We start from the raw sequence: 72089 nt of genomic DNA, 5'->3' as shown, positions 1-72089 counted from the left end.
CCTACTAGGATATGATCTACCAGCCTCGGGAAAGTTGCTGGGGCATTTTTTATCCCAAAGGGCATCTTTGTGAACTCATACAAGCCAAAACAAGTCATGAAGGCTGACCTCACTCTTGCACTGGGAGTCAAGGGCACTTGAAAGCAACCCTTGGTAAGATCAATGGTGGTAAGATACTTAGCCCCATCCAGCTGCTCTAGGTCTTCATTTGTCCTAGGTGTAGGGTAAGCATCTGAATCTGTGTGACTATTTAATTTCCTATAGTCCACTCAGAACCTGGTGCTGCAATCCTTCTTTGGCACTAGCACTACTGGAGAGGCCCAGGGACTGTTGGACTCTTGAATTACCCCTAGTTCCAACATTTCCTGTGTCTTCTCCCTTAGAGTCAGTTTGACTCTCTCATGCACTCTATATGGGACCTGCCTATAAGGCCTCTGGTGTCCTGTATCCACCTGGTGCTGCACCAGGTGGGTGCACCTTGATTTCCCAGTGAACATGTCCCCAAACTCCTGTAACACTGCTTGGATTTATCAAACCTGGGTAGGAGATAGTTGCTGGGGCATTGCTATCCCTTCCACTCAGGTGTCAGTCCAAGCCTCACTGAGGAGATCAGTCACCAGATCTCCCTCAGACTCAGAAATACTCAGCACAAGGGCCTCAATATCATGGTAAGGTTTCATCATGTTAACATGATACAATTTGTGCTCCTGCCTCCTGCCTAGCAGTTCCACTGTGTAGTTAACATCACTTACCTTTCTTACCCACATTGTAGGGTCCCTCCAAAGCTGCTTGCAGCTTGTTGTGTTTGACAGGAGTGAGAGCCCATTACCTGCTGCCCTACAGAATACTTTCTAGCTCAAGCATTCCTGTCATCCCAGGCCTTTTTCTGCTGTTGAGCTTCTGCCTGGTTCTCTTGGGCCAAGCCCACGAGTTCCTTGAGCCTTGGCCTGAGGTTTAGGACATATGCCACAATAGACTCCTTGTGAGTTTCACATTCACCTTCTCACTCATCATGAATTAAGTCTAGAGGCCCCCTCACCCTAAGGGTGAAAAACCTGTGGATTCCTGGGGAACCTCTCTGTATGAAAACAACAAATGGGGCAAATATTTGTCCCACTCCATCTTAAACTTGTCTGGCAATGCCTGTAGCATAACCTTGATTGTAGAGTTTAACCTTTCAACAAGACCATTAGTCTTGGGATGGTAGAGGGTGGTTGTTAGTTGCTTCGCCCCACAATACTTCCACAGACAAGCCAGCAGGTCTGACATGAAATTGGCACCTCTGTCAGTCAGTATTTGTTTTGGGAAATCTACCCTGCTGAAAATCTCTAACAAAGCATTTGCCACCTTTTCTGCCTCAGTGGAGGACAAAGCCACTGCCTCGGGGTATCTTGTAGCATAATCTACTACTACTAGGATATACTTTTTCTCTGTGGAACTTGGGGTACTCAGAAGCCCTACAATATCCATAGCTATCCTCTGAAATGGCTCCTCAATCACAGGTAAAGGCATAAAAGGACCGTTCACCTTGTCTCCAGCCTTGCCTACCTTTTGGCACTGCTCACAGGTCCTGCAGTACCCTGTTACATCTCTGGAAATTCCAGGCCAATAGAAGTTCTGCATAATATGTCTCTTTGTACATTTTATGCACATATGACCTGTAAAAGGGAATATCATGGGCTATGGCTAGAAGCATCAGATGGTAGGCTCTAGGCACTATGAACTGCTGCATCCTCTCACCTTCTAGCCTGCCCTCAGGTGTCCACTCTCTATACAGTAGCCCTTTGTCCCAGTATCCAGATTCCCCCTTCCCTTGAGAATCAGACACTTCACTAACTACCTGCCACAGGCCTTGCAATGTAGGGTCTGTGAGCTGAGCCTGTCTCAACTCATTCTTTGTAACCCTTCTCAGCTCCCCTTCCACAGGAAGTCTGGCATCCTCTGACAGTGGTGCCTTGCTGTCAGCCTGGGTACTACTACTCACCTCTACCTTTGCAGTCACTCTGTCCAAGGGAACATCAGTACCCACAAGCAGCTGTGGCTCACCTTCAGTCTCACTGCTACATTGTAGCTCCCTCCCTGAAGTAACCATCTCACCAGTCCTGGCTACAAGTATATGGTCTGACAAGTTCTCCCCCAGGCTACCAAACCCACATGCTTGTCTCCAAGCCTGACTGTGTATAACTGCATGAGCACATGGTACTGCATTATCCAAATCCTTCCCTATCAGGACATCTACAGGATGGCAATTTGGTACCCCAGTTGTCTCAAGACAACTTACTGTTGGCATTTTGTCTTGACCACTTACTGGCTCTCTGACCTTTTGTTACCCACCTTGCCTCCATGGACATGTATATGCTGGTTGCATTCAAAACATTTAACCCTAGGTACTGGGTGTGTACCTGGACTAGTGGCTTCCCCTGCTACTGGCAGATTCTGTTGGGGCAGTCTGGGCTGCCCACCATGGGCTCCCTTAGACCCATGAGCAGCACTGGGTGTCCCTTTCCTGTGCAGGGATGCTCTGCTTCTAGGTATAGGTCTCTCTTCTTCCCCAACTCATCTGAAGTAGCACATTGTCTATCAGCTAACCAGGTCTTCATGTCCTCAGAAAAAGTGCTAAGGCCTTGTTCCCTCACCAAAAGGTCTGCCAGCCTTTCAAAAGTGGTGACCTGACATCCACTCACCCACCTATGAAAATAAGTGCTCATTTCAGCAATATATTCACACATACTTTCATCTGCCTTGCATCTATGCTCATGAAACCTTTTCCTATAAGTTTCAGGTGTTAGCTTAAAAAATTCTAACAAACAATTCTTTAGAGCATTATAGTTAAAACAGTCAATGTCAGATAATTTGGAAAGTACATTTACAGCTTTAGCTTGGAGTAATGGGGTCAGGAACCATACCCAGAGCCTTTGGTCAGCATCATACTGTTTACATACCATCTCAAACATGTGAATGAAACTATAAGAATTATCCCCCTCTGTAAATTGTGGAAGAAATTTACTGATCTTTTGTGCTATTGGGGTTCAGTTACTCCCTTCCTCATTACTTCCATGACTCTGGCGAAGAGTCAGCATCACCTTTTCATGCTGCCTCTGCCTCTCCTTCTCCACAGCTTCCATTTCCAAATGCCTGGCCTCCAACTCAAGACTCTTTAGCTCCAGATGGATTTTTAAGTCCTCTGCAGAAAGGTTGAGCTGCCCATTCTCTGTGTGTTGTACATCTTCACAGCCACTCTGACCATCCTCCTGATTGTTGTTTTCTGATGAAGCTTTGACCAAAGCTGCAATCATGTCTGCCTTAGTCAGGTTTCCATGCACCAGTCCTTTAGCCTGGCACATCTCAGCCAACTGTCTCCTTGTCAGCTTGCCATACTCCTCTGCTGACATGCTTGCCTGCTCTCCCTGACTAACTAAGCTAACAAAAGAAAACAATTATGATCTGAACTCTGAATATTCATTGTGTGGCTAATTTAGAGTACAAAAACACCTCAGGGATCACTGTACACAAGCTATAGGAATTCACTATCCACACCACTACAAGCCAATTAGTATGTGATGTGGCTAACTTACCACTATCAAACAATTAATATTTGATGTGGATATCCAACCACTGCCAAACAATTAATATCTGATGTGGATATCCCACCACTGAAAAACAATTAATATGTGATGCCCATGAGCTGGCCCAGTAATCAAGGAGCCTCAATCCTCACCACTAGCACCAATGATGGGAGTGCACATTGGGAAGGATAACAACGACACATACTGTAAAGGACAATTTCCCTTAAGACCACACAGAGATCACAGTCAGTCTGGGACTGGTTTCACCCTTTCCCTCCAGATCCCCAGTAAGATTCCCCACTGGCACAACTATAGGGTTCAGATCCCAGCCAAGTAGTCAAGCAGAAACCTCCAGTACACTGTCTGTCTACCAGGTCTATATGATGCTATCGAATAGACTAAATAGCAAATGCAATTTAGTCGATCTGATACTGTCAAAAGGGCAAAATAGCGAAGTCATGGAACATCTAATTTTTTTCCCAGGGAAAAAAATTTGTTGTGCCATCTTCAGGACTTTGCCATTTCCTTCACTATGGTGTGATCTCGAAGTTGGTATATTTAAGTAGGGGGGTGTGGGGGCACAGCCCCCCACATGGGGGGTTTGAGGGAGAAGCCCCCCACTTAAATTTGTGTTTAAGTTTTTTTTTTTTTTTTTACGGAGCAGCGAATTTGTTCCCTGGGAAAAAAATTGCTGTTTTGTTTGTTCAATATTTTTTTGTTTCGGTACGATGAAATAGCATTCACTATTTACATTGTACGATAATATGATATAGATGCCTGTCTAACCAGTGCTTTGTGTCCTTGCCCAAGTAACCCACATGCGCACACACACACACACACACACACACACACACACACACACACACACACACACACACACACTTTGAGATTTTGTTTATATACAAACACACAGACACTCCTGGGGAAGGCTGGCACAGGTTCTCCAGCTATGCTACCTCCTGCCAGGCTATAAGGTAGTAATCACTGCCACCAACTACTCTTATCAGCTACTAATAAGGCCCTTCCCAAAGGGTGACCAATTTCATTGTGCAATATTACTGTTAGCTAAATTGTAATTATGACCCAGGACTAAAGTTATTGGAGTGGCTTGGACAGTATCACCGAATACATGCAATGTATGCTAAGAGCTTCCATTGTCTCTGCACAAAAAAACATAGTTGAAAGGTTTAAAACATTTGATAATAAATAATAAAAACACAAGACAATACTTATTAGTTCAACACAATGACATTACAGAGTTCAGAGATCACAGGAAAATGCTTTAAACCAATACTGTAGGATAGTCTGACATAAATATATAATTTATTTAATTATTTATATTTGTTGACCGGGAGTGTCCGACTGGACATAGGTCCATTTTCAGTGGAGGCCCAGGAGAAAAGCTCCACAGTTAAAATAAACAGAAAGTAGTTACATTGGATTACATAGCGATTAACAATTTACATAGCAATTACTTACAACATATTTACAGATGAAGGACATAGTATATCAGTAGACAACTAGAATCTTTATCTGTGAAGTACATAACAGACATTAACAAATGTTACCATAAGAAGTTCCTGCTGTATAATAAGTACTAGGCTTATGAGCATCTGAGCTTGCTATAATCAAGGTAGTTAGTGGAATTGAAAGAAAGGTAGTGGTTGGATGGGGTGGGTGATATTAGAGTGGGAGTTGCAAGGGCATAGCCAGCATGTTTTTATGTGTGCTTTTAGTAAAGTTTTGAAGTGGGTGCATGATGGTATGGTGGTAATTGTGAGTGGGAGGGAGTTCCATAATTTGGCTATGGTGCAAGAGAATAGTGCTTCACCAGCAAAGTTATTGGCTTTAGTGATCTGCAAGTGATTTTTGTTGCTGGATCTTAGTGGTCTGGTGGTGCGATAGGGTTGGAGTAGATTCTAGAGGGAATGGGACATTTAGTGGATGGTTTACTAGTTTGTGGGCGAGTGAGAGTTGATACCATTGAAGGAGGTGAGGGAGTTCAAGCCAGCCCAGTTCAGCAAGTGAGAGACAGTGGTGACTACGGTAGGATACCCCTGTGGCAAATTTGGCGATTTTGTTGTAGCAGGTCTCTAGCTTGTTTAGATCGCATTGCCTTAGGTTGGTATATATTGGAGAGGCATAAAGTAGGGTGGAGATAAGGTGGGAATTTCCTATTGAAATCTTTGCTGCTTTGGTGAGAAGTTGCTTATTTCTGTATAACGCTCCTAGTTTTTTGTGGACTTTTATTATGGTCATGGATATGTGCATGTCAAATTTTAGTTTATTGTCTATTTCCACTCCTAGCAATTTGGTGTGTTCAGTTGGGTATATAGTGGTGTTGTCTTTTGCTGTGATGTTAATGTGAGAGTTGTTTTGAGTATGTTTGGTGGGTTGGAAGATGAGTAGTTTAGTTTTGTTTGGGTTGAGTATTAATTGGGCATCGGATAACCAAGTTTCAACAGAGGAAAAGGCTTCCTGTGTGACTTTTTGCAGTTTGGGTAGGGACTGGGCTGAGCAGATGATGGTTGAGTCATCTGCGTATTGTATGAGTGTGCCATGTTTGGTGGCAGAGGCTAGATTATTGGTGAAAACAGAGAAGAGTAGGGGGTCCAAGGATGGATCCTTGGGAAACCCCTATGGAGACAGGTAGTTGGGGAGATATGTCATTCTGCCATACAACGGATTGTTGGCGGTCAGACAGGTAACTCTGAAGCCAGTTGGTGACTGATTGTGAGAAGGATAGGTTATTGAGGACAGAGATAAGTTGTTTGCGTGGGACCATGTCAAATGCTTTAGACAGGTCTAGGAAAGTAGCAGAGGAGAGATAGCCATCGTTTTTATGCTGAAGGATAGTGTTAGTAAAGGAGAGTAAGGCAGTGGTGGTGCTATGGTTTGGTCATAAACTATGCTGAGTATTGGAAAGGAGGTTGCTAATAAGGAGGTAGTCTGAGACCTGAGAGTGTATGCATCTCTCTAGTATTTTGGAGAGTGGAGAGAGAATAGCTATGGGGCGGTAATTGGTTAGTTCTGTGGATGGTCCACCTTTGTGGAGGGGAATTATATGTGATACTTTCCACAGTGTGGGAACGTAACTTTCTGACAGAGATCGGTTAATCAAGATGGATACTGGGTAGGCCAGAGCATCAGCTGCGATTTGTAGGTATTCACTTGGGAGGTTGTCTGCTACTAATTTGGTGGGCTTAAGTTTAGTTAAGAGTTTTTTTATGTTGGAGGTAGGTACAGGAGAAAAAGAGAAGGCAGTGGGGAGATTACTAGTTGAAGGTGTGGGTTGGAGGGGAGGGGGGTTGTGTTGTTTAGCTAGTGATAGTATGGTTTGTGTGAAGTGTGTGTTGAATGAGGTAGCAATATTTTCTGAGGAGTAAGGGATGTTAGGAGGAGGGGTACTGACTTTACCTGGGTGGAGGATGGAGTTTATGGAGGACCAGAATTGTTTGGAGCTGTGTTGGGAGGAGTCTACGGCAGACTGGTAGTTTTGGAATTTGTCCTGTTTTATTAGCTTTTTGACTCTATTGCGTAGTTCTAGGAATTTTTGTCTTGTTGAGGGGGTTTTGGTTTTGCACCAGTGCTCCCAGGCTTTATCCCTGTTTTTCATTTCTGACGTAGTGGTTTTCTGCAGCCATGGGGAGGGTTGTGCTTTGATTCTGGAAAGTCTTATGGGGGCATGGTAATTAAGGATGTTCAGGGAGGTAGTATTAAAAAATTCAACTGCGTCATCAAGACTGAGGTACTTTAGAGGATGCCAGTTACATTCTTTGAGGGATGAGATGAATGTGAGTGGGTTAAAGTATAGTTTTTTACGTATTTGACGGTAGATGACATGTTTAGCTTGGTATAGGTATTTTTTGAGTAGGAATGTTGGGGAGTGATCACTGAGGCTATCTGATAAGCAGCCTGTTATATATGACTGGGGCTCTTACTGACTAGTATCCAATCCAGGGTAGTGTGCTTGCTGGAGTTTTTATTTATCCTGGTTGGTGACTGGACTAGTTGGGTGAAGCCATGAAGGTTTACATGATGGGTTGGATGGTTGCCAGAACAGGATTGCCAGTCAATATTGAAATCACCTAAAATGATAGTTTCTTGGGGGAGATGGTGGGTAGACCAGCTGAGGAGGTTTTCTAGTGGAGGGATGTTTTGGCCAGGTGGGAAGTAGTATCCAATTATGTTGATGGTTTTGTTTTGGTTTACTTTGAGGTTGGTATATATTATTTCTTCATTGCCTATTAGTGGAGCTGATGATTTTAAGATCTGGATGTTTAGATGCTGTTTAAATATTATAGCTAGACCACCTCCCTTCTTGTTTAGCCAGTCTACTCTTAGTATGCCATAACCTGTAGGGAGTATTTGGCCTTAGAAAGTTACACATATAAAACAGCTAGACTCATCTGGCTATATTCTATCTATCTCTTAAGAGAAATACTAAGGTCTAAATAAACTACTTACATACAGAACAAAGGCAGAGTGCTGGTGAGGTGATGTGTTCAGGTTCAGACAAAATCCAAAATGCTCTGATCTTTCTCTTTGAGGAAGTCTTAAATTGATAAACACCAGGAACTGCTGAGTCATTTCACATTACATAATTTTTATCACTTCTTTAGTTCACAGGCTAACAGAAACTCAGAATTTACATTTTTTAGTAAGCTGCACCTGGCCAGGACGCCACAACAATAAAAGACATTATACACATAAAACCTTAGTAATTATCTCTTAAATCAAGAAAATAGAAAGAATTTCCTGGCCCAGACATCCTGTCTCTGAGCTTGAGATCAAACAGCCATACAATGCTTGACTTATCATCTTTCTTCCAGCAGAGTGCACTGTGGTTACAGTTTTGAAGTTCAGTACAACATATAGTTTAATCATAACATATAATTCTCTTTACATTTGTAAATCAAGCCTGTGGATTACATTAATATTTACAAATGACATAGAATTATTTACATAATTCTGTCTAGCTAGGCTGGCAGCCTTCACAGTGCCATATCCCTGTTTTGTTTCTTTTGGATTCAGGGATACATAAGCTTTGTGCCTGATGCTCAGGCCGCATAGCTGACTTAGTGCTTGGTATATCTGCTTTTGTGATGTTGAACTGGTAATTGTACATTTAACTTAAATTGGCTTTAGAAAGTTACACAGTTGATAGCATCAAAATAACTTTATTGTTAATGATCTTCTGAGGGTTGTGAAGTCTGAAACTGTGATGTGTATCACTACTTTCTAACTTCTCTCTTTAATGATTTTCCAGTACAAACGTATGGTGCTAAACTCAGGGCATGCAGTGATCTTCACTACTTTTGAGAGGTATGATTGTGTGAATTGTTTATGCCTGAGGCCTACTACTTAATAGCAGGCACATATAAGTCAAATAAGTTTCTGCTGTCACATGTTAAGGTGATTTCTTTACAAATCACCTACCTTTTACTTGCTTACATTACCAAGTAACAACACCCAAGGATATGCCAGTCATTCATATTATTATACACTCCAGGTTCAACACTTACCTTGTAAATCCAGCAGTTGCAATAGTTTTAGTTCAGGCCTGACTCTAATGCAAGTAGTACACAGCCAATAGATGGGAAGGTAAAAGCTGTGACAGTTGCCTGGCATCAATTTTACTAAATGTATTTGCATAGGATGAATGGTTTAGGCCCTTAAGTGGTGAGTGAATGTGCTATATGTTGTCTTTTAGCCAATGCAAAAGCATATTGAGCATACCTTCATCTGTCTATACCCACAGCAGCTGCTGTTCCCCCCTTACTCCTCACCTGCATGCAGCTGTGGTGAAATTGGCATTGGTGGTGGGATGTGTGCCCCTTCCCACTGTTGATCCTGCTGAAGTTGTTTTCTCAAGATATTTCAGTATATGTCCATTGAATGTACTGCAGGGCTCCACCAGATCTATCTAGGTATTGGAACTGTGACTTCAGCAGCCCAAACACATGCTCTATGATGTTTCTGGTTTGAGCATGTGTCTCATTATGGCATTCTTCAGCAGATTTGTGTGCATTTCTGATGGGCGTCATCAGCCATGGTTCCAGTGCATAATCTGCATCTCCCAGTAAATGACCCTGTAGAATATCCCCCAATGAACATCTGATACAGTTGGGAGGTGTGCCAGAGATTGGTGTCATGGTAACTGCCTCAGTTGCCAACACACACATTCAGGATGATTCCTTGGCATTACACACGGCCTTTCTATTAATGTAGAGCCTTCCCTGTTCCCCGAGTGGTGCCTTAATTTCCACATGTGTGCAAGCTATGGCACCCAGTACTTCAGTGTAGTGTGCTACAGAGTAGAACTCCTGCATATTTCTAGCACTATCCTCAGGAGTACTGGGAAAATATATGTGGTCACTAGCATATTGGAGCACAGCATTCAAGAACTGATGGGGGATCCTGGATGCTGATGCCTGTGACATTCTCAGCATGTCTCCTGTCGGTCTCTGAAAGGTACCTGTATCTAGGATTCTAAGTGATACACATATCTTTGTCTCCATTGTGATGGGTTCCCCTCAGTTTGTTCTGGCTCTGAGTTGAGAATGACCGAGGTCGCAGAGTTGCTTTAGTATGTCTCTATGCACCCTGTACGAGTCTACAATTTCTACATCATGTAGGTTGTGATAAGTTACCTGGGGTCTGAAAACCTTTCTCCTTCTTGGCCTTGATCTATTAGCAGCAGCAGCAGCAGTACAGACTTCAGCCTGTTGCACATACACATGAATTAAAGCAACAGCAGCCCCTAAGATTCTTTCTGTGTAGACTCCTTTCTGTGACTGTATTCCAGTAGGTTTTCAAATTTCCAGGGAAAACCAGCAATGTGTCTACATGGTTGCATTATAGCTTGTTGAACAGCTCCTCTATCTTGGATTGATTGATTAGCATGCAATTCAGATGCTTATTAGGTAATTTGTATGACATGGTGTTTTCCTTGTTTGTGCAGCACCCTGGGTAGAGACACTTATTGAATCCAAAACAGTGTGCTATGATGCACCCACAGTGTAAATGGACCATGAAGGCTTTATTGCATCTCGCTAAACATGATATTTTCTCATTCTCTCATGGCAGAGGAGGACACTTACGAAAAATATTAAGTAAGGAAATGGTAATCATATGTCATCATTACTCTGAATAAAAGGATTGTTATGTGAGAAATTATCATAGCTTATTGCAAGAGGAATCAACCTCTATACGTGTATACAGCAGATGTGTTTTACAACAGTGTTAAAGACATGTACAGTCACAATAAGACTGACACAGTGTAGTCTGAGAAGTACTGTCTTGATTGGACAAACCACCTATTATCACAAACTAGAGATTAGTGTCTGAATTGCAAACACCACATGACATGTTGCTATGCAGTTATGGCAGTGCCCATTTGAATGAATGACATCAATATTATTTATTAGCTGACTGTTTATACTAAAAAGTAGTCAAAGGGCACAATAGCACTGCACATGTAGATTTGAAGAGTAATCTACACAGTATGAGAGTGAAAGACACACTGACAGCTGGACTCAAACCTCCCACCTATGTAGGTGCACAATCTACAAAGCCCACTATCAAAGTCACGCACCACAGGAGAAGTAGCACTACAACTGTGATATATCACAGTTATATAAGCATTATGCAGTCACTGTGTTGCCAAAAAGTTACTTTCCCAAGGGATGCTAGAATATGTTAATTTAACATTGTACCACTGTAAACACATCTCATAAATGAAAGTGTACATAAAAATGGTTGAGGTGAGACAACTATATATAACAGTAATCACAGTCACACTGTTTAAGCCAGGATGTACTCAAACCACCTACTCACCTAGTTACATAATATATACAGCACATTATCAGCAGTAGGCACCACAGGAGAATTCTGTGTACAAGTGAGGCATACAGTATCTATGAAGGGGTGCACCACAGGAGAATTCTGAGTACAAGTGAGGCATACAGTATCTATGAAGGGGTGCACCACAGGAGAATTCTGAATACAAGTGAGGCATACAGTATCTCTGAAGGGGAGACAACAGCAGAGTATTGCCAAAGAGATGTGTGTGGTAAAATAACTTTTACAGCCCTCTGGGTTTGTACATGTTCCCATTGCAAATGTATGTAAACCAATCCTGAAGTCCTTTACAGCCACACACACACACAGTCATAGAAGTTAATCCCTGCTGTAGTTGAACATCCTCCCTATCTAGTTACAATTTCTAGAGAACAGTGTATGAAATATAAGTGTCACAGGAAAAGTGTGACATTTAAAGTGTGAGAGTGAACTTTAGAAAGAAAGACCTCATCACTGTGTTGCAGAGAGAATGCTTCTGTTAAAAGTGGGACAAGAAAGCTGTATGAAAAGTTGATTGAGTTATTCTCATGGGAAGTAGATACAGCACCAAGCAATAAACACACACATACAAGTTTCCCACATTGAACATTGAACCTCCTGCCTGTCTAAATGTACAGTCTAGCAAATATAGTAGCAATTGCAAGTGCCACAGGAGAAGTCTGAATTAAATGATGTGAAAAAGCACATTTGCTCTTGTTGGAAATCCACTGTTAGGAACAGATGGTACTGTCCATCTCAAGTTTTTGGACAAATGCATATGTGTCCACAGAACAACATAACAGCACCATGATTGCCCCATGGAATTATATACTTTTGTACTAAGATCCAGATACTGTCCTTCATGTACATTTTGTTACTGTGAGGAACATGTATCAGTTTCACAGTATGGGATGCCAAAGAAAATCACAGTTGTAAACCAGCGGATTATCAATCAAATTCTCCTGCCAATTCATTCTGAGATGACTGCACACTTGTCTTTTCTCATGCTTGTACAATGTGCATCGACAATACAAAGAGACAGCTCTTACATAGGACAGCACACTGCAGAATAACCGTGATGGGCTATGTGTGAATAGGTTAACCAAAATTATAGTTGCAAGTGTAACTATAGAAGAGGAAACATAGGTTTGTAGGTTCATAGGTGTATAGTACGCTAATGACCACTAGAGCCCTTATAAGCATACTGTGTAACCCAAATGTGACCCACAAATTTGATTTATGTAGGGGCAATTTACTGATTGCCTCTGTCCGTCAAAGACATAGACACCAGACCGGGGTGACTATCCGATTAACCACTGGTCCAAGTTGTGCTTAAATTGGGATAGGGATGAACTGTGCTTCACATGGATGGGGATCTGTTACAGAGAATGGGAATTATCTGAGAAATATATCTCTCTCCCAATATGCCCTATTTATGTCACAAGTAAACTTTAGGTCTTTTAATCTATTAGTTCTGATGCTGTTTCTTTTTTTTTGTGGATGTTCATAAGGTTCGTCAAAACAGAGTCCAGGGATGCCTTTTATGCCAAGCAATGATTATATCTCAGAAGTCTGTATGATACCGAGTAAAGAGACAGGGCTTTGAGGCTATCAGCACAGGATATTATGTTTACTCCCTGTATTCTTTTTGTAAGGGACTTTTGTGGACATTCCAGTTACTGCATGTGTCTGGTCAGGTGCATACCGAAGGGTGCATTATACTCTGTGATGGGTCTGATGAGGGCCAAGTACAGTGGTATGATGAACTCTCTGGACTTAGATGCTATACCTATACTTATAAATTGAGCAACATAGAAGGATTTTCTTACTACTTTGAACTCATGTTGGTCAAAGGCTAGGTTACTATATACATGAGTTCCCATATCTCTAAGTAGTGAATCAACTTTTGGGGTGTTTTATTGATGCTATAGTTACATGGGGTAGCAAACTTTCCAAAGGTACTATAATGCATTTCTTGGTATTCGGTTTTATGTTATGGTTTTGGCACCAAGTGCTTGTCTGTGTAAGACCGTCCTGAAGGGTGTTCTCATCTTGGAGGGGATTCAATGACTGCTCTCAGTTTGGAATCATCTGTGAACTCAGTTAGCCAGAGGTCTTTGACATTGGCTTTGACATTTGAGAAGTAGATGCCAAACAGGAGTGGGCCTAGCACAGAGCCCTGGGGGACTCCACTAGTGGCCAGCCTCTTTGTAGAGGTGGTATCACTGATTCTAATCTCCTGGGTCCTATTAGTGAGCCAGCTAGCTATCCAGCATGTTGCAAAGGGGTTTATACCTAGTTCCATAAGTTTGTAGACAACACCCTAATGGGGTATTGTATCATATGCTTTCATCAGAACTTGGTAGACAATATGGATCATTTTCCCCTCATCCATTGCCTTAGTGGCCTTTTTCAAATTAGTCCACCAGATTCAGTAAGCACGACCTTCCTTTGACAAAGGCAAACTGGGATGGAATCAATGTCTGCAGGTCTCTTATGTCCTTGCTGAGAATTTCCTTGATAATTCTTTCCAGGGCTTTGCAAATAAGACTAGTCAGACTAATGGGTCTGTAGTTTCCAGGATCTGTTGAAAGTCCTCCCTTATGAAGGGGATGACAATCACAATCCTTCTTTCATGTTGCACAAAACCTGTTTTAAGACTATAGTTAAATGATTGCACAGATCCAGATAAATCATATTTTAGACATTTACAGTTCAGAAGGCATCCTGGCATGTTATCAGGGCTATTTGAGGCCATGTTCTTGGCTTTAATGAGTGCAGCCAGCACAGGCTCCCTAGTTATAGTTGGTAGGGTTATGTTTGAGGGTATCTTTGGGGCTAACCATTTGAAATTTCAGGACCCACTACAGAAAGTCCCAAAATGCAGAGACCGAATGGTCAAAAGAAGGGACTTACATATACTAAGGTCTGAGATGTCATTTCTCAGAATATGCCTTACTTGCCCTTTTGCAAAAATAAGTTTTAAGAAGAAGAGCAATTTTCGAGATTCACTCTCCTCAAGGGTTTTCTGTCTTTTTTTTTTTCAGGTTTTTGGCACTCAGCATTTTGAGTGCCAACATTTCAACAGGGATCTGTTTTTGGGGGTTGGTTGAAGGTGAGGGAGGGTAAAGGTGGAAATAAGTTTGTCTGCTAACAGGTTTGCTATATCACCAGGTTCAGGGAATGTGGCACCATTAGCCATCTGTTCAGCACATTGTTGTGTGATGCCCTTGAGGTTTCTGACAAAGCTGTAGATGGCCTTATGATTATTTTTTTTCATGTGGTTTCTTAATGAGAGAGTTTTTATCTTTATGGAAGTTAGCCTTCCTGATTTTTGCCATAATTTTCGTCTTTGTTCTATATCCTGTTTAATTTGGGATGCCAGCAGGGCGGTCTGTTTCTGGAGCTAGTTCTGGGCTTATTTCTCGTAGGTACAATAGTGTCTATGCTGCCACTGACATGGTTGCACAGAGCTTCTGAGAGCAATTCATCATAAACTGCTGTATTCACGGGGTTTAGAGGGGTATTGAATTTTGACAAACCATTACATAATAAAAAGGTATTTTGCCTTGAAATAGTTCCTATAACTGGTTTTAATGGGATTATGAAGTTGATTTTGATTTCAAAGGAGACATCCTTATTGTCGTACCTTACCAGGGAGGACGAGACATTGGGGGTGCAGTGCTCAAATAATATTTGTGAGCATGAGGTTCAGCATATTGGATCCTGTAATGGGTGTATTCACCATTTGATCTATAGTGTTTGTTTTTATGAGGTCCAGGAATCTTTGTACCTGTAGATTTGAGAACATGTAGGATTCACAGTTTATAGAAGGGTAATTAAAGTCTGCCATGAGTAGGGTGTTAGGTTGGATACAAAGTGTCACCAGTAGGTCCTAGTATGGATTGTGAACTTCTTGGGACATGGAAGGTGACCCATAGCTGGTTAGGATAGGGTACAGGATTTTGTCTATGGTGACCTGCAAATGGAAGAACTCCAGCACATCATACTGTCTGACCATCTTAGAGGTATGCTTGCTACTGATGTGTATTGAGACATCTCCACCTTTAGTTCTTGTCTATTCAGCTGCTGGTCTAAAAGTGTAAAAGGCACTAAAACTTTGCACTGCTGGGGTGCTCTTTGCCACTTCAAACCATGTTTTTGTAACTGTACAGATGTCTATATTCTTGAGTGTGAGGAGGGCATGGAGAACTGTATTTATTATTATTATTATTATTATTATTATTATTATTATTATTATTATTATTGTTATTATTATTATTATTATTTAGGCTTCTGGCATTAAGCAGTAACACTTTGAGTTTCAGTTGAGTAGATTTTTTATGTCTGTAGGTTTGCCAGTTTGAGACTGCCTAAAAAAGGCCCTATGGGGATGGATAAAGTTTTAGGAAGTATTAAAAAGCCTAAAGGGGAAAGGTGCAGACCTTCCTTAGTAAAGCAACATGATCTGTTAACTATTTCCTCCAAAGCTGACAAATACTGGATCCCCTTAGAATGACATCAGAAAGACAACAAGTTGTTGAAATCAATCATTTATGCTCATATTGTGGCATCATCCTTGGTGATGGTAATCTGATGCTCAGTGCAAAGCTCATACCAGCCTGAGATACATAGCCTGAAAGCTCCAGAATCTCCCTCTTCATGTAGTCCAGGGAGGTACATCTCAGGTCATTTACACCTACATGGACTATAATGGAATTATACAGGTACCTGTGGCATAATGACTTCAGTATGTGTTTGTGATTAGCAGATCCTGGATCCAGATAAGCAACTAACAGTTCTATTCTCATCACTATATCATACAAAGGAGTCTTCTATAACAAGAGTCCTGGGAAGTGTGTTTGCTTGCTTTAGGGACTTAGTGTTTGGAGCTCCACTGAGAGTGGCAGTATGTGTGGTGTTAGGTGTTTTTTTCTGAGTGACTTTGGACTTGCTGAGGCATAGTTTTGACAATGGGTGGTCTAGGCAATCTTTTTTGTTTAGAAGATTGCTTTTGAGTGTGTGTGCATTGTTTGCTATGTGAGGTTGGTGTTGTGTGCTCATTTCTGACAACCTGATGTGAACTTGTATGTAAGAGTTTAGCCTACAGTGTCATTGTGTAAGTATACCCCTCCATACTGTGCCTGCTTATTTACAGATTAAGTGGTTGTCAGTAAATATGAGACAATTGCTACATACATTAACCAACTGAATTACTTCAGTCAACATCATTCTGAAATTAAGATAACTTTTTGTCAGAATTCAATACCAGCATACAATTGTTGTATTGTAAAAGGCAATATTTCTGTCTGTAGGTATATTTCAGATGGATGTAGTATGTTACATGCATACATGGAAGGAAATGTGATGACTCATTATGACTGTAACAAAACTATTGTGCCCGTCATATATATGCAAGTGCATTTTAATTTAAATATAATTACTGTCATGTTTAAGCAATTTTAAACACATTAGTTTGAGGTTATATGTGAAGCATTAATGATATATGCTAAATAGAAAAGTTTAGTTACGCGAGCATTACTAAATCATCGCTTACAATATATGTTTATCATTCCCATACATTCCTAATCAAAATGTTGTCAGAAATGGGATTCAGATACCCTTTGCAAAAGTATCTTTTAGCTGCATTCGAACCCTGACTCATGTGCTTTTTATCTTCCACACCCATACATTAGTGACAGCTTAAATTTCTCCAGTCAGTACTATCTAGAGTGCGGATGAAATCACACCGCTGCTGGATGTAAAACAGTCTAAACTAAAATTTTCATTTTTTTTCCTTAGGCAGTGTTTGCGCACTGCCAAGTAAAGAGCAAATGGAAAAGACTCCTAAAAACAGAGATGGCTAACTTCACGGCACCCATGCAATTGGAGAACAGCTGCATGACTTCCGAATCATACACTAACGCCCTGTATGAACACGTGCACAAATGCATGGATCTCGCCATACCCAATAGAACTAAAACACTCCTCCATAAAAAGGAAGCCAATCTGGTGGTCCCCTGCCATAAACAAACTGCAACAGAAGGAGGAAACTGATAAGAAATAAGGTGAAGTCTCAAGACTGGAAAAACTCCCTTATTAGCCTCAACAAAAAGTTGAGATCCCTCATTAAATCCTCTAAAGCTAGCTATGAAAACAGAATTGCAGCAGATAGTAAAGACAACAACAAGGTCTTCTATAGTTATGTAAAGAATCTCCATGGCAATACCTAGATTTGCTCAGAGCTGTTGCACAATGGCATCTCCTATACCGAGCCAACAGATATTGCCAATATACTGGGCAACAGATTCAGTGCCAACTTTGCCTCTCTCTCCTCCACCAAAGGACCAATCACAATACCAGTAGGTTGCCAGGCACCCAGTATTACTGCTGCACAGGTTAAAACAACAGTGGCCAAGGCCAAGAATACAGCTTCTATGGGACCTGACAATATCCCTGGCTGTGTCCTACATGAACTACAGAGTGAACTGGCACCTCACCTGTGTGCCCTGTTCAATCACAGCCTCACCTCAGGCTTTGTCCCTACTGAATGGCGCACTGCTACAGTCATCCCTCTCCACAAAGGAGGAGCGACTCTGATATGCAAAGCTATGGAATGCATCATCATGGACCTAACAAACAAAGTTATAGGGAACCTCCAAACTCTGGATCCCACACAGCTTGGTTTTGTGAAGGGTAGATCATGTCTGATCAACCTGGTCAACTTCTTTCAGTCAGTCAACAGAGCTGTGGATGAAGGCCATGTAGTTCATACAGCCTACCTTGATCTGGCCAAAGCCTTTGATACTATTCCCCACTCAGGAATCATAGAAAAACTCACTAAGCTAGGCATCAACCCCTATATCACTAGGTAGGTTGCAAGCTGGCTCACAGATAGAACCTCAGTGTGAAAGTAGCTGACTCCAAGTCAGACTGTTGACCAGTCATGAGTGGAGTCCCACAGGATTCGGTCCTGGGTCCTCTCCTGTTTGGTATCTACTTCTCTGAAGTTCAGGTCAACACAAAGTGACTCTGACTGACAAAGTTCACAGATGATTGCAGGTTGGGAGCCATAATTAACTCCCCAAGTGATGTTGACATCCTACAGAAAGGCCTCGCTGAGACCAATGACTGGTGTCAGAACCATAGCCTTAAGCTCAATGCCAAAAAATGTGTCATCATCTCCTTTGGGAAAAACCCAGTTCCCATGAATTATGACATTGATGGTAGTCCACTGAACATAGAAGGCATCATAAGAGATCTGGGAACCTCTATTTTGATCACCACATTGCCACTGTGGTCAGAAAGTCCTTCTATGTGGTACATCTTATTACTAAGGGTTTTGCATCCAGGAAGAAAGAGGTCATTGTTTCCCTCTACTCTTCCCTCATTAGGCCAATCATCGAGTAGAATGCCCCATTTTGTATGTACCTCACTAGACACCTACAACAACTGGAGAGGCCACAAACATACCTCACAAAAAGAATCTTAGGCCTTAAACACTTGTCCTATATATTCAGACTCAAAAAACTCCAACTATTTTCGGTCTCATATCGCCTACTTGGAGGTGATCTCTGCTTAACTTACAAAGCTATGTCTGACCCAGCTCTGTTAGAAATGCTACATCTAAAGAAATCCCAATCCCTCTGCACTACATGCTCCAGAGACTTCAACCTCATTACCACAATGAACAGAATAAGCTGGAGGGACAGGTTTCTAACCCAGAGACTGCCCATGCTAATTAATAGACTTACCATGCATGTCAAGTGGAGCACCTCACTGGCCCTCTTCAAGAGAAATCTTGATAAGTGGATGGGAAATAGAAAATTCACCCCGGGGATCACTCCAGTGGCTCTACTTGACAGAGGCACTGGGAACTAAGGTCGGGTGGCACGATGCCAGGGTAATCCTATGTGATAGGCTTGTAAAAGCTCCAGGGCCATTAACCTAGTACACACCTATGAGCCTATGAACGTATGAAAAAAAAATATGAGAGAGAAAAAAAAAATCTGACAGTAAATGTATTCAATCAATGGGTATTTGTAGCAAGGACCAGATCAAAAGTGCATTTAAGCGACACATTCATCCCTCACACATCCCTTTGCAACATCAATAATGTACTTTGTGGAACATATTATCAGACTTGTAGTTAATAGCAAATAATGTGAAAGTAGACAAACAATAGATCACATATTGTTAGCAAAACCTCAGCTGTTTTCCATACAAAATCCTTGCTGGTATTTCAAGGGTGTGCTAGCTATGATTCACTTCTTTTGAGAGGTTTCTTCCTTCAAGTTGGTGTGAGTGTGGAATTGGTATGCATAAGTCCAATGGTGTGGGGGTTCAAGGTGGCTTGCCCTCTACAAAAATGCTTAAATTTAAAATTTTCAACCTTCTGTGTTTTGTGCACTTTTTTGGTATTTTGGATCACTATCTTTATAGAAGCCAAGGATTCAAAGTAGTAATGTACAAGACAGAGTACAGCAGTGATATTCATTAGGGATTAAAAAGGACACGCAACAGAACATTTTATTAGGTGTAGGTGTAATCTGCCTTATTTGAGTGGGTGGATGAGTATGATGTTAATAAAAGAGGCTGTAACATACTTGTAGCAGAAGATTACATTTTCCTGTTGAACTTCATTCTTCAGGCATTAGCAGCCTATGAACTCTTAAGATAGACTGAATTGGTTTGAGCAGCTTAGTAAGTAAGAGCAGCATGGTAGAATAAGGAAAGATATAGGCCTTAGCAGAGAAACAGATAACTGAAGTCAGGAACATTAGCAGCAGCAGACTTAATGGGTCACTTAGTGAAAGAGGGGTAGTAGACTATGGGGGCTGCTAGGGGTGCAAGGTCATGATCACATGATATGGGTCTTTTGAAAATTATTATATGATTTTTATGATTTTTATTAAGATGTTTTACTCCCAAATATTTATTTTCACCTTTTCTCCCCTATACTTGACCATTAAGCTCCTTCCTAGTTGCATCAGTGACCTGTTCTTGCTGTCAGGATAAAGGCAGTATGACCTTTTCATTCTCCTAAGGATGCCGTACAGGCACAGGGAGTGGTGTCAACATCTGACACATGGAGCACTGGGAGTGGTATAATTATCCGATGTATGAAGCACTGGGAGTGGTGTCATGATCTGATATGTGGAATACACAGAGTGGTGTCATCATCTAAAATGTGAAGCACCAGAAGTGGTGTCATCATCTGATGCATGGAGCACTTAGAGTGATGCCATTATTTGATGCATGGAGCACTGGAGGGGCATTATTATCTGATGCATAAAGCAATGGGAGTGATGTCATCATCTGTTGTATAAAGTACCCAGAGTCTTGTCACTATCTGATGTGTGGAGCACAGAGAGTGGTTTCATTGTAAAATTTAAAGTTGCACTACACTATTTAGGTAGTCTGTACCTTTATTCAGTGAAGACATTGAAACAGTTCTGCTGTCATTTTGTTATCTTTTTACTACGTACAAAGTTGACATCTAGTTTAACAATGAAAGATATACACAAATAACAAAACCGTACTTCAGACTACAGCATCAGATCTGTAAGGATAGGAAAATCAAAGTCTCTCATACAAAAGAAAAAGTCCCAATCTTTATAGTGTCTTTTCTGCCTGCATCAGCAGTTTTGGAAATTTGCCAGAATAATATGTCTTTCCTCTCAAACTGGTCTGCTGACAGTTTGTTTTCCATATCTTAAAACATTCTGTTCCTGAAGAATAACTTCTTTTGTCCTTGACCTATCTTGCATATCATATTGACGAGACACAGTTAAATACAAGAGTTCGTCTTGTCCTGCTTGTAGATAATAAATTTCACAAGCTGCACAGTTTATAAGAGATAAAACATTTTACTTCAGATTCTTATTAACAATGAATGCCAAGCTATATGTTTTTGCCAAGAATTCAAACTAAGTGCAGTCTACACACTGAAATGAAGAATATTTATTTTACATTTTCAGAAAAAAATCCACTGAAATCCATTTTTAATCTGTTCATTACTCTCACAGTCATCATCTAAAGCATGAAGCACTGGCAATGGTGTCATCATCTGATGAGTGGAGCACTGGGAGTGGTGACATAATCTGATGCATGGAGCACTGGGAATGGGGTCATCATATGATGCATGAAGTACTAGGAGTGGTATCATCATCTGATATGTGGCGCACAGAGTGGTGTCATTATCTAAAGCTTTGAGCACTGGGAGTGGTGTCATCATCTGATGCATGAAGTACTGGAAGTGGTGTTGTCATCTATGTGGTGCACAGAGTGGTGTCATCATCTAAAGCATTGAGCACTTGGAGTGGTGTCATCATCTGATGCATGGAGCACTTGGAGTGGTGCCATTATTTGATTCATGGAGAGCTGGAGTGGCATTATTATCTGATGCATAAAGCAATGGGAGTGGTGTCATCATCTGTTGTATGAAGTACATGGAGTCTTGTCACTATCTGACGTGTGGCGTACAGAGAGTGGTGTCATCATCTAAAATGTGGAGCACTGGGAATGGCATCCTCATCTGATGCATGGAGCACTGGGAGTAGTGTCATCATCTGATATGTGAAGCACAGAGTGGTGTTATAATCTAAAACATAGTACACTGGGAGTGGTGTCATCATCTGATGCATGAAGTACTGGGAGCGATGTCATTATCTGATGTATGAAGCACTGGGAGTGGTGTCAAGATCTGATATGTGGAATACACATAGTGGTGTCATCATCTAAAGCATGAAGCACCCGGAGTGGTGTCATCATCAGATGTGTGGAGTACAGAGTGTGGTGTCATTATCTGATGCATGGAGTACTGGGAGTGGTGCCATCATTTAATGCATGGAGTACTGGGGGTGGTGTCATCATCTGATGTATGGAGCACTTGGAGTGATGCCATTATTTGATGCATGGAGCACTGGGAGTGGCACTATTATCTGATGCATAAAGCAATGGGAGTGGTGTTATCATCTGTTATATGAAGTACATGGAGTCTTATCACTATCTGATGTGTGGAGTACAGAGAGTGGTGTCATCATCTAAAGCATGGAGCACTGAGAGTGGTGTCATCTGATGTGTGGATGACTGGGAATGGTGTCATCAACTGATGTATGGCGCACTGGGAGTGGTGCCATCATCTGATGCATGGAGCACAGGGAGTGGTGTCATCATCTGATGTGTGAAGTACAGAGAATGGTGCCATCATCTGGTGCATGAAGTACTGGGAGTAATGACATCATCTGATGTGTGGAGTACAGAGAGTGATGTCATCATCCAAAGTTTGGAGCACTGGGAGTGGTGTCATCATCTGATGACTGGAATACAGATAGTGGTGTCATTATCTGATTCATGGAGCACTTGGAGTGGTTTCATCATCTGATGCATGGAGCTCTGGAGTGAGGTTATCATCTGATGCATGGAACACTGTGAGTGATGGCATCATCTGATGCATGGAGCACTGGGAGTGATGTCATCATTTGATGTATGAAGTACTGGGAGTGGTGTCATTGACTAATCATCATCTCATATGTAGAGTGCCGAGAGTGGTGTCATCATCTAAAGCATTGAGCACCAGGAGTGGTGGCATCACCTGATGTGTGGAGTACAGAGACTGGTGCCATTATCTGATGCATGGAGCACTGGGAGTGGTGACATCATTTGATTTGTGGAGCACAAAGAGTGGTGGTATCATCTGATGTATGGAGCTCAGGGAGTGATGTCATCATCTGATGCATGGTCCACAGGGATGGTGTGGTGTCATCATTTGATGCATGGACTACAGAGAGGTGTCATCATCTGAATCATGGAGCACTGGAAGTGGTGGCATCAACTAATGCATGGAGCACTGGGACTGGTGGCATCATGTGATGCATGGAGCATGGGGAGTGGGTTCATCATCATCTGCTGTGTGGAGCACAGAGAGTGATGTCATCATCTGATGAATGGAACACTAGGAGTGGTGTCATCATCTGCACTGGTTGGACATTTTTCTAATTTAGCCATGCCATTTGTCCTCCCATGTACAGTGATATCACTGGGCATAAGCATGCAATGGGCTTTGTGCATTACTGTTACTCTCTTCTGAAGTTGATGAAATCCTGCAAATGTCATCCCCCCTTGCTGTAAACACCTCTTTTGTTTGTTTGTCTCCTCAGCAGGACACAAGTGGAACAGAAACTCCTTGTTATTTGCTCCTACCCATCCACCCTTAGATATTGAGTGGCTCTCCCCCTTCATTCCTAATCTAGCTGGCTCCATTGCATTGTTGCCGCTAATTGATTCTGTATCATTTCAGATGTAGTCAGAGCTCAATCCCTTTATGCCACAGAGTTACCAAACTCCACAGTTTCTTGAGGTGCGAGCTGTACTGTAAGCACCATCAGATGAACGTTTTATAAAAGAGATGAATTATACACCTGTGAGTCTAGACAAAACATTTGTATCTCATGACACACAGATTGCTTAGTGTCTATGATTCCTACATTCATGAAAAATGGGAGCTGTAAATATAACTGTGCATTGAACAGCATACCAGAATAACTTTTAATTTCAGCAGTAACACTGCTGTGCAGATGTCCACCTTGATACTCACAACCTTTAACTCACATTGCATTGCTATTGCTTAACAGTAAAATGAGGTAGCAACCTATCAAATTTGCCTAAGTATCTTAGCATTCTACTTCCCCTCCATTTTTCCCTTTTCCCTTACTCTTCCTTTTCTCATGCCATGTTGAATGGCTCTGTGGTGCCCTCTCCATCACCCTTTCCAACAGTCCATTCCATTGAGTAGTGAGTCCCCCAAATCTACTGCCTATACCTCCTCCTTCTTCCTCTGTCCTTTCTCTTTTTTAGGCAAGGCTCAAAAGACAAACCCACCTCCATAGGTATCACAAGGGATAACTAAGACTAAAGAGTGCTAACGCAAAGAAGTCTAAACCTCAAACTGATGCACGCACGAGAAACTCTAGCAGCATGGAGAACATTGATATCTGTGCAGTAACAGAAACCTGGTTCAAGGCTCCGAGCACCCCAGCACTACCAGGTTATACCATACCATGCTTGCTTTTCCCAAAACTTGGGACAAACCACAAAAGGAGGGGGTATCAATATTTGTCAAAGATACCCACACCTCCAGGTTGGTGGCACAGCCGAAAAGCATCAGAGACTATCCATGTGCAACTAACTGTGGGTAAAACTGCCTTCCAGTTTATAGCCTGCTACAGACCACCCTCCCAAACACAGGAACCCCACTTGGCCTTCCTGAGAATACTGGAAAATATGAAGGTCTCTCCAAACACCATTATATTGGGTGACTTCAACTACCCAAACATAGACTGGGAGCATTACTTTTAGCTCCAACCTAGCTCCAAAGGTTCCTAGAATTTATAAACTCAAATGCTATGGAACAACTTGTTACCACTCCCACAAGAGGGAAAACATACTGGACCTGATCATCACCAACATGGGGACACTATGCTCCAGACCAGAAGTGTATCCCTCACTGGTAAGATCAGACCATAAACTAATCTCACTGGATATTCACATCCCGACCCACCCCTGCCCAGAAAACCACAGTGAAAAACTTCTCTAAAGTAAATTTCACACGCCTCAAACCGGGAAAAAAATCAAACCCCCCCGCCTGGCAAAAAAGCCCAGACAGACCCACGGAATCCTTTATAAGCATTCTATGAACACCTTCAGGAATGCATGGATCATGCAATCCCAAATAAAACCAAGACCCAATCCTCCAAAGGCAGGCGTCCTGTCTGGTGGACCCCATCCATAAACAAACTATACAATAGAAGGAGGAAGCTACTACATGATAGAGCAAAATCCCAAAAGGAAGGCATCTCTGATCAGTATTAGCAAAAACTATGGGCACTCATAAAATCGTCTAAGGCCAGCTTGAGAGAAAAATTGCACAGGACACTAAGGATAATCACAAGGCTTTCTTTAGTTATGTTAGGAACCTGGGTGGGAATTCCCAGATATGCTCAGAATTAGTCCAAAATGACAAAAATACACCGATCCCACAGACATTGCCAACATCCTAGCTGACAGGTTCAGTGCAAACTTCTCCCCCTCTCCCCACCAAAGGACAAATATCTATCCCAACAGAGTGCTGCCCCTGACATCTCAGATGCTCAGGTAAGAGCCCTCTCCAAAGCAAAAACACAGCATCAATGGGACCAGATGGTGTCCCGGCTCGTCCTACATGAACTCCAAGAAGAGCTAAACCCAAACATAAAACTACTGTTCAATCTTAGCCTTAATACAGGATATGTACCCAAAGAGTGGCGTACAGCAACAGTGGTCCCTCTCCACAAAAGTGGTGCCTCAACGGATCCTGGAAACTATCCCCTGGAAACATAAGCCTGACTAGCTTGGTCTGCAAAGCTATGGAAAGGATCATCGTGGACCTCATAAATAAAGATATTGGGGACCTACAGACACTGGATCCTACCCAGTTTGGCTTTGTTAAGGGCAGATTCTGCCTCTTAAACCTGGTCGATTTCTTTGAAACAGTCACCAAGGCCATTGACGAGGGGAAGGTGGTCCACACAGCCTACCTGGACCTCGCAAAAGCCTTCGATACAATACCCCACTCGGGCATTATAGATAAGCTCACCAGCTTAAATATAAACCCCTATGTCAGTAGATGGGTTGCAAACTGGCTCAAGGACAGAATCCACATGGTTAGAATTGCTGGAGCCATGTCAGACTCCAAACCAGTTACAAGTGGCGTCCCACAAGGCTCAGTCCTGGGACTTCTCTTGTTCAGTATATATTTCTCGGCTGTACAGGCCAACACGGAAGGACTGTGGCTGACCAAGTTCGCAGATGACTGCAAACTGGGCGCCATAATCAAACTCTCCAGCCGACACAAGCATCCTCCAAAAGGGCCTCATAGAAACAGACAACTGGTGCCAGAGCCATGGCCTCAAGCTAAACGCCAAAAAGTGTATAGTCATCAACTTTGGCAAAAACAAAGTGCCCACAAATTACCACATAGGTGGTAATCCATTAAGTACAGAAGTCATTAGGGACCTGGGGACCCAAGTTGATAGCAATCTCTCATTTGACAACCACGTGGCCAAAGTGGTTAGAAAAACATTTTATATAGCCCACCTAATCATGAAGGGATTCACATCTCGATCAGGGGAGGTCATCGTGCCTCTATACTCATCCCTCATCAGGCCCAAAATTGAGTACAATGCCCGTTTTGGGGTGTACCTTACCAGAAACCTGCAGTAACTGGAAAGACCCCAAAGTACCTCAGCAAGAGGATCAAAGGGCTCAAACAGATGCCATATGCTGCCCGGTTAAAAAACTCCAGCTCTACTCAGTGGCATACCGCCTGCTCAGGAAGGATCTGTGCTGCCCGATATAAAGCCATGTCAACCAGATTAATGGGCATGCTGCACTCAGAAAAATCAAAAATCCCATCTTGGCGCTCATACCGCCTGCTCAGGCGATCCATCTGTGCCTGACGTAGAGTCAGTCCAACCCCAACCCGAATGGACATGCTGCACATCCAAAATCAAATCCCTACCATCGAACAAAGAGAGACTTGAACCTCAGCACTGAAATAAATAGGACATGCTGGAGGGACAGATTCATAACCCAGAGGCTCCCTTCACTCTGGAATAAAATCCCAGTCCAGGTTAGGCAGAGTCCCACATTGACTGTCTTCAAGAGGAATCTTGATGAGTGGATGGGAGATCATAGGTTTACCCCGGCTATCACTTCTGTGTCACTGTTAGACAGAGGCACAGTATACTAACCTCAAAAAAAGGCATAGCAAAATTAATTTAAAATGGGTGAAAAAGCCAAACACACTCTGGCTAGGCTTATAAATGCCCTAGGGCAGATAGCCTAGTATGAACCTATGAACCTATGAACCTATGAACTTGACCCCTTCATATATCCCTAATGTGATCTTGTGGACTCATTTCATATCATACTCCTGGTATCAAGTAAGAAGAGCTCTAGGCCCTCAAGCTTTTCTTCATATTCCTTCCCTTCCAATTCCCCTGGATCACTCTGGCAATTTCATCTGAATTCTTTCCTGCAGTCTGATGCCATTTTCCTTGTATATTCCCCTGCACTGCACACAGTACTCATGCTGTTACATGACTGAAGTTCTATAGAACTGAATCATTACCACCTGGCTTCTGGAACTTGTCTGTCCCCCTGAGAATATGCTCCAACATTTTGTTTGCTGTTGATGCTGCTGCTGTTGCTGTGGCCACTGTCCTCTCACTTTGCTCCCACTCATTCAATCTAGGTGTGATCAACATTCCAGATCCTTTTCTTGCTCTGTTGTCATCAGTTCTATTCCTACCTGCTGATACTTCACAACAGGCTTAATGTAGTTTAAGTGAGGTATGTGTATTTGTTTGCACTGAACCTCATCTGTCATTGTGAGCCATTTTAAGCCTAGCCAGTTATTCCTTGTGAGACTCAAACCCTGCACCTTGTGTTTGCAAGGCAAACACCTTAACCATTTTTCTAACCACTTTCTAACCATCTTTCTAACCACTTATTCAGCCTTTCCAAATCATTAGCTGGGCCCCCATCCTCCACTGTTGTATCTGTCTTTGCATCATCAGTAAGGAGGATGATCTTGTTCTCTGCATATTTGTTTATTTATTTGAAGTTTGTTAACCAGATTTATGGGCTGGCACAGTACCCCTTTCAGTCACAACTTAGACCATATGACAACACGGCATATAAACAGAAATATAAAATAGTGAGTAAAGTATACTATACAAAATATGCAAAAGTAAATACATCTCACTTTAATCCAATGAAAAATCACATAAATCAGTTATTAATCCATGTAAATATACCAAAACAAATAAATGACACATTAGTCCAATCCATAATAAATGACAAGAATTAAATAGAAAAAATGTAGATTAAAATTTAACAAGGTGCAGAACAGCAAAGGCATGAGATAGCAATTAATAATGAAGAAACCGTAGCACTGCAGCCAAAATTTTAAGGATGCAATATAAAGAAGGCAGATACAGTTAAAACAAGTCAGACAGAATTTTTAAAATAATAACAGTTACATTCTTTCATTAAGTGTGTGAAGACTGGTAGAGATGGGTGAAGGCTGCCAGCCTAGTCAAATAGATTTGGTACATAATTCTATCATTTGTAAATACTGTGAAATGTTGAACTTAAAACAATGTGGAAACATTGCCCTCTGCTGTAAAGAAAGCTAAGTCAAGCATTTATTGTTGGTCCTTTGAAATTAAAATTATTTCATCACTGCCTTTCATGTTTACAAGTCGGCTCCAGTCCAGCTAGATGGAGGCTTCCTGCCTATTAGTTTAAGGCTAAAGTTAATGACCTGAATTTACATGTGGAATGTCCTTTATTGCTCTAAGTGTAAAAGAATGTAAATGCAGTTTCTGTCAGCCTGGGAATGCCAGGAAAGTGGAAAAAGATGATGTAATGTTTTAACAGAAATGCAGTTTCAATTTAAACAGTGAGAACCCGAGATTATTAAGCATTTTTGTCTGATCATCCAACCTGCAGAACTGTGCCTTATGCTCTCTTTATGTAAGTAGTATGTTAGAACTGTGTTTTCTCCTAGAAGTAGCCAGGAATTATAAAGATTAGACTAAGTGTTTTTCTGTGATGTACTACTGATTTATTTTAAGTATTTCTGTGTGATCTCTGAACTCTTTTGACTAGCACGGTGTAGTAGAAAGTATTGTCTTGTGGTTTTAATTATTTATTATTAAATATTTTAAAACCTTTTAACTGTGGCTGTTTCGTGTAGAGATAATTTAAGCTCTTAAGAGTACTTGCATGCCTTTGGTAAAACTGTACAAAGCCACTCTAATAGCTTGAGCCCTTGGCTACACTTACCAATTGGATAATAATATTGCACAGTAATAATTGGACACCATTTAAGGGCTTTTGAGTAGCTGATACATATTAGTGGGTGGTGGCAGCTGGTACTACCGTATAGTCTGGGTAAAAGGGGCACAGCTGGAGAACCTGTGCCATCCTTCCCCAGAAGTGTCTGTGTGGTTGTATAAACTCTTATCTCAAAGTGCATGTGTGGGTGTGTTAGCTATTTGGGCAGGGACATGAAGCACTGGTTGGACAGCAAGGGTGCTAGATGTTTTAGCTTGCCCACTAGGCTGAGATCTGGACCCTATAGCGGTGCCAGTGGGGAGTCTTATTAGGGACCTGGAGAGCAAGGGAGTGACCAGCCCCAGACTGACTGTGATCTCTGTGTGCGCTTAAGTGAAATTGCACTTTACTGTGTGTATTTGTTATCCTCTCCTAATATGAGATGCCCTCTCTGATGTTAGTGGTGAGGATTGAGGCTCCTTGATTGCTGGGCTAGGGCACGGGCATCACAGAGTGTTCCTTTACTTTTTCTTGACTCGTGAAAGACATTGAAATGCTGTGAATTGAAGACTATTCTTCTCTGTTCTAGTGAGAGATCTTGCAGTGCTGTGAACTGAAGGCAGGAGCAACCTTTAGAAAAGATTTTTCACAGATGGTCAGAGAGAAATGTTGCCTTTTGTGTTTGATGGTAAAGTTACTATATTGAACATCAGGGGATCCATTTACAGATAGTTTGATGGCCAAAGGTGAACAGGGCTATTATTAAGAACTTTAAAGGCACAAGTATTGGCAGATCAATCTCAGACAAGGCATCGTTTAGGCTTGGAAATAGTGTAATGATGCTAGGGCTAGCAAGATGGCTAAACCTAAGAATTATATTTTCTACAGCTGGAACTGCTGCAATGTTTTGACCAGATAAAGGGACAGTTTTAGGCAGTTACAGTCTGTCCAGTATGCCTAAAACAAGCACACCGAAGAGTACTAGACTCTAGAAAGACCCCTTTTGTACTCCAATAGTAATTTTCCTAATTCCTAACATTATGTGGGATCATGTGTGCCTTTGGTCCAGGCTTTTTCTTCCTTGATGAGTATGTGTGGCAGCATTTTCTTTCTTTTTTATTAGTATGAAGTGTTATGCAACCACTTTTTATCAGAAACATGAGGGTAATACACACAGGTGCTGTTATCCATGCACTCACTCACTGACATATTGTTTAGAGCAAAGGAGAGCACACTGGTAGAACAAGGCTATAATGCCTTCCACACATTTAGATCAGCTACTACATAAACAGGGATTAAAGGTGGAGGTATCTCGATTTCCATCAAAAATAAATATACCTCAAGGCTGGTCAAACAGGGACTTCCAAGATGGCTGCACATTGAGTAACAGCTTAATTTCAGCTCTTCCAGTGTGAAAACAGAACCTCAGAACAGACAGCCAGTAAATTCATATTTCTGGGTAACTTTTAGTAACTGGAATCTAAGTGCACTGCCTGGATGCCAGCAAAAAATAAATTCAGAAAACGTGAAAGAAAATCAATCACAAAAGATGAGGAAAAAACACTGACTGGGAATAATTCTGCAGCTGTTCAGAAAAAAGCAGTGCAAGTTCCAACTTTTTTTGCAAGACATGACTTCTAGCAACCTAGAGGAAAAATAAGTTAAATGTTCTCAGAGTTGATTAAAATAAATGAAACACTGAAGGAGTATATCAACTCAAATAACAAAAGGCTGGAAAAATGGATGAAGCTTTAAGCAGATTTTCAGATGAGGTGATAGGACTGCAAAAATCAGAGGTCAAAATGAAGGATAGGCTGGCTGAATATGACACTACTCAAGAAGAGATGTTTCAAAAGATAACAGAATTAGAGGACAGCGCATGTAGGAAAAACAGAGATTTTTTTGCTATACCAGAGAAGCTGGAAGGAACAAACTGCATTCATTTTATGAAAGCATGAATAAGCAAATAGACTAGTATTCCACAACAGGAGTTGTTAATTGGAAAGGCATGTCATGTGTATGCTCCAAACCTGGCCATAAGAAAGCAATCTAGAAATGTAATAGTAAAGATGCAATCTTATCAGCAGAAGGAGTTTATGCTGACAAAATTGTGGCAGAAGAACAAAGTGCTAAAAATGGGAAACAGCAGAGTGTTTGTAGAAAATGATTACTCACTGTACTTCAGGCAGAAGAGGAGTAAATTTATTCCACTAATCAGGGAATGTCGAGAAGCAGACATGAGGATCAAGCTGCTATACCCAGCTATTTCCAGAATATTCTTTCCTGGAGGGACAGAATCATTTTTTGATACAAAACATGCTAAGGAGGAAATACAAAAGTTTGTCTAACAAAAGTGAGCAATGAAACGGAAGGAGATTCTGCTTCTTGTTTTTCTTGTAATAAAGCCCACAGAGAGACTGTGCCAGTAAGACCTTTTCCAATGTTTCAACAGAAAATGCTTGAGAGACAGAGGAATGCACAAGAGTTGGCTAGAAGAACTGGGAGTACATTGTAAATGAAGCAGAGACTGGATTTAGGAGATCAAGATCAACAAGAAAAAAACAACAACTTGGAAATGGACAAATAAATTTGGGATTACAAAGCATTAATTATATTTGTAAAACATGACAGAACAAAAAACCCTGTTTTGTCTTTGTTAAACTTGTAGGGGACTGTAAAGCATGTGCTCTACTTCATTTCATTAATGTTTGGAAGAATATTTAGGAGAAGGGAAGCAGGAGGAAGAAAAGAGTTTAATTGTAAGTAAAACACAATTTTGTGTTAACAGTAATATTTTGATAATGTGTGACATAATCAGCATGCTATAAAGTAAATCTTTCTCTGTTATTTTTGAGTGTAATGGGCATACTAAAGTAAACAGGTGTCCCTGTTTTTTTCTTTCTTTCTTTCTCCTTATTCGGTTTTAAGAAATGAAGGCACTGTAACATAACCAAAAAAAGAATAAAAGTCTGGTCAAAAGAGCATGATGCAAGAAAATTTGATGTGCTTTTTCTCACTGTTAAAGGGGAATGACTGGATTAAGGCCCTTGGCTTGTTCTAGTAACACATTTTAAGACATTTTCCCCAGCAGATAAATGATGAATGAAAAAGTAGCTGTACTTCTAGTTTTGTCTCTATGGAGACTATCTCATAAAGAGCAATAAAACAGGATCTTCTTTCTTTCAATAGTTAGGGGATAATGTTTTCTGAAAGCATTCAAGTGCTTTCTTAATCTGGGAGAGTAATAAACATAAGACAAAACCAGACAGCACTTAATAGAAGCACAGGCTGTACCATGCATCTTAGCATGGATAACTTTCCTTTTAGGTTAATTCAAGTCTAAGAATGTGGCTGTCAGTCTGGGACAATTAGTCCTATTAAGTGGATAAAGCTTCAATATTTGAATATGTACATAGTTGTGCATGTTAGTATTACATTAATAGGTTTCAGTGGTGTATTGAGGCATGGTTGTTTTTATGTTTGAGGGCTTTCACTAAAACAAAAAGCTTTGTAAGATGTGACATATATTCAATGGATATGACAAGAAATAAATGTATAAAAGATCACCCTGCCAAACATTAGTGTATGCATGTAATATAAAAGCTGTAACTAGGCACTTAACAAAAAAGCTGTTACACATAAAAGGTTGGGATAACATGTTTTAACATAATGACACTTTCTATCGATATTATCTTTAAATGTAAATGGCTTCACAGATACATACAAAAATAAAAAGAGTAGTGAACTATATTAAAAAAATGTAGATTGCAAATAATTGTGCTACAGGTGACATATTTGGAAAGAACTGAATGTGTGAATTTGATAAATAAAGATTCAGTGGAATACCTGGGACATAGGAAAAGAGGAGTACTTTATTTAATTGCAAGAGGAGCTCCAATACTGATTGAAGAGGATAGAAAAGATAATAATGGTAGAATTATAGCACTAAGGAGTTACAGGCAAGGGAGGTAGATTACCCTGGTATATATTAGTATTCCACCTAAAACTGCTATAATGGAGCTTAAGAAAATTCCAGAAGAAATAATTAGCTTTCAATAATTAGTATTACTTATTGGTGGTGACAGGAATTTGATTTGCAGCAGTAAAGATGTATCTGGGTGGCCCAGGAGGGAAACTATAACAAAGTAGGACAGATTTTTGAAGAAATTCATTAAAATATTTGGCATGGAAGATGGGAATACAGCAGTAGGAAATCTGAGTGACTTTACATATTATTCCCCAAGATATAAAAACTGAGCTAGGCTAGACAAAATTTATATTTCATGGAAACATGTGCATAATTCAAAGCTTTGATATGCATTGAATAAATATTTCATATCATGCTCCAATAATAACTAAAATAAAAATGTAGGGTAATGAAATAAAAATGAGACATTGTCATTTTCCAACCTATCATTTGAAAAGAGAATAATTTAAGGAATAGGTAGTGGAAATTATTATGGAGTTATTAGAGAAAATAGAAAGTTCTTCTGAAAATACAGCTAAGGAGAGGGATAACATCAAAGTGGAATTTAAAAATAGGGTGGAAATAAAAGAAAGAGAGATGTGGTTAAGAAGTAGAAATAATTATTTAGAGGGATTGACAATGGTTAAAGTATTGCAGAATAAGAGGAATTTCACAGAACAAGAAGAGGAGCAGTTGTGGAATGCTACACAGAAAATAAGTCATTATGCATGAGTTTAGAATGTTTGCTGTTAATCAACTGTTTTTGATAATAACACCAGAGCACAAAAACTGTTAGCACAATGACTCAGGCAACAGATAGTAGAAAGGGTTGTTGTCAAGCTTAGAGAGCCTATAACAAATAAGATAACAAGAGATGCTATACAGGTATTAGAAATATTTCAGAAATTTTATGAAAATCTGTATAAAGCATAGAAATACAGAAATCAAGGATAGGAACAAATGGAAATGTTTATAGAAAAGGTAAACATACCAAGGTTAGAGGTAGATGAGGTTCAATTACTAACAGGATAGGAGGAGATGAGATAAAAATGGTGATGCATAACCAGTCTAGAGGAAAGTTTTCAGGAATAGATGGTATTCTTGTGGAAGTTTGGAACTTAGGAGGAAAACTGATAAAGATCTTGAATGTTTTGTTGAACAGTATTTTAAGAGGAGAAGCACCAACATCCTGGAAGAAAGTTGTGGTGGCTATAACACCTAAATATAGTAAAGACTCATCATATCCAGCTTCATACAGGCCCATTTCCATACTAAACCATGATTATAAAGTGTTTATGTCTTTAGTGGCTAAAAGACTGGCAAAGATGATGTCATAATTGATAGATATAGATCAATGTGGTTTTGTGGATGGGAAGGCAAATATTTGGCAACATTAACAGAACAATGATGATCCAGAGAAAAGCATAATGTAAGAAAATACCACTGTTGTTAGTAGGTCTTGATGCAGAGAAAGCATTTGACATAATAAGCTTGGAGTTTATGAGCAGGGCAATGGAAGCATTTGCATTCCCTGATAAAATTATAAGGTTGATCTGGAGGATATATGAGGGATTGCAGGTAAAAATTAAGGAGTGTGGGTTCCTTTTTGCTAATTTATGCTTGAGCAGAGGAACAAGGTAGGAGTGTCATCTTTCTCCTTTGTTAATTGCATTATATTTAGAACCACTGGCAAAGAAAATAAGGGACTCAGAAATTCAAGGATATAACTGGTGCTGTAGTCAAGAAAAGCTGACTCTATTTGCTGATGATATTACTTTATACCCAAGAAAGCAAGTAAAAGGCATTTCAATGTTGTGTACCATTTTGAGACAATTTCAAGTCTTTTCATGTTACAAAATTAATGAAGCTAAATCAAATAATACCTGTAAACTATGTACACACACACACATTGGTTCAGCAATATCCATATTTATGGAGGCATGATAAAATTAAATATTTAGGAGTATGGATTAAAAGGAATTCTGGTGTGGCAGCTAAAATATGTGGGGATGGACTAAACAAAAGATAATACAAAAATCGAAAAACTGGAAGCTCTATTTTATTGATATGGATAGCAAGATATAAGCAGTTAAAATGTTTTCAGTCCCTTTGGTTTTATACACAGGTCAAACATATTTTTTTATTAACCAGAGTCGTTGTGGATAGCAATTAATAAAGAACTGAAAGATTTTATCCGAGGTGGGGAAAACAGTAAGATTCAAGTGGGATTACACAATTTGAAATGGGTATTTCAGAGCTATACATTTAAGGCTCCTATACATAGCACAAGCACAAGGTTATAATTCAAAGAAGAAAGGGATGATGACAAAACAAGGTAGAAGCTCAAGAAATTAAGAAAGACTGGAATTTTGGATGCAGGTCCTTAAGGAAAATAACAATGACCATACAGAATATTATATTCATAAAAAAGCAGAAAGTATTCTAAGACCTAAGCCAATACAGGAATGGAAAAAGGAGATTCTGTTGATAGGGATGTCTTGGATTAGGGATACAGACAATAGGCAGGAGATGGCTTGAATTTATTGGAGAAAACTGGCAAAAGAACCAAGGTTTTAGGAGCAAATAATTAAAGAAGGAATGGGAATAGGTCAGAAATGTATTTGGACTGAATGCTAGAGATTGCCTTCTCTAGCAAGGATTGATATCAGATTATAGGCAAAGAGACAGAAATAGGGGGACCCTAAGTGAAAGACCAGCATTGTTATTGTTTTTGGTTGAATTTAGAACTGGAGATGCTGTTAAGAAGGTTTAATTAATAGAGCATATAAAATATTTTATAATAATTATGATAATCAATCAGAGGAGGTTAGAATAGATTGGGAAGAGAGATTGGATAATCAATTCACAAAGAAACAATAAGGGGATATTTGTATGTCTCCCAAATATGCAACAAATCTGGAAGATTTAGGAATTAGGAATTACTTTAAGCAGGATGAGATAGAGAAATTATAGAGCAGCAAAAGTGTAGGAAATGAGAGGAATAATCTGGGCTTATTGAATAGCAAATGAGTAAGAACAAAGAGGAATGTTCTAGGTAGAAGGGATAGATAGCACAAGTTAGAGTAGCAATTATTCCAAAGAGGACTTTGAGACAAATGTCTGGAAGTAGATGCAGTAGCTGAACAGAAAAGGAATTAGTAAGGAAAAGACATGTAGGTGGAGGAGAGTGGAGAGGTTGATAGAGAGAGAGAGAGAGAGAGAGACAGAGGTTTAAGTGTGAAAGAGAAAGCAGAGCAGGAGACTGCAGGTAGGCAGGGATAAAGTGAAAACTTTTACAGTATGTATCTAAGGAAACTCACTATGTTATAAAGTAAAGAACAATGTATGCAATGCAGAGACCCATAAGTTATCAACTAACAGTAAAGTTTCTATACAACATATTCACTGCAGTAAAGACTCTACAAATGATCAAGACCATTGCAGCTACTATCAGGGCACAAAATAGTTACAGAAGCTACTATCAATACACAATATATTTGTAGCAGTTACTGATCCAGTGCAACATGTAGCTTAATTGCTATGTGTTTGAGGTGGAGGGCCAGCTTTTAAGGTATTGAAATAGGTTACACATGGTATAGTTGAACACCAGTGACACATTGCATTCCAGATGCCAATAAAAAATGGGACATAACAGAACTAATTCTTATCATGAGAAAATAACTGTAAGAAAAATATTAAGGATCTAATAGTGACTGAGGTGCTCTTCTCCTGTTAGGTGCATACAGCAGTCTAATATACAATGAAAACCAAGCTAATGTAAATGCATTTCAGGCAGACTAACACCAAGATACAACATAGGCAATGTAAATAGCAGAAACAAGAAAATAAAACACTGCAGTTTGTACAGATTTCAATAGTTTGCTCACCAAGTATTTCTGACAGAGTAAATTGCAGGGAATGTTTAAAGTCTGCCAACTCATTATACCCCCTACCCTGTACTCACTCTGCTCTTATTTGTATTTTAGACCTGCGTCCATCCATCTAGCCTCTACCAACTCCCACCAGATTTACCCAGCCATTCAGAAGCTAACCAGCTATATAGACTCTCTCCAGTCACCTGCAGCATTCAAACCAATGAAATAATGTATGTGTGTGTAAATTTCTAAATGTTTACAACTATTGCCTGATTGATTCTTGTTGCTCCTTGCATTACTGGGACAGAGTCAGTTTCACTCCCTCCTCCCCAAACACCAACCTTTCATAACTTGTATTCCCCACCGTTGCCTGCCCAGGGATTGCTTTATCGGCCCCCTGTTTGGACATAGGCAACCTAAAAACTCCCTTTGTTCTCTGTGACAACCCATGAAAGGATAATCAGCCAGCATTTACCCAAATTCTAACATATCATAAGATTTTTTACACTACTTTGAAAAGCCTTGATCTGACTACTAAAGAATAACATGTTCAGCAACCTAATGAAGCTTAAGTAAGTAATAGCTTACTGATTGTTTTTCTCTCTATTGCCAAGAATTGGGACTTGGCTTATCTAGCTCTGTTCACCATAATGGGTGCACTCCGCTCCCCTACCCTGCCCCCAATTCTTACCTGCCCTCAGTGCCTCTATATTTAAACTCTCAGAACTTCTCCCACTTAATCCTACACCAATCACACCCAGCCCTCCCCTTCAATCAAGATACCCCTATCCCTAACACTCAGCCCATTCACTAACACATAGACTAAACACATTCAGTACTCTATCCACTCAAACCCTCCCCTTACAACCCTGCTGGAGTCACCCCCTACCATCTCCACATCTCATAACACTTCCATCCCTCCTCTACAGCAATCCAAATCCTCCCATACCTGCTCAAACCAAATTAACATAGCATCCATATACAACAGTCCTCATAACCCAACCAATTCTCTTACTACTCCTCTGCCCTTTACTACACCTAAATGCTCTCACATCCTTTACCTTCACTCCTCAACACTTCACTACCTCCACAACTCCCATCAGTAATCCTGCCAGCTTTTCAAACATATCTCCCCACCTGCTACAAAAAATTACTCTATACCAATACAAAATAAAATCCTTTTCCTACATACATAGAACCATCATCTCCCAAAACTACTTTACCACAAACCCATGTTATATCAATAGTTCCAAACATACCTCTAAGCAAAAACACCCTAACTACATACTCTAATTCTCTACTTTGCATTTATCTGGAGACATTCACCTAAATCCTGGCCCCCACCACACCTCAAGCAATAACCCCATACCTCCACACCAGTCCAACTCCCACAAATCCCTATGCTTGGTAACTCTAAACATCCAAAGCATTTGTAATAAAATCTGCAATGTCCATGAATGGCTCTCCCATAATCAACGCAACATCATTGCTCTAACAAACATCTGGCTTAAATCATACATCAATGTCTCTGAAATTCACCCCTCCTGCTATCAAATCATCAGATCTGACAGACCCAACAAAAGAGGAAGTGGAGTTTCAATAATCTCCACTAATTCCCTCATTATAATAACATACCCCAACCACATTTCCCAGTTTGCCAATGCAGAAATAACCATTGCTTTGTTAAAAATAAACAACTTCCAAAACCACAAATCACCAACAAAACACCAGAGGAAGGCAAAAGTTTAGTTTTTGGCATAAAAAACTTTAATTTCACTATTCGTTTAACCGACTTCTTCAGAAGCACATCATGTGTTTCTGAAGAAGTCGGTTAGACGAATAGCAAAACTAAAGTTTTTTTATGCCAAAAACGACACTTTTGCCTTCCAGTGCTGTTTTGTTGGTGTTTTGTGATTTTGGAAGTCTTATTTACACCACTGCTGGCCGGCTGCTGTTTTTTATTTAAAAATAAACAACTATAAAAATCTCTGCATAGTTGCCCTCTACATTCCACCAGGAAACAAAGAAGATATCCTTGTTGGATCTCTTCCAACATAAAAAATGAAACAATCATCCTAGGGGAAGTAAATGTCAACTGGACAAACGTGACCTCCAACCCCTCTAGCACCAATATAAATCTATTCAACTTCACCCAACTCATAGACTCCCCTACCAGACCTTCCAAAGACCATTCTTCCAGTCTATATCCTTGACTGGATACTCATCTCCCACCCCAACAAAATATCTGATGCAGGCACCCACCCTGATTCCCTAAGTGACCACCTCCCTGCTTACATCCACCCGTCTCCAAGCACCCTACAACACCAACACCACTATAAGGAAACTCACAACATAACTAATTTCAACCCACTACTTTTCTCTGATACCCTCAAAAGGATAAATTGGAACATAGTAAAAATACTCCCATTAGATAATGCCATAGACTATTTCAATAATTCCTTCATGGACACATTAAACAACCAAGCACCAATATGCATAAAAACAATAAAAAATAATCCTGCCTCATGGTTGACCAAACCCACCAAAGATCTCATGCACCTCAGAGAAAAAAAAAACTTTGAAGCTTTAACAAAAAAAAAATGAAGACTCCCTGTTGTACTTTAAACAACTCCATAGCCAAATAAACAAACTAGTTCAGAAAGATAAAAAAATTACTACACTAAACTTCAATCCAACTACAAACTAAACCCAAAAAAATCTGGAATTCCATCTCTTCTCTCCTTAACCCATGCACAAAAGGTAATCCATGCCCACATTCCAATAAGACATCCCAAGAAATAGCAACTTTTTAAACTTTTTTTTCATAAACTATATAGCTGACATTACTGCCACCTTTCTTAATAATAGCAACATAAACAACACTCCTCCTCCCCAACCTGCATAAACTCCCATCCCTCCAATAACCCTAACTCCTTTTCTGCATCCAGCCTCACACTCAAACCCATCTCCACCACTACTATAAAAAGGCTACTCTTAGAGCTCAAACCCTGCTTGAATGCCCCAGACAACTTACCACCCACTTTCCTAAAGGCTGCCAGTGATGCCATCGCATACCTGATTAGTATCCTGATTAACAGATCTATTCAAGAATCTTATGTACCCAAATTGTGGAAAATGGCTTATGTTCTCCCCATGCACAAAGGTGGCAAAAGAATAGTAAACAATGATATCCAACTTCCGCCCTATTGCCATCCTCTCACCTATCTCCAAAATTTTGGAAAAATGTATCCACACTCAGATTATGCCCCATCTCACCCAAAACTACCTCTTATCCTCAACTCAGCATGGCTTTAGACCAGGTCACAGCACCACTACTGCCCTTATATAATTTCTAGACACCATTAACACGGCTTGTGACTCTGGAAAAACTGTTGCAACCATACTCTTAGCCATCTCAAAAGCCTTTGATACTATCTCACATCCTCTGCTACTGTCACAACTTTCTCACTTCCATCTCTCCCCCATGACCATAAACTGGTTCTCTAGCTATCTTTCAGACAGGCAACAAGCCATCAAATAGAAAAACTCCATCTCATCCTACCTCAATGCCCATACCAGAGCTCCACAAGGCTCCATACTTGGCCCCTATTATTCAACATCTTTATTAATAATTTTCACAGCTCTATCTCCAATGCCAATGTAATTCAGTATGCTGATGACTCAGCTATAGTCTGCTCTACTAACTCAATTTCTGATCTATTACTCAAAATGAAAACTGCTGTCTCTACCACTGACTCCTGGATGTTCAGCAACCACTTAGCACTGAGCCCAAAAAAACTAAAATCATGATTTTCACCTGATTCAAATCTACCTTATTACAAAAAGATATATTCAATATCTATAGCCAAAATAAATCACTACTAGAAATTGTCTCCCACACAAAACTACTTGGAGTAGACATAGATGAATATCTAAAATTCAACGTCCATGTACATAAAAATAAAAAATAAAAAAATCACCAAAAACTACTTGGATTGCTTTACAGACACAATCAATACCTAACCTCCTCATGTAGAAGAACCCTTGCTTCCACCTACCTACTGCTTTCTCTTATGTATGGTTCCCCCTCTACTTATCAATTTCCAAACCTCCCTTAAAACCAAGCTGGAAGCTTGCTACAACAAGATATGTAAATTCGCAACAAATTCCAAATACTCCTCACATCACTGTAAAGCACTTTACTCACTACATTGGCTGGAGCTCCCAAATTTACTCGACTATTTACAACTTACTACTGCCCACAAACTCATCTCCAAACCCCCTGACTGCCCCTTCTTAACTTCTGTCTTCACCTCCTACCTACCTAATAGGCCCCTAAGATCCGAAAACAAGAATTTACTCCTGATTTACAAGCCTAAACGACCAATTTATCTTTTCTTGCTCCCTAGCCAAACAGTTGAATGCTCTCCCCTTATCCCTCAGAACTACCCAAAACCCTGCCAATTTTAAATCTGCTCTGCACTTGTACCTATGCTCTACATGGAATTGTTCGTGCACCCAAGTCTCTAATAACTCCCCATGACACTTTTTAATTCTTTACTATACTTGCCTTCATTCCTCACTGTATTTGCCTTATCTCCTGCCTAACATCCTAGAAAAAAAGCCTCAAATTTGTAAGCTATCCATTGCCCAACAGCTTTACAATTTGGTTAGTTTGAAACCATCAACTGTATAAAGCTAATGTATGATGTTACTTTCCACATTCTATGCAGAGGTCCTCCCTGAGCCTCCACTATTAAGTTTCTATACTTGTTAATAATGTGTTAATGAGCCATTTTTGTAATTCTATAAATCTACTTTTATGAAGCTACTGCTCTTCTGTTTTAATTACTCATTGTTTGCAATTGTATAATTCTACTTTAAAATGTTATTACTCTTCTACTGTGTTGCTTTTATTTTACTGTGGAGCTTTTCTCCAATGTACTGTACTGTACTGTGTTGCTTTTCTAGTACTTGTATTGCTTTTCTTGTACTGTGGAGCTTTTTTCCCCGGGCCTCCACTGAAAACGAGCTCTTTATGGCCCAGTGGACTTCCCCAGTTAACAAACTGCAAATAAATAAATAAATATTTGCTTGGAATTGTTTACATAGGTATTTTTATTCCCCTAGTATACTCCAAAGAATTTTTCCTCTAGTACATAGCAAATGTTTGAGCTATGATGGAGAAGAAGGAGGCAATTGGGGACATATTTTCTGGGAGTGTGATGAGTTGGCAGACTTTACAAATTCCCTGAAAATTACTCTATCAGAAATACTTGGTGAGCAAACGTGTATAACTAAGGAAATTATTTTTTGAGTTATGATACACAATCGGAATTGCCTTGACATAGTAAGACCTTGCTGAGTCTAATTATGGTGGCTGCCAAAAAAACAGTTACTAGAAAATGTCAATCAAAGTCTAAACTAACTTTACTAGAAGTAGTGAGTATATTAACAGAGATAAAACAACTGGAACTGGGATATTAAGAAAAGGGTAGGAGTAGATTACATAGGAAAATAGGAATTGTGGGAACAATACATGCAGAGGAGGAATGAGGTTTAAAAGAAGGCAGGATTTAAATCAGCTATGTCATGTTTGACTGACAGTGATTGGATAGATTACAAGTAAGATATACTATTTGCAACTAAAATTATGTCAGTATGCTTTCATTTATATAAATGTATGATTGCCTGTGCTTTAAGTGATAATTTAATAGATGTTTCTTGTTAAAAAAAATAAAAAAGGCTGGTCAAACAGGACAATGTATTTGAGCTTCTCCACATTCAAATCACCAAAGACAAAATTCCATACTACTTTCTTGCAAGCTATAGGTCCCCTTGTATGACAGAGGAAACTCATAACATGTTTAAACTTATTGGAAGCATTCACCATCCAACCCAATACCATATTTTTGGGTGACATTAATTACCCCACTATTAACTGAGAATCTCATATGACACCAAATATATAGGCACAGAGATTCCTGGAGTCTGTAAACACAAACTCCCTGGACCAGATTGTCAATACACCAACCAGGGTTGCAAACATACTGGATCGGGTTCTCACTAATACGAGAGAGTGCTGCACACCCCTTTATCGTAATGTCTTCTCTGGTAAGGTCAGACCACAAAATGGTCTCCTTTGAAGTAAAAATAAAAAGTGGAACCCTAGCTAACCCTATAATATTCAGGAACTATTCTAAAACTAACTTATTCCTACTAAGTGATAGGTTGGAAAATTTTCAAACCCCCAAAAACCCTGAGAATACTGCTGCCTATGTGGAACTGTTCACAGAAACCCTATACAAATATGTTAACAGCTGCACAGAGGCAGCTGTACCCACCAGGATGTACAGAACTAACTTAAACAACAAGCCACCCTGGTGGAATCACAATGTCAATAGGCTGTATAACAGAAGGAAGAAGATCATGGCAAAAATTAGGAGGTGCAGCACCCAGCAGGATAAAAGAACTCCCATCAAACTAAACAAATAACTCAAAAGACAAACAAACTCTGCCAAAGCCAAATTATAGGTACATTTGGCCTTTCAGACCAAAGACAACCACATGGCATTCTTTAGCTATGTCCACAACCTCAAAGGCAATACACAATTGTGTGAGAGCTCATTGTTAATGTAGCCACCTATACTGAGCCAGATGATATAGCAAACCTCTTGGCCAACAAATTCAGCTCCAACTTTACCCCTCTCTCCCTCTTACCCTTCCCTTAGGGAATACCATCAATTATAACGCCCTCTGGTATCACTAGGGAACAGATTGTTAACTCTCTTTCTCTCTAAGGCCAAGGACACTGCATCAGTGGGCCCAGACAATATCCCAGGATGCCTTCTAAATAGTATGGAACATGACCTACCAGGGCCTCTGGAATTGCTATTTAACTGTAGCCTCCAAACAGGCTTCTTGCCTCAAGAATGGAGAACAGCAACAGCCATCCTTCTTCACAAAGGTGGGTCATCTACAGGCCCTGGAAACTACAGACCCATAGTCACACTAGTCTTATGTGTAAAGGCATGGAAAGAATTATCATGAAAGTGATCAATAATGACATAGGACATCTCCAGACACTGGACCAATCCAGTCTGGTTTCATCAAAGACAGGTCATGCCTACTCAACCTGAAGGATTTCTTTTTTTTTTTTTTGAATAACTTTGCTTTATTAAATTTCATAAGAGTGCTTGGAATATTCTACAGCATACTTGTATTCATCACATAATACATTTTTAAACAATCAAAAAAATTCTAAACAACAAAACTATGTACATTGCCCATAACCTAGTCTATTTCAATTACATTTCTTACATTTTATCCAATAATTTTTTAAGCTTCATCCAAGATAATTTCTTTTGTGTTATTCTTGCTGTTCTTAAAGCGAGAGTTTGAAGTTCTCTATTACATACAATTTTGGCCAATAACAGAAATTCAGAAAACAAAAGATCTGTTTTGCTTTTCCAGTTTGTAGTAATACATTTTCTAACAATTGCCAAGAGGGACCAAAGCAGATGCACTTGAGTTTTTGGAATATGTTCTGGTATTGGAGCATTAAACAGTAAAAGTGAATTTGAGATTATACATTTATCTGACCACAAAGCCTTAGCAAATTCCCTGAATTTTTGCCAGAAAGGAGTGACAGTTCTGCATTTGATGAACATGTGTGCCCAATCTGCACATATATTTTCATCACATCTCCAACACTTGCAGGTGGCATTAGTTGACATTATAGCTATTTTTTGTGGGGTTATAAAGCATCTATGAATATATTTCCATGTAAAAAGTTTCCAGTAGGGAGATGAAGTTGTATGAATAACTGATTTGAGTATTAATGATTTATCATTTTCTGTAAAGGTAAATTTGTTTGTTTTTTCTATGTAACTCCAAAGAGAGTTCTCAGGTAACTTTAAATCAGTTCTTAATGTTTTGTATAGCTTAGATAATGAAAATCCCGTGTTGTAATTTGTTGAATTTAGTTCACATAAAAGAGTTATTATTTTAGGTTGTAAAGAGATATCAGTCACTTGGTTACTTTTGAATTCATTTATTAGAAATTCTCTGTAGGTTTGAGTGTTTAACCAATTATTTTGATTTATGTTGTATCTAGCTAAAAGACTGTTTGCTTTATATAGATCATTTGTGCCTAAGAATTGATGCCAAAAATTTAGACCATCATGCTTCATCTCCATTATTTTCTTAGTATTAAATGAATCTATGCAATTCTTTGTGCGTGCTATGGGAAATATTAAGATTAGGAAGTTTCTGGCTAAAAGGATTTCATTTATTATTCTTTTAAAATTGTTTAATATATAATTGATACAATATGGTAGTTTCTCATTTTTATTCTCTTTATAAACTGAGTCTTTTACTGCTAAGAAGATTTTAATATTTTCTGCAAAAACGTCATCATTCATTGATTCTTCTGTGTCGGACAATAAAATAGTTTTATGTAAGTTTTTCCAATTAGATGTGTATTTGTGACTTAACCATTGACTCATAATGTGAAGTATAACTGCATCGGAGTAGAGCTGTAGGTTTGGAAAAGCAATTCCACCTTTTTCCCATTCTCTGTAATGCCAATCATATCTTATTCTAGGCTTTTGTGGAAACCATAGAAATTTAATTAGGAGTGTGTCAAGTTGTTTTATTGTTTTTTTAGGAAGGCTAATAATTAGGGTTTGAATGAGGAACAGGAATTTTGGAAGAATGCACATTTTTATTAGAGATAATTTCTCTTCGAAGGTGAAGAATATTTTATTCCATTTGACTATGAGCTCTTTAATCGTTAATATTAAGTTTTTATAATTTATTTGCACGGTTTCTTTCCAGTTAGATTTTATATGTATACCTAGGTACTTAAAAGTATTATTTGCCCAGTTAAAGTTACTATGCTTTCTCAAATCTGGATTAATTTTTTTGTTCAGTAGTAATGTTTCCGTTTTATTACTATTAATTTTTAAACCTGAGATTTTTTCAAACTGTCCTAAAACTTTTATGATGTGTTTTATTGAAGAATCAATATTTCCAATAGTTAATATGATATCATCAGCGAACAATTGTATTTTGGAAGTATAGTTTAGATTAACAACGAAACTGGTAATATTTTTATCATTCCTGATGCAGGTTGCTAATGGTTCCACTGCTAAGGCAAATAGTAAAGGTGACAAAGGGCAACCCTGTTTAGTTCCTTTCTGTATTTGAATTTGTTTTGACAAGAAGGCTCCAATTTTGACATATGATATAGAGTTTTTGTACAAGCTATCTATTAATTCTATAAATTCTGGGGAGAAATTAAATGCTTCTAGAACTTTAAATAAATATGACCAGGATATACAATCAAATGCCTTTTCTACATCTAGACTAATTATTGATAGTTCTTTCTTTTTCTTATTTGCAAAATCTATTAGAGATAAGAGTCTGATAACATTATCTTGAACTTTCCTGTTTAAAATAAAACCAGTTTGGTCTTCTTCTATTATTTTTGGGATAAATTGATTTAGTCTTTTCCCAAGTATTGAGGTAAAAATTTTGTAATCTATATTTAGCAATAGAGATAGGGCGGTAAGATGTTACTAATTTAGGGTCCTTATCTTGTTTTAAAATGGGGGAGATAATGGCATACTTCCATGATGAGAAGATTTTTTTTATTTTCTCTAAATTCTCTAAAAGCTGCTGCTAGAATTTTTAAGGAGTCTTCTGGCAGTAATTTATAAATTTCCCCTATAATTCCATCTGGTCCTGGGGCCTTGTTATTTTTAATGCTTTGGATAGATTCCTTGATTTCTTTTAAAAGTATTGGTTTAAGCAAACTAGCATTTTGTTCATCTGTTACTTTTTTATTAATGTTCTCCTTCAGAAAATTGCTTTTGAATATAATGTTATCAGGGTTTATGTTGGTGTTATTTATTTTCTCATAGTGTGTTCTAAAATGCTCCAAAATTTCTTTCAAGTCTGTCACTTGCTTTGGTTTCATTTTTGTGTTATCAGTAATTTCTTTTATATGGTTAATTTTTGCTAGATGTTTCGATTTGACTGCCAGTCTGTGTAAGGTTTTGGGGTTTACTGAGTAAGATTGAATTTTAAGTTTCTCTAAGTTTATTGCCACTTTGTGATTTTCAATTTCTGCATACTTTGCATTTAATAATTTGAGCTCTGAGTTAGTTTTGATATCTTTAGTATTTAAATTCTTTCTCATATCGTCAATTGTTGATTGTATTTTTATTAGTTCATTGTCCCATTGTTTTCTTTTATTTAGATACCAATTTTTGATTCTACCATATAGATATGATTTTAAGGAATCCCATAAGATGGTTTTTGAAGTCTCATTATTGTCATTTATATCAAGATAGAATTTTATTTCGCTTAGAAGCCATTCTTTAAATCCAGTAATAGTAACAATATATGCTGGTAATCTTTGCCATGTTATTAGATCTTTTGGTATGATATTAACCTTGAATAATATGGCATTGTGATCCGATAGTGGACAGGAGCTGATGAGAACTTCTTTTATTTTAGAAATTAAGTCATTAGTAACTAGTACTTTATCAATTGTAGTTTGCATTACCATACCTATAAGAGTAATGGGTGTAATTTAGTGATTGTGATTCTTTTATAACATATATGTCTCTAAGGTCTAGTATGTCAATAAAATTCTTCAGTTTCTTGGCTGCTGAGGACATTTTAAATTTATCATTTTTAGTGGTGTCTTTTGTGGAAAGAAGACAATTAAAGTTACCTGTGTGTATTATTTCTCCTTTGGCTTTGGTAGTTATTAACTCTAAATGTCTATTCGCAGTTTCTGCTCCAATACCTGGTATCCAGTATGTATTCACTAAAGTTACATATCTTTTATTAATTTGTAGAACTACTAGGCATAACATGCCATTCTTGTCCGAGTATGTGTCTACGATTTTGGGAACTGGTAATGAGTTTTTCCATAATATCATTGTGCCTCTTCTTTTGACTTGATAGTGGGATTCTGCTAGAACCGTATAACCATTAAATGATATTCTATCTAAGTCTTTATTAATAATATGGGTTTCTTGTAGGAAGACTATATCTGCTTTGTTCAATTTCAAATATTTAACTATACTCTCCCTTTTAATAGGATTAGTTAGGCCATTAACATTTAAAGACATGCATTTATATGAAAACATTTTCATGGATATAAATGCGTCTGATGGGTTTCATTATGGGTGGGTATTTCAAAACAAATAAGATTAACAAAACATTCGTAACTATATGCAAATCTAAACATGGAAAATTAAATTCCTGACTTGATGAACGTATCATCCAAGCCACCATCACTAACAAACCTATGCCCAATCAACCTTATAGTGATGATTCTGCCTCCTGCTGATTATGTATACAGATAAGTGTATTCATTGTTTCCTTTACATTGTGTTTTATATTGAAAATCAAGAAGACTCAAGACTTCTACTGAAATATTCTATATGGATTTGAACATACATAAGATACAGTTATGATAAGAACATTCTTATTCTTTATATAAGATAATGTTTAAAAAAATGGTTACATACTCATATTTCAGTATACATTTAACTGACTCAAACAATATTATAAGAAACTGAAACAGATATAATCAGTAATAACTCTTGATTATGTCTAAAATGTGAGTAATATGCTGATATCTTATTCAGATTTACTAATTACATTAGTATTTCATGTTGTAAAAGAGTTTAATTAGTAATTAAATAATAATCCTTAATTTTCATTTCTTTTATCTCTTCACCCTTTCCTTTCACCCTTCCACCACTGTGCTCCTATAGTTGGTTACTGCTCTTATTGTACTATGTATTTCCCTTTATATTCTTAGGCTTAATATAAATGTCTCTTATTATTACTTGCAGTGCAAAATTGTAAGGTTTATATGCTATGAGGAGAAAATTAAATTAAGTGTATGTCTCATAAATCAATTGGTGTACACATATAAATTATCTGAAGACTGTATACATTCCCACTTTAATTTCATGTATTACATACTATTACTGCTCAGGATCCTGGGTGTGTGCCTCTAAGAATTACCCTCCTATATACTATATTTCATATTTAGACTTTTCTATATGCCATAGTGTACTATGCCAACATATATCTTGGCATGTTCAATAAACATTCAATAACTGTGTTAATACACTGTTAATGTGGATCAACCTTTTTTCTCTCTTTCTCCTCCCCTCCCATCTTTCCTTTCCTTCTTCCTCACTCCTTCAAGCTAAAGAATAAAATTATATATGTTTCAACGTCTTCTGTTACATAACTTAACAATTGTCTTAGTATCTTGCTGATGTATGTATTGCTACTGGGGAGATGAGTCCATCTGTACTTCTGTTTGATGTTTAGTTCTTAGGCTATAACATTACTAAGTGACGATATTAATAACGTAATGATTCTACTCTGATTCCAAATTCAGTAAAATAAACCTCATCCCTTCTCTTCTTTCGTCCATTCTCTTAGGACATTTATCTAGTTTAGCTTAGTTATCTCTATTTCACTACAATGTGATTTATTAATACCATAGCGTAAGAACAATTTTCATATCTCGGAACATAAATCCCATTGTTGGGACAAAATGTTAATTAAAAGATTTAGTTTAATAAAAGATTTGTTTCAGTCCTTTTTTTAAAATTAATATGCACAAAACCCTCAAACATCAGATTTATTTCCCTATTATGTGTCTTAAGAATAACCTTCATCTGAAACTTCTATCATAAAAACATCCTGGTTAGTCTTGACACTAGGAAAGCATTTCAGGTTTGCTTATGCTCAACCATGTTTGTCTAACAGTAATCTATTTATTATATTCAAGTACATAAATGTACTTACAGATGTCTGATAGTGGCACACACGCAAGCTGCATAGATAAAATTCCATTTTATTTTTCTCTTTTTTTTTTAGACTTGAAGTCATTATTTAAATGTTTTGAGTTAGTTTGTAGCTTTCACGACCGTGTAGCTGCTGTAACTGTTGTAATCCACCATTTTCTATCGTCGCAGATGATTCCTGATGTGCGCCACAGGGTTAAAGGTCAATTATATCGCAAATGCAAAGTTCCCACGGTCTATCGCTGATCTGATGATCTGACAGGATTTGAAAAGCTCGAGCTTTAGTTCTTGTGAAGCTTTTGTCAACCCTTAAAACAACTGAATTCTCGAGGTGAGTACAGGCTTTCAAAATCTATTCAAGCTTTGGTGCGCTTGTGCATTATTAGTGTGAAAGCCATTGTATGTGAGAAAAAGAAAAAGGGACAAGTGGGTTAATACTGATTATTAAAGAAATATTTCATTAACAGTGCAAAAAAGATACTGAGTGTCTTCCTGAGAACACTTAACCCACCCCATCCCATTAACTAGCACTATTCTTACTTTCTTGTTTTTCCTTTTTCTAAAAAAACAAAGAGAATAAAAGCGTCACAAATTTAATACATTAGTACTAACGTTCGAGAGTGTCTTTCTAGCCTTATATGATCAAGTCCTAAGCTTCCCTCCCATCACAAACCAAGGTGCAGTTTTATCCTGCTCCAGACAAGTTTTATATTAATATTATAAATTTCTTATAGTAAAGGTGCATGAAAACGATCCTTTTCCATGCTATAGGTCCTGTTAAGTACAACAAGGTGTATTTCTCAATACCCTACACTTAACAAATTCAATGCTCCCATGAAGCCATCTCAATCCTTTGAATCTAATTATTATATATAAGGGGTAATAGCCTAATAAAATGAACGGGTAGTGGAAAAAGATGACATACTAAGTTATTTAGCAACAGGAGCAAACAGGGCGAAAGAAAAGGAGAATCATGTATATATATTAACATAAGTATATTAAACAACTTTACCTCAAAGTTTTTTGTTGATCTTATTTCTTCTTCCTTCCTCCCATCCTCCCTTCTCTTCTTCCTATTATAAGAAAGACCACGATCACTGGAGGTTATAGTTTTTATATCTTACTTCCCTTTAAGTTTTTTGGTGGTTTTGTCTTTCAGTGTTGCCTTGCCATTATTAGCTTGTCTCTTTAAACTGGGTAATGACAAATCCATATCTTTTAATTTGTCAAGTAACTTGTGTTTTCTGACAAAGTCTGTCGCTTCCTCAATATTGTTAAAAACTTTTTGGCCATCAAGAAGTGTGATTTTTATTCTGGTTGGAAAAAGTAACTGGGCTTTTATATCAGCTTTTTTGAGGTCTTTAATGAGAGGAACACACATTTTTCTTTTTGTCATGGTTACAGATGTGTAGTCATTATCGAACCTAATAATTCTTCCATTATCTTGAATAGGATTCCCTGTCCAGGCAGATCTTAACACTAGATCTTTATCTTGTGTTGACAGGAATTTAACTATGATTGATCTTGCTGAAGATGAATTACTAGATGCAGAGGGGTTTGTCAGTGACCTGTGTGCCCTCTCAATTCCATAAGACAAGGGTTCAGGAAGATTCAGTACCTTAGGCAGCCAGTTATTCAAGAACATAACCATGTTATTTCCTTCTGACTTTTCAGGGACTCCATAAATTCTGATATTATTTCTCCTTGATCTTGATTCTAGGTCCTCCATTTTCTCTATTAATGCGTTGTTTTGTTTCAATAGAGTATTTATTTGGTTTTCATTCTCCATCTGTCTTCCATCTAATTCATTTACAGACTCTTCTAATCCTGTTATTTGTTCTGAATGTTAAGTCTTCTATCTGCTTTTTACTCTCTTTCTTCATATTTTCCATGATGTTTTCTAAATTGTCCATTTTTATAGAGAGATCTTGTATATTCGCAATTATAGTCTGTAAATCTTTTTTCATTAAACTGTCTTGAGCTGAGGATTTTGAATGACTCATGACTACAGCAGGCTGTATACTGTTGTTGAAGTCCTGACAGGAAGTTTGTGAGAAAAAATCACTGAAAACTCAAATTTTTTCCCAGCTGCTAATCCACTTTAGTAGTAAAAGTATTTGTGAGATGGATTTTCCAGTGAGTTTAAAAAATTTCCATTAAAATCCTGTCAGAGATGACATTTATAGGCAGAGCATCAAAAATCTGCTGCTCTCACTCTGACATCTTGGCCACGCCTCCTCCTGAAGGATTTCTTTGAGAAGTTTCACCAAAACAATGGATGATGGGGAAAATTGTTTCCATTGCATACCTTGAACTAGTGAAGGCGTGTGACACAATAGCCCACTCAGCCATTGTCGATAAACTCAAAATGTTAGATAGAAACCTTTATGTCACCCGGTAGATATCCAGCTGGTGCAGACACAAGACCCAGGAAGTTAGAAGTGGGGAGTCCACCTCTACAAAGAGTCCAGTCACAAGTGGAGTCCCTCAGGAATCAGTCCTGGGACTGCTCCTTTTTGGCATTTACTTCTCTGAAGTCAAGGCTAATGTCAATGGCCTCTGGCTGATTACATTTGCGGATGATTATAAATTAGGAGTAGTCATAGACTCACCCACTGACACAAATGTTCTAAAGGAAGGGCTGACACAGACAAATAATTGGAATCAGAGCCATGGACTAAAACTAAATGCAAGAAATGCATAGTAGTATCCTTCTGGAAGTCATCCCCCCAGTGACCTTTCATATTGACAACACACCTCTAAGAGTTGACCCAGTAGTCAGTGACTTGGGGACACACATAGACAGTAATCTAGTCTTTGACCATCAAATGCCTGCAGTAGTGAGGATATCAGTCTATGTTGTGCAACTTATAAACGAAGGCATGGCATCTAGGTCCAAAGAAGTCATTGTTCCATTGTATTTGGCATTCATCAGACCTATCATTGAGCATAATGTTCCTTTGATATGTACCTAACCAGGCATATCCAACAACTGAAACATCCACAGAGGTTCCTGACTAAAAGAATACTGAACATAAATGACATGTCCCATGCAGACCACCTCAGGACTCTATCCCTGTATTCTATCTCCCTAGAGGCAGTTGAAGGAAGATTGATGCCTAGAGTGCAAGGCATTGAAAGACCCCACCCTGATGGACCTCCTGAATATCCACAAAAAAAAAAAAAAACACCAGAATTACCCATTCTAAAGACTTAAACCTTGCCTGTGATATAAATAGGACCAGCTGGAGAGACAGGTATGCATCCCAGAGACTACTCCTACTGTAGAACAGACTCTCCATCCTTGTGAAGCAGAGTTCCTCCCTAACCCAATTCAAGTTTAGTTTGAATGATTGGATGGGTGAACAGGAAATGCATCCCTGGTTTGGTACTTATGTCACCAATGGACACAGGCTGCCTGTAAATGGCTCATCTCTCAGGTCTCTGCTTGTAAATGTTTCATCTCCCAATCACCTGCTAACACTTATCAAGGGTATCAGAACTTATCAGAGATTTGGTATGCATGGCTAGGCTTAAAAATGCCCTTGTGACCATCAGCCTAGTAAACACCTATGAATCTATGTAGTTCAGGAGACCAATGGCCCAAGTTTATTGTCATCTGCATATTTTGATGGTTATTTTTTTAGCTGAGATATGAAAGGAAGCAAGTGCAGCCCTGAATCAGGCACAGGTCTTCTCAGAGTATTTGCCCATAGCACTCACTCATTGTGACTTTTGCACTAAGTCACTTATTAACCATCGCATCATATAAGGGTTAATTTTATGCTAGAAATGTGAAGTAATAATGCCACCATAAGAGATAAAAGTCAAAGGTTTTGTCCGGATCCAAACAGATTACTATAATAGAAAGACATTGGTCAAATGTTATACTATCTCGTATAACTCTATTAAGCATATGAGAGTTGCCTTGCCTACCCGCAAGAAGCCCATGCTAAGTAATATCTCTCCTTGGTGAATAAGTATGTATTTTATAATGGGTTTAGCATACGGTCCTCGGTGTAAGATGTCATTATGTCACACAAAGATGTTTCTTAGACACACCAAAGCACAGATAAATATAACTACATAAACATCAGACATTATACTTTTTATTATTTTATTTTTTTCTTTTTGCTATTAAGTAACAAACTTCATGTCAGCACTATGTTATACAGTTGTCTTGTAAATTCTACTCTTTTTTTTAATTTCATGCCCTGTATTTCATAATTCCATAAAAGTGCATTGACATACTTATTTAAAAATTTCCTTTCCTTTTTTTTTGTGTCATGTATACACTGTAATCTACTGCACTTAAGATGCCGTGTTGCAAGCGTGCCTCTTCATACATGAGTATGTTCATGCACAATACATCAGTAATCCATTTCTTAATGATTGCATTAGCTCATAGACATAAAGCAGGAATTAGGTCCATTTTATATCAATGTTATTACTGTAAAAAGCTAATAAATTTATTTTTAAAATACTCATTGTATAATAGCAGTACAGTATGTCAGCATCATAAGAAACTTGTATTTTTATCTAAAAACTGAGGAGACTCGTAATTTGGCTTTTTGGGCTGTGACCTTCAGAATAAGCAACACCTTCTAGATGAGCAAAAAAAAACATGCCTTTCTATAATACATTGTTTAAATGTTGACTACATGAATGGTAAATAGTTTACATTATATTTATATAGATTCAAATGAAATTAACTGTGATTCATTAATTGTTCAATTATAAAGCCTATTAGTGTAGTAAAACTAGAAAGACTAACATGTTTCATGCCTAGTTCACATGTGTATTAGCCTGTTTTTGGCAATAGAATTCTACTGACCTGTATAGTTAAAATGACAACAGAAAGGTCAGTGCTTTAAATAAGTATTCTCCAAGTGTTATCAACAGACACTACATGGCTGTTAAGTAGTTTCCAAACAGCAATTTTGCTGCTACACTCATGGATGACCTTTAACACACTGACAACATGTAATTGAGCCTTAAATCAAAAGCTCTCTAATAGAACCTTAAAATGAATGCTTAGCTTGTATTGTCTCTCCAGATCTGTTAAATCACAATTCCTTCTATGTGTCCCTTCAGTGACCTTTTGCATGGCACAAAGACTTATTGACGACAGCCTGAAGACTGTATTATTTCTTTGTTAGAAAAGTACTGCTATGCACAGCCGTTGCACCAGCTGTGAAGCACAGATAATCACCTTTCTCCATTTAGAACGCCCTCCTAGAATCGAGTAATAAATTCCTGATTTCATTTATTATATCATTCAGAGTACTGTGCTGTAAACTTGAAATTCATTTTATAGGCACAGATGACTGGGCCAAGTATTCCATGTGTTGACTCAAACAAATGTGTGTTATGATCATTTTTTATATATCATTGCTGTTATACTTGGGACATATTACCTGTTTCACACTCATCTGCTTTCTATCTTTCATTTGAAAGCATTATGTTTAGCTTCTGGAGATCGCCTCTTTATCATTACTTTGATATCTATTTTTCACTTGCAAGTTTTACTTTCTTCTTCTGCAGCAAGATGACAATGTAACTCTTCATATACTAATCCTGAAGTACCAATTTGGAACTAGTAATTAGTAATTAATGTAGCAGCAATAAAACCAGTAGTGTGATATGTGTGAAAGTTTATAGCCATAAAAAGAAAGCTGCAGGAAAGGTTAAAGACTTCTAAGAAATAAATAGGCAATAAACTATTGGGGGCTATCAGATAAACTAAAAGAAAATGTTAATTTAACATTATTTTTTGCATGTTACACTAAGACAGTCACCTTACCATATTGGAGGGGGAATTATTTTTATTGATGAATACAAATTATTTACACATGTACATGCATTTGGGTGGGCATAAATTTAACTGGAAAATGCCAACAAAAAATATCCAGTAACTCATGCTTTTATATAATTCAGAAATATATTTTGAGCCTTGGCAATTTCTTCCAATATACATGTGCCTCTTTGGCTGCATCATCTCTTTGATCATAAGATATTAGCAACATTAATACCTCATCTCCACTTACTTGTTTTGCATGAATGTCTCATTTCTATGATGTGAAGTATTTATTACTGACTGCTTTCTACAGAATATATGAATGCAAAGTGCTACTCAGTTTCAGTGTAATACTGTGCTTCTTCCTACATAATAAGAGAACTATTAATAAAGGCTCATAAGTTCATAGGTTGGTACTAGGCTATCGGCCCTAGGATCTATAGAAGCCTATCCATAACAATTCCCTGGCTATTTCTTCCCACACTACTTACTTCCCTGGACCCCTGTCTAGCAGGGTGACTGACGTGATCCCCGGGATGAATTTCCTTTCTCCCATCCAATCATCAAGGTTCCTTTTGAAGAGGGCCAAAGAGGTACCCTGCTTGACATGTATGGCAGTCTATTCCAGAGTCTGGGGAGTCTCTGGGTTAGAAACCTATCCCTCCAGCATGTTTTGTTTATTGTGATGACAAGGTTTAGATCCATGGAGCATGTGGCTCTAAGGGATTGAGATTTCTTTAAGTGTAGCATGTCCAACAGCTCTGAGTTTGACATGGCCTTGTATGTTAAGCAGCGATCGCCTCGGAGTAGATGATATGCGACAGAGTACAGCTGGAGTTTTTTAAGGCGGTCAGCCCAGGGCATCTGCTTTAGGCCTGTGATTTTTTTAGTGAGGTATTTCTGCAGTCTTTCCATTTGTTGCAGATGTCTTGAGAGGTACATACCAAATGGGGCGTTGTATTCTATAATGGGTCTAATGAGGGATGAGTACAGTGGGACAATGACCTCCTTTTTTCTGGATGAAAAGCCCTTAGTGATGAGGTGTGCCACATAGAAGGATTTCCTGACTGTTGTGGCAATGTGGTTATTGAAGGTAAGACCACTGTCCACCTGTGTTCCTAAGTCTATTATCTCACTTTCAGTGTTTAGTGTACTGCCACCTATGTGGTAATTCACGGGTACATGTTTTTCCCAAAGGGGATCACTATACATTTCTTGGCATTGAGCTTGAGCCCATGGCTCTGGCACCAATCATCTGTTTCTGTAAGGTCCTTTTGTAGAGTATCCACATCATTTGGGGATTCAATAATGGCTCCCTGTTTGCAGTCATCTGCAAACTTTGTTAGCCACAGGCCCTTAGTGTTGGCCTGTACTTCAGAGAAGTAGATGCCAAACAAGAGAGGTCTCAGGACTGAACTCTGAGGTACTCCACTCTTCACTTGTCTGGAGCTGGATTGGGAGTCAGCTACTTTTACAGTGTGGGTTCTGTCAGTAAGCCAGTTGGCAACCCATCGAGTGACATAGGGATTAATGCCCAGCTTAGTAAGTTTATCTATGATTCCAGAGTGGGGGATGGTGTCAAAGGCCTTGGCAAGGTCCAGATTAGTTATGTGGACTGCCTTATCTTCATCCATGGCTCTGGAGACTGATTTGAAGAAGTCAATCAGGTTCAGGAGACAAGACCGGCCCTTCACGAACTCAAACTGGGTGGGGTGCAGTGTTTGAAGGTTGCAAATGTCTTTGTTTATAAGTTCCATGATAATACATTCCATGGCCTTGCAGATCAGACTTGTCAGACTGATGGGGCGGTAGTTCCCGGGATTCAAAGTGGATCTCCTCTTGTGGAGTGGGATAACTTTAGCTATGCGCCACTCAGTGGGCACGAAGCCTGAGGTGAGAGTATGATTAAGCATGACACTTAGGTGAGGTGCCATTTCATTTTGTAGTTCATGGAGTACACAGCCCGAAATGTCATCTGGTCCCATGGATGCTGTATTCTTAGCTTTAGAGACTGTTATTTTTACCTGTGTGGCCGTTATTACCAGAATTTGGCAATCTTCCGGTATTGAGATGGGCCATTTAGGGGGTGAGAGGGGGGGGTGGTAAAGTTGGCACTGAATCGATCTGCCAGGATATTGGCAATATCCTTGGGATCAGTATATTTAATGCCATTCTGTTGTAGCTCAGAGCAGATCTGAGCATTGCCATTTAGATTCTTGGCATAGTTATATAATGCCTTGTGGTTGTCTTTGGAATCTATGGCAATTTTATTTTTGTTACTAGCTTTGGAGGATTTTATGAGGGATCTCAGCTTCTTACTGAGGCTGGTAAGGGTGGTTTTTGCATCCTGGGATTTTACTCTTTTCTGCAACAGTTTCTTCCTTTTGTTGTAAAGTTTGTTTATGGCAGGGGATCACCAGATTGGCTTCATTTTTTTGGAGGATAGCATATTGGTTCTATTTGAGATGGCATGATTCATGCATGAGTGGATGTGCTCGTACAGTGCCTTAGTGTAGGACTCAGCAGTCAAACTTTCAGTTCCCGTCTGCATGGGTGTCATGAAGTTTGTAACTTCTGACTTGAGTAGCATGAAGTTGGCTTTGGAGACGTTTTTTATGGAGGTTTCCTTACTGGGGAGTGGGGTTGGGATGTGGATGTTAAGGGTGAGTAGCTTATGGTCTGACCTGACCAACGAGGGGGTGACCATAGGTGTGAAGCATCGATTTCCGATGTTGGTAATGACCAGGTCTAGGATATTGGAGCCCCTGGTGGGACTATGGATTAGCTGATCCAGGGCATTGGAATTTATGAATTCCAAGAACCGTTGGGCAAAGGTATTAGTACACGAGTAGTTTTCCTAGTTAATAGCAGGGTAGTTGAAATCACCCAGTATTAGGGTGTTTGGTTGTATATTAATATTTTCCAGTATGTTTAGAAAGGTGTAGTGAGAATCTTGGGGCATGGTGGGGGATTTGTAGCAAGCTACAATTTGGATTGCAGTCTTACCTAGTGTTAGTTGCACCTGGAGAATTTCAGACGCATTGTGTTGGGCAACTAACCTGGTGGTGTAAATATCCTTGGTGAATATGGACACTCCTCCACCTTTCATGTTTCGATACTGGTTTGGTGGCTGAAAAGTGTGGTAAGAGTTGTAGCCTGGTATTGCAGGGGTGCTCTCTGGAGCCTTGAACCAGGTCTCAATTACTGCACAGATATCGATGTTCTCCATTTTTAGGAGTGCCGAGAGAGTGTGCATTTTGAGGTTTAGACTTCTAGCATTGAGCAGCATTATTTTCAGATTTTACCTTTTGTACAGCCTCAGACTGAACTGGTTAGCAGTCTTGACTGCAGACAAGTACTGACTGATGAGAAAAACAGTGCATAAGATGAACACTAACTCCCGCTGTAAAACTATTTCTAATAAAAAGTGTCAAAATGCTTTATAGTTTTTAGTTTCTTTGTTTTGACCAGAAGGTGTTATAATTCCGGAATTCTGTTTATAATACCATTTAATTAATGCAGCTTGCTTTTCATATCTTGCTGAAAGTTACCATATACAAAAAGCACAATAATTTTGTTTGCTTTTTATGACTAGTGTCTTCAGATATATTCTGTGAAACTGATTTTGTTTTGCTAAATATAAAACATATTTTAGCTATAATCCCTAACTTATAACATACCCTGCTCATTTCATAAGGGAACAATATGGGATTCACAATAATCTTTGCATTGTAACTTTTAAACATTTTGGAATATAACTAAAATTCCACTTCATTTCCATCTGGCTTATCTTGGCAGAGGTTGCAATCCCTGAGTGCAAGTGCTGATGTCTGAACAAGACATGGAGATCAAGAAACAGCTACATAATGCTTGGCTGTTCCAGTAATATGCCCCTGCCCTCCCCTGTCAGCTGTACAGCAGGGAGTTCTATGTACATATACATCCACTCTGTTCTGTGCACTATGGCCACCTGGTTAGGTTACGTGAATTAGAGTGTCAAGCAGTAGGCAAATTGAGGCTGAAGGGTCTTGGGCAGCAAACTCATTAGGCTTTTCTCTGCATTAAACACCAAACTGTCAGCTCATTGCAAAGTGCAAGGAAAGTTATGACTAGGGCAATGGGGGTATAACTAAGACAGGTAACAAGTAGGTTGTGTCAGTATGTGGAGTTGCAGCATGATCAGTTGATAAGCTGGACAATAAACCCATTTAATATATCCACCTGCAGAATGACAAGCATATTAAAGGAAAGGGAACACAAATGTGAGGACTGAAATAACTTGGCTGACTTTGCTTTGCAGTAGGTAGAGCTCTGAGGAAATGTAGGGGAGAGCATTGTTTACAGTGTTTATACAGGTATACATGGTTCACACACATACACACACACACACAGACACATGCACACATGCACACACACACACACACACACACACACACACACACACACACACACACACACACACACACACACACACACACGCATGGCCACATGGGCTCAGGTTTCAGGTTCCCAGCTGCTTCCTGGGAAGTCCATACCTTTCCAAGTCATAGCCATAATGTGCCTATCATGGATCAGTCCTCTACTTCAGTACATATACATTATATAATAAGTATATGGAGTCAAACTATGTACCAACATATTGGACATTGTAGCAAATGCTGTTGTAGCCAGGACTGCAGCTGTTCTGATGCATAAAAGTGGTCATTTTTGAAACATGCAAGTGCAACTGATATGTTCCTCCTGCCAAATCCTGGGAGGTATTTTTCAACTGCTCATACTTTGCTGAGCTACACACAATTAAGTGGGCTCACTGAGTTTTACTACTCAAGACATTTCACTCATTATCTCATAGCTGCTGCTAGTTGGCATGCAGAAACCAGAAAGTTAACCAGATAACTCATTCTTCTGTCTTTTACCCTTTGTGCAACTCACAATGGCTGAATGTGCTGTTTAGCACAGATTGTATCATTGTTATGTAAACATGGTAGAATTGCTGTTTGCATGGAGCTACTGCAAACTATGTTGGGGAGTTCTTCCTTTCTTCCCTGTTAAGCAAATTATAGAGTTAGCATATATATAAGTAAAGAGGATTTACAGCTTTGTAACCTTGGAAAAATGTTTTCGGTTTGTATGAGTGTGCACAGAAAGAGGTTGTATTCCTGATCAGTCGTGATTAAGCATTTTTTTTCCTAATGATCACATCTTGGACATTCGTAAGGGAAATATTTTTTCTGTGTTTCATTGCAAGATAAGGGGAGTCAGAGCAGATTACTTTGTCACATGAGGTGGTATTCATTGTTCTGAGGTTTTCACTTGTGTACCAGTTATCTGTGAAGAGTGCTACTATGTCTATATGTGTTCACGTAAAGACCCTGAATATCACCTACAGACATTGAAACAAGTGATTATTTTCTAAAATCATATCCAATTTTTATATAAATATGTCATAATTGTAGCAATTTCCAGGTGCAGAATAACATAATATTGACTTATACCAAATAAAATTGTGCCTGCATGGATCCTAAGCCAGATTCTTTCCATTTATTAGCTCTCTTCATCTAGTTGATGTTTCTTGCCTTTAAATCTATGATTTGCACTAATGCTTTGTTATTTGTCATTATTTGTTTGTTTATGTATGCATGTATGATAAGGTATTTGGGTAATCTGAGTTTTGATAAGTCTGTGAATTTCAGGAATGCAGAGGTGGGATGACAATCTTAATGGGCATGCATACAAAATGACCAGAGTGTTGCAGGATATCCAAAATAATAACTTGAATACAGTAATGAATGCCTGCTAAAGGGCAGAAGACTAAAGTGCAAAACATGCACAATACAAATATGCGATAAAGCAAACAGAATAAAATATCTAAGGTGCAGCAGCAAATAAGTAAAGCAGAACACCTTAAGTCAGCAGCCAGGATAAATTTTTATATGATGAAATATAATTACATGAATGATCAGGATTTAGGACACAAGTGCTTAGGCAATATCAATTACAACTAACTTTGGCCACAATAAACCTAAAACTGACATAGACTTTTTCCCGAAGAACAACATCCCTCTCCCTGGACCGCCCATGTTATTCCCAAGCAATCTCACACAAAAATCAATACCACAATGACTAAATAACAGTCTTACAAGCTATGATAAAAAGTAAATAAACCCAGCTATGATCCAATTTTTAGAACTTGACCAAATGGTTATCCAGGAGAGGTACAGTAAGCAGCAGCTGCAAAACACATAAAGACCTGCATTTCCTTGAAGTGACTTTTAAGATGATTCCTAAAGAATAAGATATACAATTTAGCATGTAACTCAGAAGGATGTTTCAAAGTCTATGTAGTGATGTACAAAACCATTATAACAGGAGATGAGTAGCAGGAAAGATACCAAAGCAATTTACTTTCATAGCGAGACACCAAAGAGGTAAAACCAGTTGCTGAATGCCTAACTGTGTATCATTATACCACAAATAGTTAGGCATTCAAAACTCCAGGAGACAGACACCATTAATTTTGGAAAAGGATTGGATAATATAATGAGTTCTCTGAACATGATATGACAGATAATCGGGACAAAAACTGTGTACAAGTATCCAAATGTCAGATATCATATATTATACTTTTCGGAAGGTATTAGTCTTTTGGGATGAAAGTGGTTGAACATGCAGTGACAAAACTTTAGCACACTGCATTGTGCAACGTGAGTGGTATGATGAGCAGCACTGTTATCTCACAGCAAAATAAACGTGGATTTGATTCTTGGCTCACAGCCACCCATGTGAAGTCTGGATGTCCTCCCTGAGCTCGAATGAGTTTTCTATGGGATTTCTGGTTTATTCTCACCTTCCAGAGATGTTCATTAGGTAGATTGGAAACTTTAAACTGTCTCATGGCGTGTGTGATATGGAAGACAGCTCTGACGATCTATTTTTCCCTTCCTGAATAGCAAACTCCATGGATAGTGATGGCTGTTTATGGGGTTCCTGAAGGGCACATTTGCATCCGATGGGACAGACTGTGTAAATCAACTACAAAACAGGTACTCTCGTAATAAATATAATATGCTACATTGGGTAGCTATAACTTAGTTACAGAGACAAGAAGATACCTCTCAACCTCTTAGAGCAAGAAATCTGGGCAAAGACATAAATAAATGTGAGACAAAGGCCCAAAATAGGGGCATTTTTTAAATATTGCTTTTACAAACTCAGAAAGTTGATAGAATAACAGGTTTTGTATTAACATGAATTTTCTGAGGAGTATGAAGTTTGAAACTCAAATGTCTGTCACTATTTCCTAACTTTAATCTTTAATGATTTCCCCTTAATTTTCTAGAAAAACACAATTTTATGGAAAATGGGCCAAGAATATTAGTCCAAAATCTGGACAGTCTACGCAAATCTGTACAGTTGAGAGGTATGGAAGAATGGCAACACTGCATAACAGAAGAAACATTAGTAAACTGCTGACAGCTATTGAGTAATAATCATTGGTGTGGTAACTATAGAGTCAACAACAGTGGTGTGACATTTTTGTAAGATTTAGAAACTAGTCCTGATGTTTTGTAATTTAGCTCTAAGGAAACTAAGAATAGGCATGCAGATGATATATATTTGGCAGTCAGAATTGTTTTGAAAACACTTGTGATCAACTTAATTTGTATGATCAGTAGTATGTGACAAGACTTTTTTTTTCAGAAGTAAGAAGTGCATTATAATAAGGATTTCCTTTTTTCTTGATGATGCAACCTTGCAGTTGGCATGTATAAGTAGCGGAAGTGTAAAGGGATTAAGCACTCCAACATTCACGGGAAAGGGGACTTGTTCCTCTGCAAAAATGCTTTTTCCTGTGATGTTTTACTCCAGACTGCAAAGCACAAATGAGTCAAATATGTCTGGGAGCTTTAAGTTTGTGTGTGTATGTCTGTATGTGTTTGAGAAAGAAAGACAGAGAGAGAGAGAGAGAAAGAGAGGGAGGGAGATACACACATATACCTACTGAATACTAAAGGAGCATGGGAAAAGAAGCCATGACACAGTTTCTAGAATACATAATGGGGGGGGGGGGACATGATAGAAGAAAATTCAGGCAGGAAACAGCTGCTAAAACTAATGAGGGTCAGCTTCTCCAGTCAGTGTATTAAGAGTAACCCCTTACTACTGGAGTTAGATTTACTTGCCTCTATTCTATAAATAGTTCTGAGAGGAATCTCAGGGAACTTATGTAGAAGAAGGAGAAGATAATTTGACAGTATGGAAGAGAAGCCTCTTTCTGAAGAAAAAATTGGAATCCTGTTGGAACTGGATTTATCTTACTTGTACAGGAAAACCAGAGAGATTCTACAAGTTACAGGCCTTTTGTACTATATTGTTATATGTATAGTCAAAGGCTTTGATCGCCTGAAGGACAGGGAAACTGTTTCACGATTTTGCCAGGTTAAAACGTCTGATCATACTGCTATATGTGTTTTTCTCTGAGAAATTTAACTCAAAAAAGTCTGTAAATATTATTACTTGCTTTTGGAGTGAAGCAGCTTGTTTCCTGTTTATGTTTCAGGTCTTTTAATTTATTATCAGTAATGCTTTATTTACTACTGGAATATGCAGTCTCTACATATTATGTGCATGAGAACAACACAAACTATCACAAGTTGTGGAGAATGTGGGCAAGTTAGTTTAGATCTCTGTTAATAATAACCACCTAGAAAATGCAGAAATTGTGCTAAAGTAGTAGTATGTGAAGTGCTTTGAAGGATGGAGGCTACACATACTTTCCCAGTGACTGAAAAGAGAAAAGATTCACAATGTGTATATTTTCTTTTAAGTGTATCAGGAAGCTGCTTTCAATAGTGATGTGTCTTCTTTAAGTAATTTGTGATTGAAAAGTGACATTTGTTTATTTGTTTTAAAATACTTTATGTTAACAGAAACTGGCCAAAAAACATGTAAAGTGCAAATTTATAACCATCTTCATGTGTGCTGCAGGTTTTGTGTCCATCTCCAAAATGGAGGGAGTAAATTATGCATTGGTGAAGACTGCCACAACCACCAATTAGCATGTGAACAAATCGGCAGAGAATAGTACAGAGAATACTGACACCTTGTAAACCTCTCCAGCCTTAATCAACATCATATGGCTAGATATTTGTCAGGTGCATTACTGTAACTGATTAACATCTGAGAGACCATATCATGGTATACTTTTTACTTCCTTTTATTAGTTGACTGTCATTAACGATGACCATCTCTTTTGCTAACACTGTACAAGATTGTATGGCTTTTGGGGAATAGGACCTTTCTTCAGTATTGTTTGACCTTGGAGTTAGAATAAATAAGTAGTGGAAGAAGGGACTGATTGTTTTAAAGTTGCATGCTCCAAGATTATTTCTCGAGGCATACTCATTACAATGTCAACTTTTGTTAACCACCACTTCTTGCTAGGCTTTTGCAGTTGTTGGTTTGTTCTCTTGTGATCAGTTTCATTGCAAAATAGGAGATGGTGTCTTAATGGTGAATTCTGAAAAGTAAGAAGCCAAAATGAAAGTTTGCTCTGTCTTGTCCTAGTAACCACTTAATTTTGGACAGAGTGGGGCAATGATATTCATTCTGAGAGGACTGGAAATGTACCAGCAAATTTTATTTGAAAGGGTCTAAAGGGTGGTTGAGTGTTTGAAGGAGGAGACAAACAAGGGAAAGCCATACTTGAGATGAGCAAGAAGATACCCTTGCCTACAGTGGTTCTGGCAGAGGAAAAGAGGAACTGAGAATTTTTGGGGGGCCCAAAACAGTAGGCTTGCAAGTTTAAACGGTTGAAATAATTAAATAATGAGTTACATTTGAGTTTCAGAGTTTATCATAGATCTCAACTAATCAGGGAAAAATCCAGAAGTAATCATGGACACTTTTAAAATATTAATACTATTAATCTGCAACATTGACAGAATAAGAAAATGTGAATGAATATACATTTTCTAAGTAAAAAGTCTGTAACTCTATTTGTTGTCATTTTTATTGAGTATAATTCACTACCTTTTCTCCAGAAGTCCTCAGTTTTAGGAGGGATTAAGGGGGATGCAGAGCTAAAATCTGAGTCAAAATCAGGGGCCCCTGAAAATCAAAGATATATTAGAGATATGAACTTCATATCCATCAGAGAATGGATGTTAACATAAATCATGTTATTATAGCACCTTTCTAATTTTATAAGAGCAATATTTAAAATCTGTATTTTTAAGCCTTTGCTCCCTCATTATTTTAGGCTTTATCCAGATTTCTTGAGGTTGAGAGGTATACTAACTTTTCAGAAGAATTGCACCCAATGCTCGATTGAGCTCTCTCTCTATCTCTCACACAAACACACACTCACACACACAGACACGTCCGCTTTCATACATGTAAGCAACCATACACTCACATACACAGACAGAAACATAAACAGATTTACACATACTTACACTTTTCTATTTTTTATTACTCATTTGTTTTAATTTTGTACTTACTAAACAACAAAAGTGATGCTTAGTGAGTGTAAAATAATGGCTCGATTGCTCTCACTCTTGCTTCTGTGCATGCATGTATACACACACACACACACACACACACACACACATACACACACACACACACACACACACACACACACACACACACATACACACACATGCACGCACAAACACACAGTTTTCAATTTTTTTAATTCTACACCTGCTAAATAGCAAAAGTACTGACTGCTTAGTGGGAGTAAAATAATGGTATCCATTATCTCCGTTACAGTTTGATCTCCATGGCAGCTTAATATGCTGCCTTGAAGATGCAGACTTGTTTTTCAGTAGGTATTACCTGAAAATTAACACCTTGTTGGAGAACTTTCATTCTCCAATCAGAGTGGCGATATGCAGATCACCCATTATCTAACAACTATTAATATAAATGCAATCAACTGACATCTGCCAAAGAATATAGACTGACTTGTAATCATTCTATCAATCACTACAATCACCCTTCCCAATTACTTTACTGAAATCAAGTAGCATCTGCTCCACTAGGCTAGAATAACAAATACAACCTAGTTACAAATGTTATTTATTCAAAAATAATACAACATCTAGTGTTGCTTTTTTTTTTGTTATTCATTCTACTCACTAACTATTATTTCTACCTCACCCTCTCACACAAGCACCAGATCGAAAAATAACTAACAGTAAAACTATAAACCCCCAGGTATTCTGCTCTTGCACCACTGACCTGTTAACTCTAAAATATCCATGAACAAATTTTATAAAATAAAAGAAGCCAGATACCTCTAAACCTCATTAAAAAATTCTAAACCCCAGCAGACATCAATACTCAAATGTATTCTACAATGTGGGGTCATTCACCCTAATCCAGGATGCTCCACACATAATACTCTCTTGAGCAGTCCTGATGCACCTTTCTGGAGCCACCTTTCAGGAATAAAATTATACCATATAAATGCTTGTAGTCAGCAGAATAAAACATCAGACCTGCATATCTGGATATTTTCGTATATCCCCTGACATAATTGTTATAACAGAAACCTGGCTTAAAGCTCAAACAGGATGAAGAAACCTTTCCTCCTTGCTATGACATTATTCAAAATGATCATGTTGGTAAATTTCTGGTGATGTAGGTATTGCATATTTAAAAGCTTTTAACATTGCCATGCAATCCATACAGATATCAAACATTAATAGTGTTGAATTTCTAGTAGCATCACTTAAAATTAACTAAAACAATCAATGTGCATATATGCATTGTATATACCTCCTAGTATAGGCAACTCAGCTTCTGAAGACACATTATAATAGATAAATGCAAACATATTATTTGGAACAATAATCTAGGTGACCTTAATACTGATTGCCCCATGCATACTCACAAAGCTAATTACCCTACTATTAGTCTGTATTAATCAACACAGGGTAGAAGGATATACAAATGGAAAAAAAATATTTTAGACTAGATACAAACAGCAGACACTTGCAAAATTTGCCATATAGGAATTATGTCTAACACCATTGGGGATCATAACCTGTTTTTGCCACATGGAAATATAACAAAATACATAGAAGTATCAATATAAAATTGTCAGAAAAACAACCAAATTCAGTAAAAAACATCTTGCCAATCCTAAAGTATAGCAACTGGGAAACATTAAAAACATTCAGGCAGATTCAATAAACCTTACATGGTCCACAACATGATGTGCACATGGTAGCACACTGTTTTGTATTCAATAAGCAGCTCTACACAGTGTCTAGAGCCACGCAACCATGGTAAACACCATGGCATGCTAATTACAGCATAAGCAGATGAGTTATATGCTAAGCAATCAATCCAAGATGGAGGAGATATTCAACAAACTATAAAACAACCGTGTAGACTCTGCTGATTTTTCCTGCAAATTCCAAAACCTATTAGAATACAGCCACAGAAAGGAGTTTAAACAGAAAGAATGTTAGGGGCTGTTGTTCCTTTAATTCATGTGCATCTGCAACAGGCTGAAGTCTGTGCTGCTGCTGCTAACAGACCAAGGCCATAAAGGAGAAGAGTTTTCAGACCCCAGTTAACTTATCACAATCTGCATGAGGTGGAAATTATAGGGCAGTACTGGGTGGATAGATACACACTACCTCTGTCATCCTCAACTCAGACTCAGGGCAAACCAAGGGGAATTCATACCAGTGGAGACAAAGTTATGTGTAGCACTTATAATTTCAGCTACAGGAACCTTTCAGAGACCAATGGGGTACATTCTGGGGGTATCACAGGCATCAGCATCCAGGATCCTTCATCAATTCCTGAATGTTATGCTCCAACATGCCAGTGACTACATATATTTTCCACGTACTCCAGAGGTCAGGACCACAAATATGGAGGAGTTCTACCCTATAAAATACTACCCTGAAATACTGGGTGTCATAGATTGTACACATATAGAAATTAAGGCACCACCCGGGGAACAGGGAAGTATCTTCAAAAACAGAAAGGGCTTCCACTCTATTAACTGCCAAGTTGTGTGTAATGCTAAGGGAATCATCTTGAATGTGTGTGCTGGCAACCTATGCAGTTAAAACGGCTCACATATCTGGCACTCCTCCCAACTGTATCAGATGTTCACTAGGGGTGATATCCCACAGGGTCATTTACTGGGGGATGCAAGTTATGCACTGGGGCTGAGTCTGATGACGCCCACCAGAAATGTACACACCAACTGAAGAACGCCATAATGAGGACCACACAAAGAACAGAAATATCACAGAGTGTATGTCTGGGCTGCTGAAGTCACGGTTCCGGTGCTTAGTTCTGGGGGTCCCCTGCAGTACAGTCCAAGAACATGTACTGAAATGTTCACCATCTGTGCCATGATTCACAATATCATCCTGAGAAAGCAACTTCAACAGGATCAACAAGGGGAAGTGGCATACATCCCACCATCACTGCCAAGGTCACCACAGCCACACACAGGTGAGGAGTCAGAGAAGAAACCAGCAGCTGCGGTGGGTGTAGACAGATGCAGACGTGCTGAATATGCCCTCACATTGTCTAAGAGGCAACGCATATCACACTCAATCACCAACAAAGCGACTAAAATCCTTCATCCTATGTGCCTACATATAGTAACATCGATGCCTGTCAATGCTGACAACCTTTACCTACCCATGTAATGACCGTGTACTCCTAGCATCAGACAGAGTCATCCCTGAACTAAAACTGTTGCAACTGCTGGATTTAAAAGATAAGTGTTAATCCTGGGGTGTATTGTGTAATAATATGAATGAATGGAATATCCTTGCATGTTGTTACTTGGTAATGTAAGCAAGGAAAAGGTGGGTGATTTGCACAGCAATGAATTTAACACGTGACAGCAGAGACTTATGTAAATACATATGTTCTTGCTATCAAGTAGTAGGCTTCAGGCATCAAAGATTCACACATTCTTCCATGTCAGAAGTATTGATGGTCACCGAATTCCCTCAATTTAGCCTCATACATTTGAACTGGAAAATCATTAAAGGGAGAAGTTAGAAAGTAATAACACACACTTAAGTTTCAGACTTCACAACTCTCAGGAGATTATTAAAAATACTGTGCAAAAAATATTTTGATTCTATCAACTGTCTAACTTTTAAGACCAAAGTATGTCAGAAGTACAATTAACAAAACATCACAAATGCAGATATACCAAACACTAAGTCAGCTGCGCACCCTGAGCATCAGACACAAATGCTATGTATTCCTGAATCCAAAAGATAGAAAATAAGGATATGGCACATTTGTCATCACTTGCACAGGGTATTAAGGGGGGAGCAGGAAACCTAGGCTGACACAAAAGGTTGGTGAGAGTGTGTGTGTAAGAAAGAGAAGCAGGCAGACATTTGGATAACATAACAAATAGCCAGTGAGACAAAATGAGCTTTAAGCTTCATGGCTGAGCCATGTAACTGCTGTGTGTATCTCTTTATGGGCCCTCTAGGTGAAATTGGTGTGCGAGTGTTTGCAGGAAGACAGCCAAGCTCTGTACTAGCTCTTTGTCTTGGTATGTCAGACAGGTGTGAGCTGTGCTTTGTGGAGGTGGCAGTTCATGATTGTTGCACTCGACCACAAGAACTGGCTCTGCCAGGAGTTGCACTGGCATGTCCACGCTCATGGTCAGAAGCACTGTTGATATCTGAATATGATGATGTCTGCTGGATGTACTCCCTCACAAGGGTGCCCAGGACCATGACCCCATGGCCTGCCATGTCTGGGAGTGGACACCTAAACTACTGATGGAGCAGTGAAAGTACTGCCACTATGGGAGCATGATCGGGCATGGCCATGTCAGGTAACGTTAGATGATTTTGATGACCTACAGTATGTCCATGTAGATGTTGTCCCCCTCCCAGCAGATTTTCCATCACAGACATCACCCATTCCAATGTGTCATTCATCTGATCCACTGAATCTGCAACATGATGGAGGTGGTCATGCATATCAGCTTGTGCAAGTCTTTCTTTGGAGGACATATTGCAATGTGCCTGCACCTTCATGATGGCCGTAAACACACATTGAGTAGCACAGGAAGACACACCTGTATCAGGTGGAGGATGGACAGCAGGCCTCCTCCGAGTACCCCTATCAACCGTCTTGTGTGGCACCTTGCCCACACTTTGGCTATGGTCAGAGTCAACAGGCACTGAAGCTGCAGTAACCATAGTGCCCTGATCGAGTGTCTTACCTTTCACCTGTCCAATATCTGAAGGTTGACTGGAATGGGTTGGCATAGGTCTACTGGCTATGTTAGATGGACTTACAGTGGATGGCTGAATGACACCCACATCACAAAGTAAATATTTCTTTGAACTGCTCATCAGTGCCAGAATAAAAATATTTGGCTTACCATGTGCAGATTATTGAAGGGTCCCTATGCTGGATGGTTCTGGAAGAAGTTAAGCAAAAGGTAAGAAAATCATTATCAGAATGAACAGTAACACTGGGGAGGGGGGTGTTAAAACCTTTTGCCATTTATATGTCCATTAATCATATTGTTAAAAAGAACTTGGATGACACATTCACCCCAAGCTCATGTGTAATCAACCAAAATGTGTTGTTAACCTTGTCAGTATACAGTTATCCCCACAACAAATTTAATGTTAAACAGAAATTAAGTATTAATGTCAATATAGTACTATACAAGAAGTATTTAGTAATTCAGATAGGTAAGCCTATCTGGACGCTTCTCCTGGGTCATAACGTACTTGTCCTCCCTGAAACAGCAGCACCAATGTCAATGACATGTGCTTGTGCACTATCCAGTGAGCTGTCTGGATCCCTGGCAGTGGACAAAAACTCTTCATTTGGTGTCAGTGGTGGCTCAGTAGCAGGCCTCCCCCAGTAGCTACCCATTCATTTGCCACTGCAGCTGCTATCCTCCAGGCAACTGAAATAATGTCAGTGACCCTAGGTGCACCTGATCATATGTCCAGCTCTGGCCACCTATTGCATTGACTTTAGCAATTACCTGCTGTCAAAGTTGCATTCTGCCAGACATATCCCTATGTTCCTTTTCAAGCAGAAAGGCACCATGACACCAAAATGCTTCCACAATTACTTAATTTTCAGGTTCACTGGTGGGGGGGGGGTGGGGGTTAGGGATTGGGCCACCTGGATACCATAGTCCTAGCTGACATAAAACACAAAAGAAGGATATTACACATAAGTATCACATACATAAAAGTCCTCCTTTGATGTTACACACAAAAGGTAGTATTTCAGTATTACCCACTGGGGAAACATAAAACA

This window comes from Protopterus annectens, chromosome 2.part1 (assembly GCF_019279795.1).
Source record: "Protopterus annectens isolate FY-2018-M chromosome 2.part1, PAN1.0, whole genome shotgun sequence".
Lineage (NCBI taxonomy): Eukaryota > Metazoa > Chordata > Ceratodontiformes > Protopteridae > Protopterus > Protopterus annectens.
The sequence above is the reverse complement of the archived record's forward strand: the minus strand, read 5'-3'. Positions refer to the sequence as shown.